The sequence below is a fragment of the Phyllostomus discolor genome, chromosome X (assembly GCF_004126475.2).
Source record: "Phyllostomus discolor isolate MPI-MPIP mPhyDis1 chromosome X, mPhyDis1.pri.v3, whole genome shotgun sequence".
Lineage (NCBI taxonomy): Eukaryota > Metazoa > Chordata > Mammalia > Chiroptera > Phyllostomidae > Phyllostomus > Phyllostomus discolor.
Genome location: NC_050198.1, coordinates 105,903,949 through 105,976,037, shown reverse-complemented (window position 1 = coordinate 105,976,037; position 72,089 = coordinate 105,903,949).

Genomic DNA, 72,089 nt, shown 5'->3' with positions numbered 1-72,089 from the left:
TTAGATGGCAATGTAAATTATGTTAAATATATAACTTGATTTAGTGGAATATGCTTGGAGTTTTGAGGTAAGAATTTCAACTGGGAAGATCATTAGATATTTGTGATTATGGCATTTTGTAAAAATACGTTTGCAAGATATACTCTCTATAATTTGTTTATTTTGATGAAAACAATCACATGATCTAATAGATGTAGCACTTAGATGAGATTAAAGTTTGTATTTTAATTTTACGTTTTACTCTTAGTAAAGCCATCACCATTTAACCCTGGAAATTCCATGGATTCTTCAGCTCATTGCTTAAACCAACTAGTAAATTTTAAAAATCAGTAATTGCATCTTTTATGCCCAGGAACTTAATGTAGTTATTTTTGAAATGGTCTTGCTCATTTATTATGAACTCATGTTTTTTTCTCACATGTGATGTTATACCTTTTCTCTCTGAAATCACTGATCACTTTTCTCTCTGTCTCTCCCTCCCTAAACTTATATTTCTTATAATTCACACAAGAAAATTGACTTTTTTAGTATAACATTTTATGAATTTTAGCGACCACTATTACAATCCAGGAACAGAACTATTCCATCATTCCACCCTCTCTGCAGCCCTAACTCAAGGATAAAAGAACTAGATTGTTCATATAGTTTTGTTATTTTGAAAACGGCATAGAAATGAAATCATGCAGTATGTTTCATATTTAGACTGGTGTGGAGGAGGAACTGCTCCATGATGAGTGCTGTCTGTCCTGCAAGTTGGACCCAGGACAGAATGGACACTCACTTTTGGCCCACCACCCCCTTAGTGACTATCTAGTTATAATTGACAATTCATTCTGATTTAAATCAGCCCCCCACCCCTCATGTCCTGCAAGGTGCTAGTTCCTGGAATAGGTTGTGGTCCTGACCTGGTCAAGCATGTAAACTAATTGACCATACCTGGTAGCAGTCTCATGCTAGTACCCATGACTAGTCCTCTATATCTACCCTAGAAAATTCTCTGGCACGTGCCCACTGGTGCTGGAATCCATTTTGTCTTGCAATTGCCCAAGGCAGCCCTCGCATGCAAGTTTCCCCTAATAAACTCCATTAACGACCAAAGTAGAGCGTCTAGTCTTTAGGTCTTTTCCTTGCCCTCCACTTAGGAAGGTCAATTTTCAGTCCCAGGGTGTTGTCCTGGGTCTGCATGTACTAGTACCATATTTTTTTGGACCAGAAGATGCACCTAGGTTTTAGAGGAGGAAAATAGGGAAAACATTTTTGAAACAAAAAATGGGATAAAATATTTGATAACACAAATAACATAATATTTCACCAATGTAAATGTAAACAGAACTCAACAGCAGCATTAACAACCATTATTCCTCCCAAATTCAGCAGGGAAGTGCGTCTTATAGTCTGACAAATACGGTAATGAGTTTCTTTCACATAGCATAATGACTTTGAGATTCATTCGCCTTGTTACGTATGTCTATCATTTGTTTTATTGCTAAGTAGCATTCCACTGTGTGGGTATATGGGTAGTGAAATTACCCATTTATCCATTGAAGAACAATTGGGTTGCATCTCAATTAGGTGGTTATAAATGGAGCCACTATAAATGTGTTTGTATAAGCTTTTTGTGGGAATACAAACATTTATTTCTCCAGTTAAGTCTTAGGAGTGGGATTGCTCAGTCATATACTGACCCTGTGTTTAATTTCATAAGAAATTGCCAAACTATATTCAACAAATCCTCTATTGTTTTGCCTTTTCCTCCAGCAATGCGTACGTGTTCCAACTTCCTTTCATTCTCACTAAGCTAAGTGGCTGTTTGAGTCTTTTCACCATTTTTTAAATAATTTTATGTTTTCTCACAATTGAATTATGAGAATTCTCTATATATTCTCATACAAGTCCTTCGTCAGATATTCAATTAACATGTATTTTCTTCTAGTCTGTCTTCAGTCTTCGTTGTTTTAACAGTGTCATTTACGGTGCCAAAGTTTTAATTTTGATGAAATTCAATTTATGCCTTCTTAATGAGTCAATGTTTTGGTGTCATATCTAAGAACAATTGTATAATCCCAATCCAAGAAGCTGTTTTTTCCCATATTTTTTTCTCTTAAAAGTTGTATAAGCTTACATTTGACATTTAGATCTATTAATGTCCCATTTAAATTAATTTTTGTTTAAGGTTTGAAGTTCAGATCAAGCTCCTTTTTTTGTATGGATGTCCAATTTTCCAGCATTTGTTTAAAACACTATACATTTTCCATTACTTTTCCACTTTTCAAAATTCAATAGGCATGTTTCTGTGGGAATATTTCTTGACTGACTATACATTTTTACCCTGTTGATCTACACATTTATTCCTGTCCCTGTACTATATGGCTTTGTTTTCTATAGCTTTATAGTAAACATTAAAATTGGTCCTTCAATTTCTCCATCTTCATTTTTATTTTTCAAGATGCTTTCAGTAATGCTAGTTTCTTTCTCTTTCTATATAAAATTTAAATTATGCTTTTCTATGTCTGCCAAAAAATTCATTGGATTTATGTTACATGTGCAGGTTAATCTAATCAATGGACCATATTCCAACAAAGTTTACATAAGAAATGGAATGTGCTGTATTTTATGCTTATACTTTCTTTAATTGGGGATCAGTATAACATCAGATTTGTTGACAACATCCAGGAATCTGTCCTCTGCTACATTTGTTGCTGAAGAAAGATTTCTTTTCAAAACAATAAGCTTTTATTGAACAACAACAACAACAACAAAAACAGTAAAACTAAAAAGAGAGAGGGAGAATATTTGCAATAAGGGACCAAGCATCATTGTTTCTGAAGAAATTATTTTGCAGAAATAGTGCTCTCAGGGGACTTTATCTACTCTAATCAGGCCTCTGCAGCCCTGAGCTATCAGAACACTGTGATTTTTACAGAGTATTTGAGAATCCAAACAGATGTACTCATTTTGTTTTCTTCTCTATTTTATGTCTATTTTCTCTTTGCTTCTTTATTTCCTCTTTTTCACTCCATTAATCTGCCAATCAATTTTTGTTGCTTGTGCTTCTTGTGAAAGATTGTTGTGTAGTTAAATGTTTATACAGACTCAAATATTTCAAACCCTGCCTTCATACTAAGTTTGTGAATTTAGTACTATTTCATTACTTCTTGTAAGAATAATAAAGCTTTTGTTACTATTCATGACTTTGAGGAGTCATAGGTAAGAAGTAAATTTTTGAGAAATTTATGAGTTTTAAATTTTCTCTGATATTTTTTTTCAGTTAAACATTGCTATGTAATAAAAACTACCCATACACTTAATGCACAAAATGAACAACAGTTTATGAAAATCATGATTCTGTCAAGGGTGTCCTGACGTGATCACCGACCGTCAGTGACTGTGGAACGCAGCGGATGGCTCGTCGACACACGAGAAAAACATACACAGAGACAGCCAGGTCCTGTGGGGAAGTAGGAACGGAATGTCCACTCTCTCTAGTGAGGAGCACCCCATTCCCCTGCCAGAGAGGCTTTTTATTGGTTTCATTTACATAAGAATTCAGATAGAGCTCATTACTCATTGCTAGGAAGTAAGGATCAAACAATAGATAACAAGGAAGTCTGAGGGCCTATTTTGAGTCAGGATCAGATAGCTAAAGAGCTGTAAGACTTTGAGGAACAAACTTCTTCCTTGGACCCTTATCATTCAACTGAGAGCATTCTAAACAAAGCAGGTTTCACAGGATTTTACACATTCTTTCTTAGGCCTGATCAACCAGGGAATCCGCCCTTTCCAGCACAGAGCTGCACCACCCTGTCATTGTTTCAGGCTTAGGTGGGGCAAGGGAACTATGGCAACCAAGAGATAAGGAGATTTTCTCCCAGACGATGAGAACTCAGGCTATGTCAAAGCCGAGGAGCGAGGGTCCATCACCCCCTTTTGTTGCAGCCCCCCAAGTCCTTCTTTTGGGGGGCCTCCCAAAGTGATCGTGCCTGTCTGAGGTAGTTCCTCCCTTGGGGAATCTTACCCGTCTTTGGCTAACCGACCAAGCTTTTTGGGGTTCAGTTATGAATGAAGCAGCAGAAGCAGCGCTCCTGCCAGGGAGATAAGCTTTTGTCTCCTTGCTGGCTTACAGTCCAAGGTCATTCCCTCAGCCTTAGCCTTGGTGGGGGTTACAGCTTCTGATACCAGGCAGGGTGGTTCCCAACATGTCCAACCTGCAGCCCATGGGCTGCATGCAGTCCAGATGTCTGTGAATGATGCCCAATACAAACTGGTAAATTTACTTAAAACCATATGATATTTGTTTTGATTATGTGTTACAATGTATTGCCCAAGACAACACGTCTTCCAGTGTGGCAGAGATGCCAAAAGATTGGACATCCCTGCTGGGTCATGATTTAAAAGAGACTTGGGGGCAAGGTCCTTTTGACTTTCTCATATATTTGTGTTACACTGTGGGTCAGCTAGGTCGCCTTCCTCCTAGATATTTGCTGGATGTCACTGTGCTCCATTGACTACTGTGCACATGGTCAATCATCCTCCAACAGGCCAGCCTCTGCTTCTTTTCAAGGTAGTAGTGTTTTAAGACAGAAGAAATAGGGAGAGGCTCTTTAATCCCAGGTTTAGAATTTACACAAATCTCTTCTCCTCCATTCTGTTCCTTTAAAGAAATCACAAGGCCAGCTAATATGCAAAGTTTGGGGAAATAGACTCCATCCATTGATGGGGAGAACCTCAAAGTCTAATTTCAAGAGCTATGGATAAAGCATGTATAGAGAATTTTTGCTATCCATCTACCACATACACAGGCCATGGACTTTGTTATTACATTATTAATGAAGATACAGTAATCCGTTAATATAACAGAGCAAATAGATCTGTCCCACTTGATTATCCTTCTGGAAAAATATATTTTACCTGAATGTGGTTGTCATTTGGAATAGTGATCATAACAAATATTTGAAGTAAATTATCATCTACTTCATATGAGACAGCATTGTATGCTCAGTTCCTTTATTACAAGTGACTTCTTCAGGTTCATATATTTTTTGTAGGAAACATTTTTAAACAAATGTTATCAAGTGATCATGAAGAGTTTTTAAAATTATATTTTGTGGGGTAAAGTTAATTATATTGTTTTTGTCCTCAAACATGAAAGTTCTTTTTCTGAAAAGTTAATTTTAAGAACAGAAACTAAGTAACTATAATAGGCCATTCAGTATTATTCTGGTTTTTAAACAAACAGACTATCTAAATGTTAAGTCAGAATTTCAATATAATTACCATTTTCAACTTTGTGTGATAAAAATTTCTAACATACAAAAGTAGGATAGTATGATAGACATTAACATATTTATTTTTCATGCTCAAGAACTACCGATGCTTGGTCAACCTCATTTTCTGTGTACCGGACATTCCTTTTATCTTGAGGCAAATCCCACACATTGTTATCACATCATCTATAACTATTTCAGTGTATATCTTTAAAAGACAAAGACTCTTTGGAAGGCAGGCGTAGGAAATCACCATCTTCCCCACTTGCCATACCAGAAGAGAGCAAAGAGCCCTCTCTCCCCCACCCTACCCAGCAACAATGGGATGTGCTAAGTTTTCCAGCATTTTCCAATGGAAGGAGCCTACAGAGAACCAGCAAGAAGTCCCGTTTCTGATTCTCTTACCTGCAGCCAGCAGGTGACTCAGGGCAGAGTTCCCCCTCATTAATTGTCAGAGGAGATGGAGAGCAAAATCCGGACTCCCACAACAGCCCAACATGGGCAATCAGTATTTCTCACCCTCACAACTAGAGAGCGGGTGGAGAATGGAAGGGAAAAGGATCTGAAGGACGGGATTCTTTAAAACCAGCATAGGAAGTCCTGGGTAAACACTTGAAAAACACAAATGTGATTTCAATCAGATTCGATGTGCCAAAAGGTTGAACCACCAAACTACATTGTGGAATTTGACCCGTGTTTTTAGTGGACTATAAATAACACACATACAAAGCAGATCCAAATATCATCATGAGGACGGTGAAAACTAAAGTGTCATTGAGCCCTGACCAGGTTGGCTCAGTGGGTTGGGTGTCATCCTGCAAACCAAAAAGGTTGCTGCGTGGATTCATTGCCTGGGCACATGCCTGGACTGTGGGTTCAGGCCCCAGAGGAAAGGCAACTGACCAATGTTTTTCACTCACATTGATGTTTTCCTCCCTCTCTTCCTCCCTTTCCTTCCCCTCTCTCTAAACAATAAGTAAATAAAATCTTTAAAACAATAAAATGTCATTGAAATAGCCTACAAAAATGACTTATGCCTTTTCATTTAAATGTTAACAGGAGGATTGCTTACTAAAATAGAATATTAAAATGAGGTCCACAGTCTCCTAAAATAATATCCAAAATGTCCATGACACAATTGAAAATCATTAATTTTTACCAGGCGTCAGTATATTCACAAATTGAGTGGAAAATAGCACATGCCAACACTGAAATTATTTAGATGGTGGTTTACCTAACAAGGATTTTAATGTAACCATTCCAGAAAGCTTCAGAAATTCATTGTAAATATTTTTGAAACAAAGTAAAGTATATACAATGTAAGCAAGTAAATAGGAGTTCTAGAAAGAACCAAATAAAAATTATATAACAGCAAAATAAAATGATGGAAATGATAAAAACTCACAGATGGGCTCAGTAGTAAAGTGACGATAACAGAAGATAGAATCAGTGAACTTGGAGAAAATTCAATATAATTTACCTATTTGTAACAACAGAGAGGAAATAGACTGTGTCAAAAAAAATAGCATTTGGAGATTTAAAGGACAATAATTGAATCATTGAAAGCCCAAAATTTCTCACTGGAAAATTCTACTAAGCAGGCAAAAAAGGACTGACATACATTCTACACAAATCTTTTTCTAGAAAAGAGAAAAGAAGAAAACATTTTCCAACTTATTTTATGAGGCCAGTGTACCCTAATACCAAAATCAGTCATACAACATAAAAAATAAAACTACAGATCATTATCTCTTATAAAGTTTGACACAAAAATCTTCAACAAAATGTTAGCAACTAGAATCCAACAACATGTAAAAGAAAGAATTATACACTATAATCACACAGATTTATTTAAGGCATGTAAGTCTTGTTTGATATTCAATAATAAAACAATATAAATACTCACATCAACAGGCTAAAAACCTTACAGTTAATATCATATTTAATGAAAACTTTATGCTTTTCTTCTATGATTGAAAACAAGGCAAAGATATCTGTTGTTGTCACTCATATTAAGCAGTCCTAGTCCTTGCCCGTGCAACAAGGCAAGAAAATAAAATAAAAGGCACGCAGATTTGAAAGGAAGAAATAATCTCTTTCTATTTCATAATAGCATGCTTATTTATATAAACTGTCCTAAAGAATCTTTTAAAAATACCATTTTAATAATAATAAGTTAAAAATGTGGGACACAAGATTAAAAACAATACCAATCACATTTTTAAATATTAAGAATGAATATAGAGAAAAAATTAAAAACACCACACCAGTTGCAAGTAATCCCCAGAAATTAAATATTTAAGGAAAAAAGTGACAACAACAAATGCAGGTGAGTATGCAGAGAATTTTGATCACTTTACAGGTTGCTGATAGGAATATCTACTGGTGCGAGTACCATGTGACTCAGAAATTATACTCTTGGGCATTTACCACAGAGAAATTAAAATGTATGTTTACACAAAAACCTGTGTTGCTAACACCCCAAAGCTTGAAGCAACCTAGATACTCTTCAGTGGAATTATAATGAAAGAAAAAAATGGAAAATTTACAAACTTCATGATTCTGTTATTACAACACTCTTGAAATAATAAAATTGTACGGATGGAGGATAGATTTCTTTTACTGCCAGACACTGAAAAGAGGGAAAGGAAGGAGGGAGCTGTGCTCATAAGACGGCAGAAGGCAAGATCCTTGAGACACTAGACCTGTTCTGTATCACAACTATGCTTGGAATCACACAAACCTACATGTGCAATGACACTACATAGAACTAAATACGCACATGCACACAAACACACAAATGAGTGCATGTGAAACTAGTGGCATCTATATAACATTAGTGGATTAGACCAATGTCAATTTTCTGTCTTTGATGATTTTTTTAAAAGATTTTTTTATTTATTTATTTTTAGAGAGGGAAGGGAGGGAGATAGAGAGAGAGAGAGAAACATCGATGAGCCGTTGCTGGGGGTCATGGCCTGCAACTCAGGCATGTACCCTGACTAGGAATCGAACCTGCGACACTTTGGTTTGTAGACCGCGCTCAATCCACTGAGCTACGCCAGCCAGGGCAGGCTTTGATGATTTACTACAGTTATTTAAGATGTTAGCAGACTGAAACTAAGGGGTACCTGAAAACTCTCTGCACTATTTTTGCAACTTCTTGTGAAACTATAATTATTTCAAAACAAAAGTTAAAAGAGAAATAGAAGTATTTTAAAAAATCATAAGCACAATACCATGATCACATCTAAAAGTTGACAACGCTTCCTTACTCCTATCAAATATCCAGCCAGTGTTCAAATTTCCATCCGTTGCCAAAGTGTCTCACTCTCTTTCTCGCCACAGATGAAAAATGCAGTATATATTTTGAGTCACGATCAAAATTATGTAGATGCAATGCAATGGGCTTGATGTCTCTTAAAATCTATTTTGATCCGTAAGTTCTCCATTCATTTTTTCCATTACACTTTATTCGTTAAAGAATACGTATCAAGTATGCAGTAGAGTTCCCCATGGTCTGAATTCTGTTCATTGCACGACTGTGGTATTGTTTAATATTTTCCCCTGTCCCCTGCAATCCCTATAAATTGGTAGTTGGATCCAGAGGCTTGATCAGATTTAGATTCCTTTTTCTGAGAACAGAAAGGACAAGAAGATGCCATGGATTTTGCTGTCAACAGGAGGGACTGACATCCAGTTGGTTGTCTTTCTTTCTGTGATATTAGCCAAAGCCAAAGTCCATTCGTTCATTAGAAGATTAAACACAATTTGATTTCAAGATCTCCAATTAGCAATCTGTGCACTGTGTTTGCTTATAGGAACTCAGTATTTGTGCCAGAATACATCCATTGCATGCTTAATTAGCTTTCAGATAATTACATGATTACCATAACTGTGTGCCTAATTCCCAATTACCTAATTATCTCCAATAGGCTATTTTAATGGGAAAAATTATGAATGGAAAATTAGGGGTCACTTCCTAAAAAGCTAGACGATATTTTTAATCATTGTAACAAGCACTCCACAAACACAAAAAGTGCTCAGAATTCTCCATGTCTTCTGAGGTTTCTGTTTAATTGGTTGACATATTTTACATCTCGTATGTGGGTACAAATGGAAACAAAATTTAGGGGTATGTTTATTAAACTATTGCACGAAGGACCCAGTGTCTCTTCATTAAATTGGAAAAAGCTTTCTCCTGTTTATTTCTTAGAATGACACATTAGAGAAGGCTGCAGTATACAGTTTCATTTAGCGGTTTGTTTGCTCTTCTTTGCTGCGATGATTTTCCTACTGTTACTCATAAAGAGAATTTTGAGTTCTGTTAAATGAATTTGAGATTGGTGGCTGGGATAAAATTATCATTAGCTTGAGTGACAAAGGACAGACACTGTATTGAAGTGGTGTTTTGGGTTAATATCTTGTAGGGAGACAGAAGAGCAAAACATATCCCTTATTTGTGTCCACTGAAACTCAAGAGAAAGAGAACAAACAAGCAAAATAGAACCAGAGACATGGAGATCAAGAACAAATAGACGGTTGCCAGAGGGGAAGTAGGAGGAGGATAACGGGGAAAAGAAGGGAAGGGCAGTCAAGGAACATGTACAAAAGACCCATGGACAGAACCAAAGGGGGTAGGATTGAGGGTGGGAGGAGGGATGGGTGAGGTGGGGAAAACAGAGGGGAGGAAATGGAAACAACCATACTTGAACAACAGTAAAAAAAATGGAAAAATAGAGAAAGGCAATAATGAAGGAATAATTCCCAGAGGAAAAAATTAGGTAATCCCATGCTTAACATGTTTTAAGCTGTTTAGGATATCAAGAGAAAGTCCTCGGTCTGATGAGTTCATCTTTGCCCTCTGCTAAACTCCTACACACTTTCCACTGCAGCCACTTTGAGCATTTTGTTTTACCCGTCCTTACCCTCACTGCCTTTGCACTTGCCAACCCTAGGACGGCAACGCGGCATATTTTTCCTTTGCTAAAAAACAAACATTCTGTCTTCACTTTCCAAATCTGCAATAAAGTCTGCCCTTGCTACCCCCTCCTCATCTCAGTGAATCACGTTTCTCTTCTATTTCTGTACCTGTTTCTTTATTTCCTGTACATATGCAGATTATCATACAAGTCACAGTGGCCTATATTTGTTTTACTTGACTGTCTTCCTTTCAAGAGGTGCGATCCTCCAGGACAGTAAGTATTTTTCGGCCCTGGCTGGCGTGGCTCAGTGGATAGAGCGTGGGCTGGGAACCAAAGTGTCCCAGGTTCGATTCCCAGCCAGGGTACATGCCTGGGTTGCAGGCCATAACCCCCAGCAACCGCACATTGATGTTTCTCTCTCTCTCTCTCTCTCTCTCTCTCTCTCTCTCCCTCTCTCTCTCTCTCTCTCTCCCTCTCTCTCTCTCTCTCTCTCTCTCTTCCCTCTCTAAAAATAAATAAATAAAATATTTTTAAAAAAGTATTTTTCAGTCATTTTTTAATCCACTTTATACTGCCTGGCACATGAAGACACTTCATGGAATCTTATTTAGTTATTATAAACGTGAATTTAAACTAAAGAAGTTAAAGAAGTAGATAACCATTGAAGATATTAATGGGCAGAAGTCATATAAAATTTAAGAAAATAGTTTGTATGTGACTGAAATTAAATAGAATAACAGAGACATGCTAATGATCATATAGGATATTATTAGATCTTTCAACAAAGAAAACTTTTAAAAAAATTTATACTCTCTAGAAAATGGAGTGTTTCCTATTAAAAATTAATGCTTAGAAACAAGCTTGAATTTCAATCATTCCTCGCTTTCACTTATTCAACATCAAGTAGAGTCGGAATAGTCTAACAACCTTATAAAACAAACAAGACTGACATTAAATTGCTAGTTTCATCTGGTAGATCTGCCCTGTCTGTCTGCTGCTGAGATTCTGATTTTGACTCATCTGAATGAAACAGTTCAAATTAACTCCACATTGGTGCTATTGTGTGAAATATGGACACAAATGTGGCACTATTCTTAGATAAATACTGCCCACTGAAACCATACATTTAAGTGTATAATTTTTTTCTCTCATAAGCCTAACGTGAATTACCCATTCTCCTTTAAGAAAGGAATTTGAAGGCTGATCCTCAGCTTCAAAATTTACATAACAAACATTACTTTTTAGAAACAAACTAGAAAAAACAGCTGTTAGAGATCAGTGACAATAGTCAAAGAGGTAATCTCCAGGCTAATTACCTTCCTGTCTCATTTGGTCACTTCATGATTATAGAAAGAATGCTAAGTATGTTCAATGAGTTTTGCATTCGGTCGTGTGGATAGTTGTACAACTTGGGCTTAATTACCAGTTCGTCATACCTCATGAGAGTTACCCCATTGCAAATGTAACTAAACCAATGAGCATCTTCTCTTCTGGCTTACACAGCCATGGAAATAGTTCTCAGCTCTGATCACTTTTCTTTTCTTATCTTCAACTTGCTTTGTAAGTCCTAACTTGACTTTTGTTTCACAGAAACTGTGTGTTGTAAGTAATGATGATGAACAAAATAGCCTCAGCCAAATTTCACAGCTCAGATGAAACGTAATGATCTTGAATTTAGTATTTTCATATAGTAAAAAGAAATAGTTGATACTAATAATAGAAGGAAAATAAGTATGTAATAAATTGAGTGACATAATTTAAACGGGGTTAATTACTGATAATCCTAGTTTCTGTTTTTATAACTGTATGAAGTGAATCAAACTCATCCTAATGATTACATTTAGCAAAATTTAATAACAACATTTAATAATGGCCACAGGAAATGAGTGAAATTGAATGGTGTTATGCATGAGGCTTTGGAATTCATAGTGGTCAACTTTATCATTTAATAACATTTTATTTTATTATTTGACGTGTGGCCAGAATTAGAAAGAATGTATTTTTTTAAAGCTTACCTTTTTCATCTATGAAAGAAGTTTCCTTTTCCTTTCCTTTTGCATTTTATTCTTTTCCCTTTAGCTGATGGCACAGCTAACTAACCTGGTAATAATGGTTTTAAAAGTATCTAGAGCTAAGGCATAACATCAACCAATTTTAATGGCGAGGAAATTCCTAGGTAATAAAAAAAGTGTCAAAACTGCTTTCTGTTCACAAGAGTAATGCATTGTGAAATCCCAGTGACTGCTTTGTGACTATCATCATGTGAAAATACAATAAAAATCTCTTCAGTAGAGAGTGACAGAATGGCACTGATTTAGCTGCAGTGGGCTGTGCAAAGCGCATCTGAGAGGGGCTATTTAATTGACACTTGAATGATGGGAAGGAAGCAGCTGAGCAAGGATACGGGGTACAGGTATTCCAAAAAGGCTTAGTAATACATGTCTTGATGTGAAATTCAGTGTGACATATTCAGAGGACAGAAAAAAGCCAGTGATGTTGAAAGTAATCACTGGTGGCAGAACTGGAGGGAGGAGAAGCAGGGGACATATTCAGGGACCTTACAGGCTATGATACACTGGTGAATATTCTGGCTACTATGAGCCCATGGAGTTTAATCAAGGGTCTGATACAATTGTATTTACCCTTAAGAATGTCTATTGTCCTTGTTGTGTGGAATAGTTCCAACTACAATAAAAGCAAAGAGACAAAGTACATTTTTCTCCCAAGTATTACAGTCAAGAAATTATGATGTTTTGGGCTATCAGGTTGTAGTAGTAAAATTACTAGGACATATTTGGATTTGATAGGCTGTTGGAAGTGAAGCCTATAGAATGTGCTGCTAGATTGCACTCATACTGGGAACAAAGAGAGAAATCAAAGGTATTCCTTGATTTGGGGCCTGAAAGATTAGGGGAAGGATGGTACCATTTATTGAAATAAGGGAACCTTGGTAGGGGCAGATGATTCTGTTAGGTTGGAAATTGCTATTAGAGATTCAGGTTGAAATGGCTAGTTAGTGGTTGAATATTGCTGATGTTAAAATTATGATATTATACACAATTATTTAAGGAAAACAATACATTTAAAACAAAAGAAAAAGAGTTTGCTTTCGATATTTAAATGGCAAGTGATGTAGGAGAAAAATAAAATATGACAGAAGTTTAGAAATAAAATTATTTCTAGAGCGAATGTTTAGTTATATTAAATATCAAGATGATAAGGGAAAAACAAAGGATTCACCACTGACTTTAACAAATGTTTGTTATTGATAATCTTGAAAAGCCTGCTTGGGGAAAGAATGAGCAAAGATTTAAAGGAGAAAAGAATAATTCTGAGAAGTTTTACTGTGAAAGACAGTAGCATAATTAGCATGTATATTTTACATATATGTGACATAAAGAAAAAGGAGTGAAGCCATTTGTAGGAACCAAGTAATATTTCATTCTTTACAGCAACTTTGAGGATTGCTTAAAAATTTCCTTTGTGCATAAAAGTATGTTTTGACTTTTAGATTTGCAACTGTGAGGGATATAAGAACTCTTAGGGGGCAGGCAATCCAATTTTATTTACTTCAACAACTACTGATCAGATTATCATTTCTTAGTCAACAGATATGTAGACTGGTAACCATATATATTTGCTCTTCATGTTTTAATATGAACATCACAACAGTACTATAATAATCAAAATTAATATGTTATTCCTCAGTACAAATGTAATTATAGCTTTGTAGTCAATCAATGATAAATTTGCTTGTTTAAGAACTCCAAAACTGGTAAATGAAAACTCCAATTCTTACGTAAGAAATATTAACAAATGTATTTGTAAAAAATAATTATTGCTCAATTTCTAAAATGCTTTTATTTTTAACAAATATATATTCATATATATATATATATATACACATACACACAAGGGTAATTTGAACTAGGTTTTATGCACGGTTTTGTCATCTGATTTCTATTATTCCAAATGCTGTGCTTACTAAAAGGTTTTTTTGATACGGATATTTACATTAAAAAATTCTGAACATTCTTCATCGACTTAACTAGAGTAATACAAGCAGAAGAGGGTTATCACAGGACAAAGGTGACATATTGGCAAACTAGGCATTTTTCCAACCCCAGAAAAATGACGTTGCAGGGGAGATTAAAGGCTCGGCATTCTTAACCATAAAACTTTTTACTCAGCTTCAATACCTTGCTCTTTGGAGGAAAATCTTTCTCAACCAGGCTCAGTGGAATTCTGACAGTGGGGACACACGTCCAGACCATGAACAATTGCGCATGAACAACGTCAAGATGATTCGAAGTCTCTATATAGTAGTAATGCCTTGGGGAGTTATATTTTACTTTTTAATTTTTATTTATTCACTTTACGTTTTTAAAAAATTTTATTGTATTTTCCCATTATGATTTAGCCCCCTTCTACCCCTCCCCCACAGTGATCCCCACCCTGTTGTCCATGTCCATGAGTCGTTTTTCCTTTTTGCTCAATCCCTCCACCCCCTCAACCACCACCCCAACTAGCTGTCATCTGTGATGCACGTGGGTCACCGGCCAGCAGTGACCACGGAACGCTGAGGATGGCTTGCCGAAAAACACGTGAGAAAAAACATGCACAGAGGCAAACTAGTTTCTGTGGGGAAGGAGGGATGAAATGGCCACCCCCCCTGGTGGGGAGCGCACTGATTTACCGTCCAAACCGGCTCTTATTGGGCTCATTTTGCATAAGAATTCAGGTAAAGTACAGTACTCATCAGGGGGAAGTAAGGAACTATAGAAAACAAGGAACTCTGTGGGTCTATTGAGTGGGGGGTCAAAGAGCTGTAAGACTTTGAGGAACAAACTAACTTCCTCCTTGGGCCCCTCTCATTCAACTGAGAGCATTCTAAACAAAGCAGGTTTCACAGGAATTTACATGTTCTTTCTTAGGCCTGATCACCCGGGGCATCCACCCTTTTCAGCACAGGGCGGCACCACCCTGTCATTGTTTCAGGCTCAGGTGGAGCAAGGGAACTAAGGCAATAAGGAGATTTTCTCCCAGACGATGAGAACTCAGGCTATGTCAAAGCCGAGGAGTGAGGGTCCGTCACCCTCTTTTACTGCAGCCCCCCAAGTCCTTCTTTTGGGGGGCCTCCCAAAGTGATCGTGCCTGTCTTAGATCATTCCCCCTTGGGGAATCTTACCCGTCTTTGGCTAACCGACCAAGCTTTTTGGGGTTCAGTTATGAATGAAGCAGCAGAAGCAGCATTCCTGCCAGGGAGATAAGCCTTTGTCTCCTTGCTGGCTTACGGTTCCAAGGGCGTTCCCTTAGCCTTAGCCTAGGCGGGGGGTTTCAGCTTCTGATACCAGGCAGGGCGGTTCCCAACACATCTGCTCTGTATCTATGAGTCTGTTTTTATTTTCCTTGTTAGCTCAGTTTACTCATGAGATTCCACATATGAGTGAGATCATATGGTATCTGTCTTTCTCTGACTGGCTTCTTGCACTGAGCCTAATGCTCTCCAGGTCCATCCATACTGCCACAAAGGGTGAGATTTTCTTCTTTTTTACATCCAGGTACTATTCCATTGTGTAAATGCCCCATAGTTGTTTTATCCACTCGTCTACTGATGGACACTTGGGCTGCTTCCGTATCTTATCAATTGTACATAACACTGCAATGGACACAGGGGTGCTCATGTCCTTTCAAATTAGTGTTTTGGGTTTTGTTGGATATATCCCCAGAAGTGGGATGCACGTAAATCAGGAGCACCTAATTATGTAAAAGAAATCTTAATGGACATAAAAGAAGAGATCAACAGAAGCAGCTTCATAGTTTGGGATTTTAATACCCCAGTGGCCTCAGGGCATAAATCTTCCAGTCCGAAAACCAACAGGGGGACAGTGGCCTTCAACGACACGCTAGATCAAATGGATTCAATTGATATCTTCAGAGAATTTCATCCCAAAACATCAGAATACACATGCTTTTCAAGTGTACAGGGGACATTTTCTAGGACAGACCACATGTTAGGCCGCAAAACAATTCTCAATAAATGTCAGAAAATTGAAATCATGTCAAGCATTTCCTATGACCACAATACTATGAAACTAGAGATCAGTAACAGGAACATTGAAAAACATGCAAAGACTAAATAACATGTTATTAAACACTGAGTGGATCTGTGAAGATCCCACAAGATCAAGGAAGAAATCAACAGATATCTTGAAACAAATGAAAATAAGAACACAACATTGCAAAATCTATGGGACACAGAGAAAGCAGCGCTAAGAGGGAAATTCATAGCATTACAGGCCTATCTCACAAAATAATAAAAAGCTCATTGAAACAATCTAATTGTACACTTACAGGAACTTAATAAAAATGCATAGCAAGAGACTACATCATTTTTTTTCTTTGTTAGCAAAAATCTTTTATTGGAAGAACATAGTCATAATTTTTACTGGTCAGTGATTTATGCTTTTATTTTCATTATCAGAAGAAAAATGGTACTTTCTGAACTGTAGCAATTGCAAAGTTATAAAATGAAATAGGTGAATTGATACAGGCTATTTTTGACATGAAGAGACAGAATATAAAGTCAGAGCCAAGAAACCAATGGAATTGTTTCTGAAGGAAATTACAGTTTATTTATTGAGGAGACTTCTAGGAACAGCTAAATGAAGCAATATCAATTAAACGTGAAAGTAAAATGAAAAGAAAAACCATGGAAAGAGTTCAAAGGGAAATACATGATTTGTAAAATGGGGCTAGGAGAGTCAATTATTAACAATGATACTGAGAACGACTATATTATGCACCTTTGTCGTGCTGTGAGATAGTCACCCTGTTAACCTAATTTAATGAAATAACAGAAATACTTTTGATATTAGCTCACCTTCTTGATTACAACAAAAAATGTATTTCTGTAAGAGTGCTTTTAGTGAGAAAAAATCAGAGCAATTAGGCAAGAATTGGAATTAGTCAAGTCCTAATTAATGCAATACTGATGTCTTAAAACTCACTGTCATAAAGTTATTTTGGCTCAAAGGGAAAATGGCTCATTACTTAACTTTCTGAGATTGAACTATAAGTTCATTTTAAGCGAAATACTCTTGCTCCTGAACTGATGTGGAATTACTTTGCAAATGGAAACTAATTCAAAGTCTATTACAAAGATGTAAGAAAAGAGAGTGAATTGTTATTTAACTAATAAAAACTGAAAACAATACCAGTATACAGAAATATAGAATAAAGGACAGAATCTTTGATTCAATGATTCGTGATGCTAATATCTATGGATCATGTTTGTCACAGATAAAGATGCTTAGAGATACTTGAGACTCTGATCTATTAGCCATATTTGAGAGACTGTCAGCGCATTGATCCTTATCTATACACACTGTCTTAGGGAAATATTTTTCTTCTTCTGTTGCTTTTTATTCAAGGGGGGAAATGAGAGAATGAACTTCTTGAATCTATATAATGCTGGATATGATCTGGGACATACTACAAGTATCATCCTGTATGATTCATTTCTCAACCTTTAATTTTTACATTCTGAATAGATTAGAAGGATGGATTGCTGTATTCTAAATATCTGGTAGATATTTTTTTTGGGGGGGGAAACCCTGTCATTTCCTTTTCCCTCCTTCTTTAGATGTTTGATCAGAACCAAAATATTTTGTATTTCTTCTGAAGTAACATCACCTACTACTTATATTTACCAGCTTAAAGTGATAATCATAAAATGTACAGTATTATTTTTCAACTCTGATTGTTTTCATGTTTATTTATTTTTAGAGAGGGGGGAGGGAGGGAGAAAGAAATGGAAGGAAACATTGATGTGTAAGAGAAACATCAATTGGCTGCCTCTTGCGCACCACCAACCAGGGCCTTGGCCACAACCCAGGAATGTGACCTGACTGGGATCGAACTGGCCACCTTTTGGTTTGTGGGATGATGCCCAACCCACTAAGCCACAACAGTCAGGGATTCACCCTGGCCGTTTTTAATTTATTTGTGTATTTTCTTTAAATACCCAACAATTAGCCCTGGCTGGAATAGCTCAGTGGATTGAGCGTGGGCTTGGGAACCAAAGTGTCCCAGGTTCGATTCCCAGCCAGGGTACATTCCTGGGTTGCAGGCCATAACCCCTAGCAACTGCACATTGATGTTTCTCTCTCTCTCTCTCTCTCTCTCTCTCTCTCTCTCTTTCTCTCTCCCCCCTTCCTTCCCTCCCTAAAAAATAAATAAATAAAATCTTTTCAAAAATAAATAAATAAATACCCAACAATTGAACCATTTTCTCTCAATTTCCAAAATGGGTCATGTTCCCTGTAGACATAAATGCTGCATGAAATACGCAGAGAGGGTAAGAAGAACCTCTCCTAATGCTATGTCCCCATGATAATGAAGTAAGAACTAAAACAATTAACTGGCTAATCTTTCAGAACGTAATATCTCTGATAACCCTGGCTACTATACAATCAAACATACAATTGCTGATGAATAACAATGATAAAAATTGGAAAAAACGTCTCATGAACAATTGGAATTAAATCATTAATGGGGAGCCTTTATTGAGATTTTTTGGGTTGTCATTAGAGATGATTTGCAAGATGTTCTCAGGCCACAGTAGCCCTTTCTGGAAGCAACAATAATAGCAGCATCTCTGTTTCATACGGTTTCCTTCCTAACTTGGCCACTACTCCCCTAAAAGATCATGTGTTTGTTTCACCTTTTTGTTCTCAAAGGACTTCCTTCTTTATTGTTGTTTCTGATGTTGGGATATTATATATTAGACAGGTTCACTATTTCTAAAAGGTAATTATATTAGGTGATGCCATCCATTATTGTGACAATGTCACGTGACTATGTTCTCTCAGCAACAGCTCACTGTACCCAAGGATGGGTCAAACACATGTTTACCAGCAAATTATGACATATCTTGGTGTAAAGAGCTGCTCCCATATAGCTATGAGACTTATAAATGAATAAATCTTGTCTCAGAATTTGAACTGGAAGTACTGAAAACGTTGGCATTCTGTAGTAGGGCTGAAAGAGCCAATATACACAATTTCAAGCATAATGATAGCTAGCATTTACCAAGTACTAAATCTACCATGAAAGATTTTAGCCATATAAATAATCTCATTTAATCCTTACAACATCTGTCTAAGGTAGTTATTATCATCCTCATCTTTTTTTTTTTAAAGATTTTATTTTATTTGTTTTTTAGAGAGGGAAGCGAGGGAGGGAGGGGGGAGAGAGGGAGAGAGAGGGAGAGGGACAGGGAGAGGGACAGGGAGAGAGAGAGAGACATCAATGTGCGGTTGCTGGGGATTATGGCCTGCAACCCAGGAATATACCCTGGCTGGGAATCGAACCTGGGACACTTTGGTTCCCAGTCCGCACTCAATCCACTGAGCTACGCCAGCCAGGTATCATCCTCATCTTTAAAACAACTAAAAGTAAAACGGAGGCTTTAAATAATTTTCGTAAAATTGAAATCCTAATGAGTGACAGAACCTAGAATGAGCTCTGAGCAATTTTTATCCGGAACCTCTTTCTTCATCACAACATCCTTGCTTTAAAACCGGATCATCTTTCTTGAATTCTTGGTACACGTGAGAGTCTGTCAATATTTTCTCTTGGTTGGCCCTTCACAATAACCTTCTGTTCACCTGAACCAGCTTGAGTTCATCTCCTTCTTGCAAGTAAATGAGGCAGCTTTCCTGGTTTTAGAATTCAAGTGTTCTGGCCATAAAAACGTCAGCCTCTTGACAGTTATCCTTTCTTTACCTCCTGAATGGACCAGCCTCATGATGCACAAAATGTTTTATTTCTCATGGGCACACAAACATCAACAAAGGGCTCATAGTTCTAATAGTGTGAAAAATTTTTGATTCAGTTGAAGTTAAATGAAATCAAATAAACAACAAAATATACCAGGCTAACCAGATATTTGGAAATGTAGCGAAGAGCAGCCATATAACAAACAGAAAGCATAAGGAAAAATAAATCTTTTTAGCCTTTTGTGACATTATGGAGACTCGGGGAAAATTGTTTTTGATATTGGGATTTATTTTGACAATATCAAATGGTCGTGTCTAATTTGAGAATATCATCCCTGATAGTTGCTTCAGATACAGACACAATTTTCAAAGGAAGAACAGATAATGTTTACTAGAAATAAGCAGTCACGAGACTATTTCCATCTTTTAATTAAACCAGGTCCGTATGTTACACAGTTACTAATTTGCAACAATTATTATTTTAATTCATAACACTGCAAAAATATTTAAAGTTAGTAGGTTGATTTTTACAGGGACTGCTAATGTGATTAATAAACAGTAGGTTAAAGAAGATGTTGCAGGGGTATAAGAAAGAAAAAGAAATCTTCCAAACTGCTAAAGTTATAAAGGCCAAGTAAGCATCAGAATGCCCTTGATTTACCACCTGGCTAACCCAATCATTACCAAGCCTGCCAAAATTTGTCAGCAAATACCTATGTCATTGCTTCTTGTTTCAGGGTGATTGATTTTTCTACATCTTTTGAAAAAGTTTCATCATGAGGGTTTAAGAAATATTGAGTTGGGGTCTAGAGGAAGCAAACCAGTAACCATATTTACAATAGCATCTATGATCCCTCCCTGCCACTGATTATGGTAAAAACATGAGCACGAATTTGAAGAAGCCCAATGTGAAGCACATTAACAATCATAAAAATGGAAAGAATCTGTTACATAACTTAGGAAGAAACGATTTCAGCATAACTAATATGCAGGAAATCAGCATTGCATCTTGATAAGTTATTCTTAATTTAATATAGTGCCACATGATTAAAATTGTCAACCAGGCTTATCCAAGTGACAAATAATATGTACCTATTAGAATATATATATATATATATATATGGAGTCTTTTGTGTATATAAGCTTTTACATTTGAATTGTATTACATTAACCAATTGTGAAACCTATATTCAGCGTTTAAATATACTTGTTTTGATTATGTATAGTTAATGAGTAGAAATAATATCAGGTAAAAATGATTGTTAACAAACAGTGGATAATTAATATCTAGTATCATGATAATAACACTGTATGTGCTGGATTTAAGAAAATGAGACAGACCTACAACAAAGTTAATGGATTTCTTGTTTTTTACCTTGTATTTTTGGAGGAATGCCTTTTCTTGAAGTAAAATGTTCAGTTTCCTATATAGGCAAAGTAAAATACAGAAACAAGGTAATTATTTTCAAATTGAAACAGTCTTACCTAGCTGTTTCTAAATAATCTTCTCATTGTCACCATGTATAGTTGTCTTTATTATATGATTTGTTAAGAGGAGTTATGTGGGATATGAAAAGAATTGCTTCAATTACATGTATAATCACCTCAGTCAATCATTATTGAAGATTTTTATTTGCCGGTTGCTTCAAAATGGAACTAGGTATTTGGAACTCCTCCATTTTTTATTTATTATGACTTTCTTTTTAGATTCATGTTGAATTATAAACAAAGCACATACATGCAATATCATATGCCCAAATCTAGGTTTGGATATTCACATTTTTGCAACATTTTAATGACAAGTAAACATGTTCTCGTATTATATAGCCTAGTAAGATGGTTTTCTTGCTCATTACCTGTAATTTCTTCTCAAATCAAAATTTATTCTCTGTAGATGTGGCAATTGGCACATTTTCTTTTAAATAAATTCTTTAGAGTAAGATACAAAATTGATGTGACTGCCTAAAGCTCATCAACTTGATTTCATGGGCTTCAAGTCTTCCGACACACTGATGTTTTTCTGTACCATATTTCAGTTTACTTTATAATGAGATAATTACACCATTGTCTACTTTATTCTGTTTCCCAAATCAATTAAGCCACAAATATACAGTATGCAATAAAGACTACTACTGCTCCTACTCTGCTGCTTTTCATAATGATTTCTTATTGATAATTACAAATTTTATAGACAATGTCACAAAACTGTAGTGTAATCTGCAAAGGTTATTTTAATATGAGTTTTTAAAATACTGTGATTCCAGAACAATTTTCATTTTGAGAAGTAAAAATGTATTAAATTGATGGCATTGAAGGGTGTAGATAAAGAATCCTTTCTGCCCCTCTTTTTCTCCCTCCCTTCTCCTCTCTCTAAAAATAAATCAATAAAATCTTTAAAAAACACCCTTAGCCCTGGCTGGTGTGCTCAGCAGATTGAGTGCTGTGAACCAAAAGGTCACGGGTTTGATTCCCAGTCAGGGCACATACCTGGGTTGCAGGCCAGGGCCCTAGTGGAGGGTGCATGAGAGGCAACCACGCACTGTTGTTGCTCTCCGTGTCTTTCTCCATCCCCTCCTCTCTCTAAAAATAAATAAGTAAAAGCTTTAGAAACAAGAATGTTGTAGCACTGCTTGCCAGAATAACTTATTTTCATTTGTGTGTGTGCCATACCTATGTGACTCCTGTTTCTTACATTGTGAATGAAATTTGCTAACATATGAACTAACATGCCTTTTGAAGCATGTAGCCTGGGTGTCTCTGACCTTTTATCTGTCATCGATCTGCCATTGCATTACTCTTTCCAATTGTTGTACATTATAGTATTTATTTTCCTGAAACATCAATGGTCATTTATTTTTGTTAAGGCCAAACACATGGATGAATAATGGTATATCTACAAACTGAATACAAAGTTACATATATTTGGGGACAAGTCTAGAACTCTAGAAAAGTTACTAATGCAATAGAGTTCTTGCGTACCCCTAACTCATTTACTTTGATTGTTAGCATATTACATTACCATTGTTTGTCAAAATTAAACTCCAGCCTTTATTAAAATTTTATTAGTGTTTCCACTAATGAAATCCTCTTGTTCTAATCTTGGAATCCTATGCAAGATACTATATACCAATTAGGTGGCATATCTCCTTAGGCTTCTCTGGACTATGACAATGTCTCTGACTTCCTTTGTCATTGATGACCTTGATACATCTATATGATCACAGACCATTTCTACAGAACAGCCCTGTATGGAAATTTAGCTGATGTTTTCTCATGATCAGACTTGGTTTATGGCAGTTTGGGAGGAAGACCACAGAGGTCAAGGAGCATTCGCATTGTATAGTGTCAGAGTCACGTGACAAGAGCGTAGTGTATGATGGCATCAGACATCTGTCATAGCCAAATACGCCACTCTGGCATAAAGAATACTTTGAGCTCGCCCTGGCTGGTGTAGCTCAGTGGATTGAGCACGGGCTGGGAACCAAAGTGTCCCAGGTTCGATTCCCAGTCAGGGTACATGCCTGGGTTGCAGGCCACGGCCCCCAGCAACCGCACATGGATGTTTCTCTCTCTCTCTCTCTCTCCCTCCCTTCCCTCTCTAAAAATAAAATAAAATAAAATATTAAAAAAAAAGAATACTTTGAGCTAAAGGAAAATGAAAATAAACAGGCACAGCATAAGCTTTCAGCCCTATGCCTATTTACTTGCTAACAAGGCCATCCATTTCCCTCTTGAAGGCCTGAGGTCTACACAACCAAACTGTACTAGTAACCTTTGTACACCATTAGTCTCCCATATAGTTGTCTTCCTGCAATTGTCTGCTTCTAGAAGCTCGGTCCCTTTCCTTTGCCTTGATGTAACAGAGAATGAGTACACCATAGTCATATTTAGCTGCCCATATTGATCCTAGTAAACATCGCAAAATTAAACCCAAGTGTTACTCTACCTGATTTTTCTGTCTAAACCAGAGCTTGCATGTGAAAAACTTTCTTTTCTCAGTATCCTTTACAGTTCAGCAGTCACAGTTCCTGTCTCAAGCTAAGGAGCAGATTGACTTCAAGGTCTCTGCTCAGGAATTCAAGCGATGAAAAACAAGATGGCCAACCTGAGGATGCTGACTATTGGCCATCCACATCGGGCTGAACAGGGGCACCACTTGCATGCCTGTGGTCCCTCCCACTCCCCAAATTCCCGCCTACTCTCTATAACAATCGCTGGCTTGACCAGAGGTGGCAAGCTAGCTCTTGAGACAAGAGTCCTCCATCTTCTCAGGTGGCCAGCACCTGAGAATAAACTGCTTTCCTTCACACCAGCACCTGTCTCTCCAGTGTTCCCTTTCATTGCAGCTGGGCAGCCAGATCTTGACTGGGTACTAACGCTGTTCTTTCCATTTGAATATATTATTTTTTTTAAAAAATGTATTCCTGTAAGCTTTGCTATTGCTTTGGGGATTTGTTCTTCACTCTGTAAAGCCTCCCTCTCCCTGGTGTCATGTACAACTTTTAACAACCTTTTGTCCTGTTGATGTGTATATTTTGTCAACTTCATTTATTGGGCCTCAGCCCAAGAACCCAAGATAAGTAGAGGGAGAATTTTTCCAGTCCTACCTAGATCACTGTTGATGTTGACCTTCATTGTCTAGCTGAGGCATTCTTTTCCAAGTTTCAGTACTACTACTGAAAGGTCCTACTAATCTCCTTCCATAGTGTACACTTTGGATGTAATTATACCAGTGTAGACTCTTGGATACTTTATTTATATTTTGGATTAGAATCCAATAACATTTACATACATTTATTTTTTGCTAATATTGTTCTAACATTTCTATAACGATATATTATTAATGGAATGCTTCGATTTTAACCTTTAAGATATAACTTTTTTCTCTTACGAAAAATTAATGTCATGGCCTGACTAACTACTTCATTTCTTTCCATTGCTAAATCACATTTTGTTTGATGACGTACCACTGTTTATTTAGCTATTGTAGACATTGTTTCCATGTTTTGGAGAATATGAATACAGTTTTTGTGTGAACATAAGTTTTCTTTTTTTTTTCCTAGAAATGGCAGTCTTTTTTTAAAAAGATTTATTTATTTATTTTTAGAGAGGGAAGGGAGAGAGATAGATAGAGAGAGAGAGAGAGAGAAACATCAATGTGTGGTTGCTGAGGGTTATGGCCTGCAACCCAGGCATGTACCCTGGCTGGGAATCGAACCTGGGACACTTTGGTTCCCAGCCCGCGCTCAATCCACTGAGCTACGCCAGCCAGGGCTTGAACATAAGTTTTCAATTCACTTGGGTAAACAGTTACAGGTGGAATTGCTAGGTTTTATGACAAGTCTATGTGTAACTTTATAAGAGACTTCCACAGGGATTATACAGTTTTTTTTTTCTTTCTAATCAGCCACAAATGATTCTTATTAGCATTTAGTGTTTATTGTCAGGTTTTTACATTTGGTACTTTTTGATAGATGTGTAAGAGAATACCACTGTTGTTTTAATTTACATTGCTCTAATGAAAAATGATGTTAACATCTTTTCATGTGTAACTACACCATTTTACATTTTGGTCAACAGTGTATGAGGGTTTTATGTCTCCATATCCTTGCCAATCATTGTTATTGCCTATCTTTTAAGCCACCCTAATGGTTGTAAATGGTATCTTGTCATTTTAATTTGCATTGTGCTAAGAACCTATAATACTGAATATTTTTCATGTGCTTATTGGTCATTTGAACACCTTCTTTGTAGAAAGACCTGTGTATATACATTGGCTGATTATAAATTGGGTTATTAGACTTTTTAGTATTGACCTGTAAGAGTTGTAATGTATTCTGGGTACAAAGTGCTTATGAGATTTATCATTTGAAAATATTTTCTTCAATTCCATGGGTATCTTTTGCTTTTGTGATTATATAATTTTCTGCACAAGGTTTTTAATTTTAACGGAGTTCAATATTTCTAGTTTTTCTTTTGCTGATGTCTTTTTGATGTCCTATCAAGATACTATTGCTGTCCCTTGACCAGTGTGGCTCAGGTGGTTGAATGTCATCCTGCAAAGTGAACGGTCACCAATTCAGTTGCTGGTGACGGCACATGCCTGGGGTGTGGGTTTGGTCCCCGGCCTGGGCACCTACAAGAGGCACCTAATGGATGTTTTGCTCTCACATCTATTTTTTTTCCCTGTCTTTATGCCTTCCTTTTCTTCTGTCTAAAAATAAATAAATAAAATCTTTTTTAAAAAAGACACAATTGTGTAACTCATGGTAAATATTTTCTCCTGTTTTTAACCAAGAGTTTTATACTTTCAGCCATCATTTTTAGTGGTGTGATGTATTTTCATTTAATATTTGCATGTGGTGTGAGGTAGGAGCCAAATTCATTCTTTTACACATGCATATCTAATTTTCCCAGCAGTATTTGTTGAAAATAAAATTTGTGGGTTTTTTTAATGAAACATTTCTGTATTCTCCTCAGTCTTCCTTTTTGAGAGTCTGGTTGAGCTATTGGAGGTGTCTGTTATGGGATGAAACCTTTTCCCCTCTATGATTGCAGGCCTTAGAAACATCATGCTTTCACATTAGTCCACCCTCACCCACCAGCAAGTTCTTCAAATTTATCAGTTTTTATTCCTAACAGATTCTGTGGCACCCAGTGTGGCATTGACCTCAAGCAAATGCCCACATCCCATTTCTTACTGAAGATGCCTTTCTTCAGAATTTGGAATGGTCGTTTGCCCTGAAACTATAGGTTTCTGATGGGTTCAGGGAGAATGATTAATTTACTGCCTGTCTAGCATTTAGCTTGTGGTATATAAATGAGAGCAACATCTTTCCAACTGTCTATATGTCCAAGCTGAAACTATTCACGGGTATTCACTTCTTTGAAACATATCACCATTAATCTGCCTCCATTTTATTACAGCATCTTCTTTTCCCTAGGTTACTTTATACTGATAGCTTTTATGTCCTATTATCATTTATTCATGTAACTTTACCATCACAGAACATAAAAAGATATTTAAAGTATAGTCAATTGTTTTTAATGTTGATAAACTGTATTAGTGTCTTCAAATATAATTTGACATGGTACGTTTAAAAGAGAAGTCACAATAATTTAACCTACTAAGTTTCTTTTTTTACTGTAATTCTACAGCATTCAAAAAATGTCAAACTCTCTCAATTGCTATTAAGCTCAATGTAAAAGACACTGGCATGGAATAGGATACAAAAATTGCTCAGTTATGCTTTATGCTGTCAAATAACTGACTGGAAATTTCCAGAGGAGTAAGGCATAGTCATACGAATATCATTTCCAAAATCATTAAAATAACTAAACAATATCAAAAAAAGACCCAATGTGATCTTTAAGCAATTGACATGTAATGGTATAAACATTGGGTACTACAAATTTATGAGACTAATTGCTGTAAACGGAAGGGAATAAAAGAAGGATCTGAGCTTCTGTTTAATGTACCCGAGAGAAACAAAACGAAGATGGCTGAAGGCTAAGACAGAAAATGGAAAAGCACAAGATACATCAGATACCAACAGGCTTAGTTTGTTTAGCACAGAGGAGTTTTGTTTAATAACATGGATATTTTTATTATAAATTTCACCAAAGAATTGTTTACTAGCTAGATGTTAAACTATTCACATTTCGAAGAATTGATGACATATTTAGGGGCTCCCAAACTTGTATTTATTATTTGATTCCCTTTTTGCTGTAAACGAATGTAACTTGGAACCCTGATATATAGCACATAATGCAAAAACAGCATTCTTTAAACAGTTTTATGATAAATACTGAATTCTTGCATCATCAGCAAGGAGGCCTGGGGTTCCAATGAGAACAATATAAAAAACACTGCTTCATTGGAATAATTGGAGAAGACATTTATAATGTCTTTTGCTATAGAAAACCTGGAGGTGTTGTAGCTCTTCACAGTAGGAGATATGTATAAACAGGTAGTGAGTAATAGTAAACATATCCCTACAGATAATGAAAAACCATAAAGAGTTATGAGAGACATGTGATTAAATTATTATTCTACAAATATTAGGCATACTTCAATCTTTACAACGTGGTGACACAACTGGATGAACAGTAGTTTGGCAAAACAAGGAAGGACGTGTCTTTTTTCATGTATAATTGCTTTCTATTATACTTATGAAATATTTGTCAGAATGAATATTTGACTTTGACCTATATTCCCTTGGTACAAAAAAAATCTGAAAGAGGCTTCCAAATTGAAGAGGTCAACCCAATGTAACAGATAGTACAATTTTTTCTGGACAGATGTATTTTACTTTTTAAATAATGACAAACTTTATTTTTTGTTTTTCAGCTACAGGTTACACTCAATATTATTTTGTATTACTTTCAGGTGTACAGCATGGTGATTACACAATCATACAGTTAACAATGTATACCCCGAATATTTCCAGTACCCACCTGGCATCATATATAGTTACCATGATATTTTTAACTACATTCCCTGTGCTGTACTCTATGTCTCTGTGACTGTGCTGTAACTACCAATTGTTACTACTTAATCCCTGAATCTTTTTCACCCAGTCCCCATTCCTCTGACAACAGTCATTCTGTCCTCTGTATCATAAGTCAGACACAGAATGACAAAAGCCATAAGTTTTCTCTTATATGTGGAATCTAAAGAACAAAATCAACAACCAAAATAGAAAGAGATTCATATGTTTTCAAATGACATAAAATCAAGTACTTGGCCTAATATTCTCTAATATTTAAAACAATGTTTAAGGCCATATTTCAAGACAAAATTATAGTGGAATTCTCCCCCTAATTCCAAATTTAGCATTTCTATGAAAATACTTCACTAGTACATTATTATTTATGAGTCACTGAATTTTTGCAGACATGTCAGATATCATGAGAACGACAAATCTTCTCATTATACAAAACATGGACTGGCTTATATAAATGAGATTCTGGGATACCACACAATCATTTGTAAGAAACAGCAGTTTCTTATTAGAAATGTGTTGTACCCTAGTGGTATTTTGTACCCTTACTATAGTTGTCTTTGAAGAGTTTATATCATGTTTGTAGTATATAGATTCCTGAGACATACAACAATAAGACAAAGTAAATAGACAGATTAGCTTTAACCCACAAATAATAAGTTATTTCCTGTTAAACACAATTCATTTGGTTGGCATCTAATTTATATATTTTTACATAAATTATAGAGCAGTTGTTAATGAAAATATATTATGCACAATAAGTGAAATGCAGTCCTATAGGTCTTTGAAAAATGTGGACTTGTTTTCTGTTTCAAATAATTCAAATAATTTAGACCTTTTTCAGAAGATGCTATCCAAATGTATTTCATAACATATTTTAATGAGCTCTTTTACGTTGGTACTATTTTGTTTTCTTTTCAAAATTAAGATTCTATTCTTTTGTTGTTCTTATTAAGAAAGAAACTACTCAGGGGTGGTGTGACTCAGGGGACTGAGCACCAGCCTGTGAACCAAAGGGCTGCTGGTTTGATTCCCAGTCAGGGCACAGGCCTGGGTTGTGGGCCAGGTCCCCAGTAGGGGGCGCGTGAGAGGCAACCACGCATTGATGTTTCTCTCCCTCTCTTTCTTCCTCCCTTCCTCTCTCTCTAAAACACAAAATAAATAAAATCTTGTAAAAAAGAAAGAAACTACAAATGATCAGGATTCTTAAAATATTTTTTAAAGTCAGCCAAGGTTTAGTCTATGGATTGATGAGGATTTTGATGAACTAATTTTCAGGCAGCCCAAACATTCATGTGAGTCCACAGCGGGAAACAAGAGTCATTTCAGTTGTTTGGTTCAAGCCATTGTGTGTGGTTCTGCTCGTCTGGGAAGACGGGCAGCTGGGCCTCACACTCTCACTTTGACGGTCGTAAAAAGCAGCATCTTAGAGAAGATGGCATCTTAGGTATGTAGGATATTTCACGTCTGAAGGTCTATGTCAGGGTGTTTTTCAAAGAGTCTTATTTAAAAACATTCTAGCAATATTTTTAGGTATGTAAAAGTTGTAGAAACATTTTCAGTTTTAAAGAACACCATCTGTATTGTCAGCTATGAGAAGTGGCCATATTTTGTGATCCATAACAAAAACCCTTCAAATACATTATAGAAAATTTAAAAATAGTGTTGCCAGTTTTGCCTATAAATGTGCTTCTTGAATCAATGGTGGTGTTTCCTAATTGGTACAAAGGTATTCCCAGAGCAGTAAAACATGGGGAACGCTTCTTTCATCCACAAGAGAATGCTCTTAACCACCTCAGCTACAGTCTCACAACCAACCTAGACAAGTACACTTTACCATAACGCAATAGTTGCCTACTAGCTTGCAATTCAGGGGATTTTGTACCATTTTCTTGATGTTATGGTTTGTCTTTTTTTTTTAACTTTTTGTTGTTGTTGTTGCTGTTGTTGAATGAGCTTGTCTTCTTTTAACATGAGACAAGAATATGGGGTATTTCGAATTGAAATCTCATTATACGCCACTAAGGACACAATAACATATTTATTGCCATCTTAATAGGACTAATGGAAAAAAAGATATTTGTGACTTCCTTGTTACCAGATTGACTGGTTAGGCACACGTTCCTTAGCTTAGGTGTCAACTTGCCCTTCCAAACAGTGTCTTCATGATAGCTACATGCAAATCAGACATCTCTGATTAGTGGTGACAATCAAATTAAAACATTTATTTTATCTCTGGTATTTCATGGTATTTTCAATGCATTTCAATTATTCAGCATTTTAATGACCTGTACCTCATGAAAGATTTCACCTGAGGTTTTGAGTGATGTGGCCTTTTTCTTTAAAAAAAAAAAAACCAAACTGTTATTTGCACTCCAAATTTAAATTGATGGTGTGTGCTACTATTGATCTGCACGTTAAAAGCTCCATGAGGAAGTAGTACAAAAGAACTTTTATACCTTCATGGAAAGACTGATCCTATAGGAGGTCAAATTATTCATTTTGAGCTCCAAGGAAAGGTTACAACAATCCTATTATCATTGATCACATTCAAAGTAACTGGAAAACAATACAGTATTAACTGTGCTCATTCTTAAATGAAACGATTGTTAATAAGTAAGAAGAATGATTTTAAAAGCAATCTTAATGAAGAGAATAATCACAGGCCAGGTTATAGCTAAGGAACAGAGAGTAATCCCATTTATATTCTAAATATCACAAGTAGTTGACAGTGTCTAAATGTATCACTTAAAATAGTTACAGGTATGAATTTATAAAAAGTGACCAAAGAAGTAAATAGTTACTTGTCAGTGAATCTTCTGTTATTATAACTAGTTTCTTTTTTTAAATATTTTATTTATTTATTTTTTAGAGAGGGAAGGGAGGGAGATAGAGAGAGAGAGAGAGAAACATCAATGTGCAGTTGCTGGGGGTTATGGCCTGCAACCCAGGAATGTACTCTGGCTGGGAATTGAACCTGGGACACTTTGGTTCCCAGCCCGCGCTCAATCCACTGAGCTACGCCAGCCAGGGCTATAACTAGTTTCTTATCATTAAATCATTTATCGATATATTGTCAATTATTGATCTATTGAACTCTGGCATGCAATTGTTACTACCTTTAGGTCATATTCTCTTCCACTTATCACAATCAGGTTGCATGTTAAGAAAACTCTTACAAGCATACACATTTACATATCTTTTTAAGTAAGTCATTTTTCTAAGACCTTTCTTTCAAAAATTTTATTTGCTTTTAGTTAAAACTACCCCTCTCTGTTCTGCCCCAGAGTATGAATAATAATTTTATCTTGAAATTTTGACATAAAATGTTTCAAGGCTATTTCTGTAGCATAAAATAAGTTATACCTCTGTCCAGAAAATTAGTTGACTACTATATGCTGGTGTATTGAGGTCAAACTATTCTGCCAGCTAAAAATGACTTCAGAATGATCACATTAGGTATAGGTTAATTAGTTACTAGTAGATATATTAAAAGTATAACTTTTGCCATGGCTGGTGTGGCTCAGTGGGTTGAGTGCCAGCCTGCAAACCAAAGGGTTGCTGGTTCGGTTCCCAGTTAGGGCACATGCCTGGGTTGTGGGCCAGGTCTCTAGTAGGGGGCATGTGAGAGGCAACCACACATTGATGTTTCTCTCCCTCTCTTTCTCCCTCCCTTCCCCTCTGTTTAAAAATAAATAAATAAAATCTTTGAAAAGTAAAATAAAAGTATAACTTTCAACATATATTGTACTGGAAAGAGTACTGGATTTGGAGTCCAGAAGACCTCAGTTTGAGACACCGTATCACCATGCATAAACAGTGTGAAACTATGAAAGTGATTTTACATTTCCCTCATCTTCAGATTAACCTTATATAAAAACTCTGCCTAATTTAAAAGAGGGTTGACAGTTATAAAGTTGGTGAAATATGTGAAACTGCCTGGTACAGAATCTGGACTAAAATAAAAACTCAGCCACTTAAAAAATGTGAATGTACAAAGCAGTCTATAAAAATTCAATATGCAATACGATTTCAATAATACCAAATCTGTGAAGGTTGGTCACATTGTAGGAATTTTAAAAAATGCAAATATTGAACTAATATCTCACAAAATATTAGACTGTTTTATAAACAAAATATATTGCAACATATGCCTCTTCTGTTATAACTTGTGACATGCATAATCTGATATTTTCTGTTCACATTACCATTAAGTGATTTAAATTTGAAAGTTCAAGATGTTATCATTTTCTAAATCAAATATGAAGTATTCTTTAATTTTCTTGGTTGAAAGTATTGTATATATAATTAGGAATTGAACTTGAGAACTTTTTTATAGCTACTCAAGAGATCATTTAAAGTTATACTGTTGGAAGTATGAGAATTCATGGGAGAGTCATAATAAATATTTAGTATATATATTCTAAAATGAAATAAATGATTTGAATATTATGCTTCTGGAAGAACTTTCCCACTCATAAGCTGCCTAAAGGCAGGAATTATCCTCAGCACACAGCACAGTTCCTCACAAGAAGTTGATTCATTAAATGCCTATTGATTTACTGAAATAACTAGAGCATCTCATCCTTAATTACTTACAAAGGGGTGACGCTAACTTCATTTTCCCAGACAATATTAGAAACAAAACTGTACCAGTGTTATGAAGAATTTCTCAAAAACAGCCCTGGCTGGCATAGCTCAGTGGATTGAGTGCGGGCTGGGAACCAAAGTGTCCCAGGTTCAATTCCCAGCTAGGGTACATTCCTGGGTTGCAGGCCATAACCCCCAGCAACCGCACATTGATGTTTCTCTCTCTCTCTCTCTCTCTCTCTCTCTCTCTCTCTCTCTCTCTCTCTCTCCCTCCCTCCCTTCCCTCTCTAAAAATAAATAAATAAAATCTTAAAAAAAAAAGAATTTCTCAAAAACAATGATTATAGTCAGGGACGTTGTTGATGGGCAAGTATGTGTGTGTGTGTGTGTGTGTGTGTGTGTGTGTAATAAAAAGAAATTAGAAAAGGAAAGGAAGGATGCATTGAGTTGTATATGAGAAGACAATGTGGAAAAGAGTTTGAGAATGGAATTTTCCAGTAATCCCCACTCAAGAGTATGGATACAATAAACTTATCTGTTTTTCTGTTTCTTGGGAAACTGTTTTTGAACTGCCTAATGTGTATACCTGATATGTCAATTAGCCTAAAAAGAACTTCTTTTTATTTTTTAGTTATTATGTACCATTGCCTGAATTGGAGATATTGAAATAAACTTATGAATTAATGAAGTAAGGACTATACAAATTTAATTATATTCAAGATGCATAAAGCCATCTTCAGATGGATTATTTTACATTATAATTAGATATTTCAAAAGTTACATTGTATTTTTAAATTTTTCATGAGAAAACGTTAGAAATTGTGAAATATTTTAAATTGTTTTTGACAGCAGTGAAGAGAATTGGAGAAGCCTTTTAGGCATGCATAGAATTTTAGAGTGTGAGCAGCTTCAAACTTATATTGTAAGTTAAATAATTTTATATTTTCATCTAAAACCTATATGCAATTTCAATAATTCCTAAACCCCCTTCTTTCTCTGCCATATTATATAGGTAGTTCCCTCAATATATATCTCTTTTATCATACCCTTTTCACGTCAAAAATGTAACTTATCAGCTTTTTGTTTTCTCCAAATAATTGTTGCCAACATAATAGACTTGAAAGTGTCTGAAAATATTCTCTCTGTATGTATCAAATTACCTTGAAAAAGAATCAGATCACGAAACCAAGAGAGTAATGAAAGAAGCTCCTCAAAGGGACTGACAGTAAATATAGCGTGTGGTTTACGAGCAGGGACTTTGCAATCAAATGGCCTGAGCCTGAATTCTATTTATTACCAACTGTACGCTTAGGCGAGTACATTTGAGTCTCAATTTTCTTACCTGTAAAAGCAGGTATAATAATAGGACGTGTCCCCTAGGTTTGCTCCAGTAAATAAGTGAGGCAAGTACCTAAAGTTTCATAAGCACTATATTGGTTAGCTATTATTAGTAAGAATATTATATAAGGAACATACTCATGCCCTAATTATTTCTATTAACTACTACTGTGCAAAACTCATGAACTAATTCATTGATTACCCTTTAACTCCCCTTTTAATGTAAAAGATAAATTATTGAGATTATTTTGGATATTTGGTGGTCGAAATGATCAAAGTGTTTCCTTTGAACTTCTATGAGGGAATGGAAGAAACCCCCTCACCCGTTACCCTTCTTTTGTTGTTATAACAGAACTAATAAAATGACACAAGACTAGATTAACAGGAGAAAAAAAGCAATTTACTACATGTACATGGGAGAATCACAATGATGCTGAGATCATAAAATGGGGCCCCAAAATGATTAAAGTAGGCACTTTTAATGCTTTTTATAACAAGAAACAATTTTCTGAGACCTTGACAAGACACAGCAAGGAATTGAAGCAAGCTTTGGGCTTAGGTAGTAAATGAATAAAGACCAAGGTTTGTCTATACAAGTTTTACCAAGTTTAAAGTTTATAGCTCTTATGATGAGGTTGCCTCTGAGACTTGAGGAGTGGAAAGGACACCAATTGATGTCATAGGCAGTTACACAGACATGCGCCAAGTAGGAACAACAGGCCAGCTACAGAAGGTCACCGGGGCATAAAGCTCCAGGTGCCTAGAAATGGGCAAAACTGGGAAAACGTGTTACAGGGCAGGATCTGGCTCCCACTGTGACCTTCCTCCCTTAGGATATTGTGGGTCATACAATGAAGACCCCAGCCCTCCTATTGCTGGTCATGTGGCTAGGACCCTCCCCTAACCTTTCCCCCACTGGCATGCAGTTTGGGGCAGGAGAACAGCCTACTATGACTCCCATACAAGCCCTTGCATGACCACTCCCTTCAGCATTAAGCACTCAGGACAAGGAGGTTCTGACTCACATAAAAGAATCTTAAGAATAAAGCCTCAGGTCTGTTGACCACACGGACAGAGTTTTGGTCAAACTAGAGATAACATCCAGGCTTCCGTTGTGCTTCAGCTGCAGGCCCAGAAAAGCAGCAAGACTGGATGTAGAGAAGCAGCAAGACTGGATGGCTGACATCAGGACCAGCTTTGAGGACTAAACATCCCCAGCCCTGGTGCCCACCAATCAGTGAAGACCTTGACTCTGGAAGGACACACCTGGAGAGCTGATGAGTATTCCATTGGGACCCACCCTAAAATCCCCACCTTTAAAGAAAAAGAGAAATTCTCAAGAAAAAGGACCCAGTGAATTTTCTTTCTGTCTTCAGCACGCCCACACCTTTTTCCAACCCCTTCTTTCCTCTGGCAGCTCTCCCTCTAGAGCACCCCTGCTCCTTGCCTTCTCCTCTTCTTCCCTCAAGGCATGTCCCTTTCCTTTCTCCCTCCCCTCTCACCTCCAAGGGCCCTCCTCTTGCCTCCGTAACTTGCTTCCTGAGTCCATGCAGCCCAGCTCGCTCACTTCCTCCACGGCTCACTCCTGCTACCTCTGTGACTTTCTAAATACATTTTTGTGTTAGAGAGTTCTTGGCTGTGAATTCTTTCTTAACCAAACTCAGGACCAAAGTCTAACATCTAACATTTGGTGCGATTTCACCATTAACACTAGCATAGCCAAGATTTAGCTCCTCTTTTTAGTGAGAAAGATCCTCCTGCTACTTCAGAAATGATTTTAATTGGAAATAATCAATATGCTATTGTGGAATATTGTGAGGTAGCCTGAATTAGGTCCAAACACTTCTGTCAGTTTTAAAGAAATTCCAGGCCTGGCTGGTGTGGCTCAGTGGATTGAGTGCCAGCCTGCAGACCCAGAGGTCAGCAGTTCGATTCCCAGTCAGGGCACATGCCTGGGTTGCAGGCCAGGTCCCCAGTAGGGGTGCTCGAGAGGCAACCGCACATTGATGTTTCTCTCCCTCTCTTTCTCCCTCCTTTCCCCTCTCTCTAAAATGAATAAATAACTTTTTTAAGATTTTATTTATTTATTTTTAGGGAGGGAAAGGAGGGAGAAAGAGAGAGAGAGAAAAACATCAATGTGCAGTTGCTGGGAGGCTGTGGCCTGCAACCCAGGCATGTGCCCTGACTGGGAATTGAACCCGCGACACTTTGGTTCGCAGCCCACGCTCAATCCACTGAGCTACACCAGCCAGGGCTAAAATGAATAAATAATTTTTTAAAAAAGAAAGAAATTCCACTCTATTAATATGGTATTTAGAAGTCATTTTACCACTTTATAAAGGGATGACTCTACCATACTCATTTCTTTGTCCCTGTAAAATATGAGCTCCTTTATTCTGGGCTTTTACTCAAGGAAAATATCAAACTGCTTTACAGGCTTTCTTTCTAAGGCTTGGAACAACTGTTTTACTGAAATGTGAGTCTTAAAAAAAGCCAATTTTACTACATTTTTCCAAAAGGGAAGCAGTATAATTGAGTCCCTACCTATTTACAGGTAACAAGGAAAATGGAAATCAAAGCAAAACATTTGGTAAGAATAATCTTTGGCAAACATATAGAGGGAGCACAAACCTGTATATCCTTTCCATGAGACTATAACTTTGTTACGGCCACTTTGGATTATCGTTTGGCATTAATATTGTAACAGGGAAGAAAAACTTTATTCTACTCTGAGTAACCATGCAATAGAATAAAATATACTAACAGACATATAAAAAGAACTCATATATTAACAGGTTTGGGGGTTTTTTATTGAGCATACTGCACACATGAGGGGTACCACTTTGGGTAAGACTTTGTCTGGTGCTGATGGACCAACCTCAGGAATTTGGCTGACAGTGATCAGTTTCAGGAATGTGACATTGAAGATCCACATCAGGACCAGCAAGGACACAGCCTGCGTGTCCAGAGCCCCTCCCCGATCTCTTATTCTCCTTTCTCTCTCCCTCCTGATTAAAAAAATGTTAACATGCACTTTGGGGCAGGAATCCATCTTTCCTTACATCCAGCGCCTGCCTCTCGATTGTTGGCTTTCAAACTGGCAGGCTTCAGTATCACTATTTCTAAATATATATTGTAAAAGTCACTTTTCATAGTGTATAGAGATGGACAGGGAACGTCACTGTAGCATCGTTTACAATAGCAAAAGCTGGGAAATAACCTAAATGAGCATTCATATGGATTTTAAAATGTCAGAGCCCTGGCTGGCGTAGCTCAGTGGATTGAGCGCGGGCTGGGAACCAAAGTGTCCCAGGTTCGATTCCCAGCCAGGGTACACGCCTGGGTTGCAGGCCATAACCCCCAGCAACCGCACATTGATGTTTCTCTCTCTCTCTCTCTCTCTGTCTCTCTCTGTCTCTCTCTCTGTCTCTCTCTCTCCCTCCCTCCCTCCCTAAAAATAAATAAATAAAAATATTTTAAAAAGTCAGTATATTCATAAAATTTAATACAATTAAGAAGAAAATGACATAGTTATGTATATCAGTGTGGACTGTCTGAAGAAATGTTAAAAAGAAAAGGACTTGCTTGAATGTTTGTATAGAATGTGCAATCTGCAAATCAGATCCCATATGAATTTCCAGTTTTACCTTCTTCAGGTAAAAATCAAAGTTCCTTTTCAATCTTAGAAAAATATATGTGAGACATAAATTTTAAAAATATAGATATGAAAAATGCATATCAACTTTATATTTTTAAAGAGATATATATGTTTTAACATATTCAACTTTATAGTCACAGTTTTCTTTGAAAGAAATATAGAGATATAGGAGTGGCTTGAAGAGAGATAATTAGGCAACTTCAACTGTATCGCTAATATTTTATTTCTTTAAATCATAATAGATGTTAATATTTTTTATCATTCTCGTCTGATGAGTATGGGTGTTTATGATTATATTGTTTAATTACTTATATGTCCTTAATAAAAAATCAAGTGAAAACAGAGCAAACTACAGAGGAAAGAGGATGTAGCTGTTACATAACGTGTAGCTGACATTTCAAAACTTTAAATGTAGTCAAGACTCTCTGGCCTTTAAAAAACTCTCAATGCTTATTGAGTTGCTAATGCGTTTCTGGTTTCCTTTACATGCTGCTGTAATACTACCAGAAAAATAGATTCAGTTGCCCTCACTTATTTTCAAAGCCTTACCTACTTCAATTTCATATAATGAAATCTGCTTTTCTTGCCTGTACATTCTAGGAACCAAATTAGTGAGGACTAATGTTACTGTGGTTGACTAAGTTTATTTTTTTATTTTTTATTTTTAGATATTACTACTTAGTATCTTAAAAGCTTATGAGTGCTTCCTCCTGGTAGCTTTTAGGATATAGTATCATCATCATCATGTAGCATGTAAGGCAAGATTAAAGAAAGTGTCTGGGATGTCCAAAGTTAGTAACAAACTTTAGCACAGAACAATGAGGGAGGTTAGAAGGACTTGAGATAAAACAGCATAATTAGGGGTCAAATGAATATACTCAGGTCATGGCTGGTGTGGCTCAGTGGACTGGGTGCCGGCCTGTGAACCAAAGGGTCACCGGTTTGATTCCCAGTCAGGGCACATGCCTGGGTTGCGGGCCAGGTCTCTAGTGGGGGATGTGCGAGAGGCAACCACACATGGATGTTTCTCTCTCTTTTTCTCCTTCCCTTCCCCTCTCTCTAAAGATAAATAAATAAAATCTTAAAGAAAAATCAAACAAGTTGATTTTTTGTCACATCTAATTCTTTCACAATTTAGTGGACACAATAATATAAACATTTAATTGAATACACACAAATAGTATGAACCAAAGCGTTGTGGGTTCAATTCCCAGTCAGGGCACGTGCCTGGGTTGCAGGCCATGTCTCCAGTAGGGGTTGCATGAGAGGCAACCACACACTGGTGTTTCTCTCCCTCTCTTTCTCGTTCCCTTCCCCTCTCTCTAGAAATAAATAAAATGACATCTTTAAAAACTATACACTCAGCCTTAAGCCTGTGATGAAAGGGAATAATAGCTGAACCCTGGACACTCGAGGGAATCTGCTAATACAAGTCATGGAGAGCAGAAAATAGCAGATAATGGGAACGTGATGGAACAGTGGGTCCCCATAAACAGGTCGGGGTACTTGGATCCTGCATTCAAGCTGATGCTGGAGAATGGCAAGGTATTCAAGCCAGCTATTTTACCTGACCTTTCCATAGAATATGCAGAGGTTTATTCAGGATCATCAGAGAAGTGCTTACTAGCTATATCTTTAAAAGATAATTTATAATCACTAAGGATGCTCAGGAGAAGAACTATCGATTCACAGAATTTCTTTTCTCATTGATTTCAGGAAATGAGTGTGGCAATATGCAAATAACTAGATAACCATTAAAAATAGGGCTACAGAAAAAAAAACATTAAGAATAAGACTGGAGAAGAAAATGACATTTATAAATACTTGGATTTTAAATATTAAAAAGGGAATTATTCAAGAATGGGTCAACTATCTAAGGAATACCTTTTCAAGTTTACTAAATTGTAAATGTCTACATATATATGTTTATGAAATATATGCTACACATATAGACCTAAGTAATATTTGCATTACCAATGTGAGATTCTCATAGCTCCTTGGTGGATATCGATATTTCAGGTTAAGCCCACACCCAGCACATTGTAAGGCTGGTCAGCTAATATACTAATACAGTATGTATAGTAGAGACGTGTTCCACGAAGAGTACATGGAAAAGAGGCATATCCTACAAACGAATGCTGACACACCTTCTGAAATGGATGTCTCCACACATCTCAACCAACAACAATTCTTTTCTCATTAGCATAGTTTCAGATGGATTTTTAGGATAAAAAATAATAAACAGTAGCCTGTGATAGTGATATGATAAATTTTAGTTCTGTTTTCTCTGTGATGAAATTAAAGTTATTCAAAATAACAGGTTCAGCTAAACATGCCTTACACTTGCATGAAACAGGACATGAGAACCTGGGAGAATCATATGCTTAGGCATGATGTTCTACTCTACATTGCTGAGTGTTTCTATAGGCAGTTATGAACTGTAGACTCTGTTTGCTTGCTGTCAGCTATATGGATGATAAAATCTAGTCTCAGAAACCTCAGTGTTTGTCTTAAAATAACTTCTTACAAAAAGTGTTAGTAGGGACACTTAACATCCAGAGTGGGAGCACCTCAAGCCGAAAAATGGGTTGTTGAAATTGGTTCTTTAATACAACTAAACCTAATTCATTATTCAACACCGATGTTTGTAATAGGTATGTTTGTAAAAATGTTATCCAAGACTTGTTAGCATTATGGCACTCTCCAAGTCAAATGTTTAGTGGATGCTTTTCACTACCAGAAAGAATCTAAGAGTTGCTCATGACCACATGGCTTAGGACAGGTCACAAATGCTTCATTCACTTTTATCCTCCAAAACCATTACTTTGAAGGCAATAACTCAGTGTCAAAGACTGTGTGAACACTGTATGCAAAAACAATTTGTAGTTACATTGGCCAATTTTAGTCAATGTGTGGATCTGAGAATGTACGCCATTATTCAGAATATTGAGTTGAATAAATGAGTGGGTCTCATTGTGATACACAGCCAGCTAGACTTCCTGCAAATGAAGGGTAAGAGGTATAGTTTACCATCAAGTCTCTAACAAAAATGACTAGAATAATACAATATACATGAGGATTTGGGCTCTGGAGTATGTAAGAAAAGGTGGTTAGAACAACTAACAGTTCTACTCAGACTACCACACAGCGTTGTGTGGCTATCAGGCTTATATAATTTACTAGTGATAAAATGTTGTTATTTAAGAATGCTACCATAATAATAGAGACTTTGAAACTATTCCCAAAACTCAGAAATACAGAGAACAATGGAACTTATTATATTATATCTACCTTTGTACTTCTACTCAGGAATTTTTAAATTCAGGGGTTTTGTAATAAGTTATATTTTGGTAGTGATTTAGGGCTAGAAGGGCAACATTTTCTAAACAAAGGAATGATACAGTAGGATTATTCATGGAATGCCACCAGCACTCAGTGTACAGATGATGTTAAATATGGCATGATATATGGGTCAGTCCTTTCAACAAAAACTTGTTCTGGACAAAGTGCTAATATTTTTCCCCTTGAGAAACACTTTATCTGTTTCATTCTTCACCATCTCAGCCAACATCGCCCATCTACGACACCATCAGCTCAGATTTGGGGGGAAAATCAGAGATAACCAGGTCTGTTGGCACTCTGCTATGAAAACTTTTAACACCTCTGAGACAGGAGATCGTCAGGAAGGAGGAAACTCCAGAGGTGCTTGGGCAAGAGATATTGATACAGGACCCTGTTCCAAGACCAGTTGCCCCTGCTTTCTGGAAAAGCGCTGAGTCATGGTGAATCATGACACCCTTTTGCAGAAGATGCTACATGACCCCTGCTTCATTATAATACCATTATAATAAATTAGCATGGTAAGCTTCCCCACCCCTGGAGGCAATCAAGGAAAATCATGGGTGGCTGCATGCTCAGTATCTTTAAAGTAATACGACTATTTGTGCATGTGCAATAAAAGCCCGCCAAAAGTAGCCAGGAAAGATCCATCCTATAAGAACAGAATCCCTCCAGCCCCAGAGGTGGAGCTCTGCTCAGAGCTGGCCTGCTCCCATGTTCTGTGGAGTGTACTATCGCTTAATGAATCTGCTCTCTCTCTGTCTCTCTGCTATAAACCCTCTGTGTGCTCAGTTCAATTCATTGTTCTGGATCACCAAGAACCTGGTCACCCATGCCCACCTGCAACACCTCTTCCACAAATACCATGAACCCTTAGCACACCTTTTCTTGCACATATCTCATTGCATACAGGTGTCTTTTGTGGAATCCCAGGTTTAATGGCCATTTTTTACTACCATTGATTTCTAATAATTAAATTCTGATATTGTGGTATCCTTGGACATTTTAAAATTTTGGTTATTTGTTTCCCATAATATTTGCTCATTTTGTTGTTTTGAGTAATGACTTGCACTCAAACACCTAGCCTCAAGAGATTCCCTTCTTTTATCTCATCCCCCTCCCCATCCTCAGATGTGTTATTAACTAGTCCACCAGCAAGATATAATACAATTTAATTAAAGGAAACCAGGCTAAGGTTATTCATTTTCTATAGCTATGCTATTCCAGAATCAAAAACTATCATAGAGATCTGCAGTCTAATGCAGAACTCATCTGTGTTGTACTTTTTTTTAAAGATTTTATTTATTTATTTTAGAGAGGGAAGGGAGGGAGATAGAGAGAGAGAGAGAGAGAAACATCGATGTGCGGTTGCAGGGGGTTATGGCCTGCAACCCAGGCATGTACCCTGGCTGGGAATCGAACCTGGGACACTTTGGTTCCCAGCCCGCGCTCAATCCACTGAGCTACGCCAGCCAGGGTTTGTGTTGTACTTTTAAATAAAGATCAAAGGTTGGTTTCAACACTTTCAGTGATGGAATTTTATGTATTTTGTTCAGTGCCACTTTAGAGTTTTATTGTTAGGAATGGTTCTTACATCAAAAGAAAAACCTTCTTACCACACACATCAGTTTATTCTTATTTTTCCCTCTAAATATAGAAATAATATTTGTGCTCTGGCTGGTGTGGCTCAGTGGATTGGGTGCCAGCCTGTGGACCAAAAGGTTGCCATTTTGATTCCCAGTCAGGGCATGTGCCTGGGTTGTGGGCCAGGTCCCCAGCAGGGGGCGCTAGAGAGGCAACCACACATTGATGTTTCTCATCCTGTCTTTCTCCCTCCCTTCCTGTCTCTCTAAAAATAAATAAATAAAATCTTTTAAAAAATATTTTATATCTCTTTCATGATCTTCCACATACTGTAAGATCCATATCATGTCTGTTGTTTATGTTAATGTAGGAATTACATTTAATAATATTTAAAAAGCTTTGAACCCAAAACCACTCCATTGTTTTACATTTTCGTTAAATGTGTCTTTTATATATTGAGGTAAGTTATCAACACAAACTGCAGACAGGAAATAACAAAGAAATAAAGCATGTCAATTACTTATAAGAATTTTTCTCTGTGGTTTGGCAGAGCTTTATTTTGAACTTATTTAATCAATCATTCATATGTCCTGACATCCAATCTATATTTTCTCACATAATACAAAAAGGCTTTATACCTGGCTACATACTTTTCTTTTTATAATTACTTCATAATCTATCAAAAAAATAAAGTGAGACTGGCTTGACAAACACAATAACAATAAATATTGACTTTGGACAGATATGTGGTGTCAATGTAAGAAGTCTTTAAACCTATAGAGAATTTGATGAATTTATTGGAACCAAACTGATGACAATTGCCAGGAAGAAAAATCTCAATGGATTGAGAAAATGTTCCCGAGAACGGCAGTTTGACACCTTATTTTATACATTACAAGCAAAGGAGGTGTAAACGGTTGCATGAAATCCATTGCTGACAGATTAGGGAGGCCAGGGAAAGCAAAGCGGGGAAACCTCTGAGACTGAATAAAGAGTAATATAATAGACACAGACTTCTGTTACATTGGTGAGTAGAGGGTAGTTAGCAGTCAACAAGGAACACCATAACAATACCAATGAGGGGATTCATGGCCTCCGCTCTGGTGCAGTGAGAGGCGAGGCAGGAAAGCAACTACCCTGACATTCCAAAGGTGTGTTATCCTGGATGCAAAATACAATAGACAGACTCGGTTAAGGGTCTCTGGGTTTGTAAGGCCACCACTCGGGTGTCCCCTGAGCATGTCAGGTTTAACAATGTGCCCTCTCTCTCTTTGTCCACAGTGGCTTGGCCTCAGCAAACCCGGAGACCTGGATGAAATTAAGCTCTTTCCCTCTATTTGTCCTGTGCTTCTGTGTTTGGATTCATTGAGCTCTCTCTGAAGTATCTTTCTTTTCCACATAGTGAAAAGTATCGCCACTCTCATTCATGTCACCGCAGATTGTATAACTTGAGCTACTAAGGAAAACTATTTGACTCTCTTGTTCGTGTGTCCAGAATTCCCAGGTAAAGGCCTCATTTTGTCAGAAGGACTCAAGTCTGTCCCTAATAAAACAAAGAGGGGTGAAGATGATCTAATGTTTGTATTAACCATGGAAGCTTCTGAGATAAACATGTACATGAAGTAAAGATCAATACTTGTAAAAACATGCTATGGCCCTGGGCGGGCGATTCTAAACATTTGATGCGGACCCTGTCCCGTGAGGTCCGTGTGTTGGGCTGTGATGAACAAATTCACACGGACTGTGGAAGTCCTGTGGAGGAAAAGGGATGGCATGGCCCCTCTCTGAGTGAGAGAGAGGACCCCGACCCCTGCCTAGACAAGCTTTTAGTGCTTTTCTGGGCACGTTACATCAAGGATGGGCTCATTTACTATGCACAGGTTCACTATAGGCGGTTACCTTTTACAGACAACAACGGAGAGGAAGTTGCTAATTACTACAAAGAAAAGTGATATTTGCAAATGCAAAGAAAAAAGGGGTTGAACTGGTTTCACTCTGTCCTCTGGAGGTTTAGCATAGATTTTAAAGATATGCAGTAAACATTTGCTGCCTCAATTCAGGGTGAGGGAGTTTTAGCAGAAAGCAAGCCTCAAAGCAGCCTAAATACAATGCAGGCCTGATTCCCCACTGGAGAACGTATCCGTGGGTGTGGGTCCTGTGTGCTGACTTGCTTTAGTCAGTTTTCCGAATCGGGGGCTGGGCTACATTTGCCATGCCAAGTGGACGGGTTCCCTATAGCTATTATTTTGGTATTTGTTGAAAACAATGAGATAAGACACTCTTAACTAACATTCAACCTACAGTGTATTTCAAGCTACAATGGTTGACTGATAATTGGATTATTTGTTTTAAATTTTGTCTGATAGTTTCATTTAGCTATTTCCCAGGAAAAAATATTGAACTCGTCGGATTGTAGTTTGTGAAAATCCAAGTTTTTCCTCTTTGAAAAATAGGACATTGCAGTGTAGTCTTTGTATAACTCTTTAATTTTTAGGATGCCTTGGAGCTCTACCAAATAATTTTCATAAATAGGTTTAAAAAAGAAGGGGAAAAAAGAAAAAAATTGGGTTTGCTTTCCCATGGGAGGGAGGAAGTATTGAGGAAAGGAGAGAGAAAACTCATGGACGGGGACAACAGTGTGGTGATGAGGGGAAGGGGAATGACGGGAGGCAGAGGAGGATTGTGAAGGGGGATCAAGGGTGATGGAAGGAGACTCGACTTGGGGTGGTGACCACACAGTACAGTCAATGTACAGAAGATGTGCCATAGAATTGTGCACCTGAAACCTGTATATAATTTTGTTAACCAGTGTCACCACAATAAAATCAATAAAAAGAGAAAAAATAAAGCAGCCTAGTGATTTGGGTTCTATGTTTATAAAGACAAATATGAAACTTTTCACATTTTTAAATAACAAGTGACTGCAAGAGCCAAACAAGGGTCTCTGAGTGTCCTTATAAACACAGTGACATTTTCTTTCCAGAGATAATTAGGTAAAAAATAGATAGGTCATCTTATTTCTTTGAACTGTTATTGAAATAAAACAGAACTATCAGGATTAAAGCTGGCAAATTTTTTTTTTAAAAAGCATTATGCCTCCCTCTTCTTTCTTTGTTATGGCCTGGAATATATAAAAATATTAGCTAACATTTACCAAGTGCCAGGGGCTGTCCTAGACATTTATGTAAGTTATTTCATTCAATCCCTCACAGCAACAATCTGAGATACTTATTCTACTTATTCAAATGTCACAAATGAAAAATATGAAGCAAAGAAGCTAAATTCCTGCACAAGATTTCGTAGCTAATCAGTGTTGGGATCAAGATTTGTATTCAGAAGTTTACCTTTTAAGTACTAAGTATGCTACCTCCTAAGAACCTTCTTTTTCCCCTTAACATTTTTTCATAGACATAAATATTTTAACCTTCTTGTTGTTGTAGATACTATTCCCAAGATACTTGACTATATATGCCACCTGGGGGTTTCATTATATAATACCTGGTGTATCGTTGCTTCACAGCTGATAATTCCCTGACAATATAATCCATTTTCATGATTTGAATGACAAACTTGATTCATTTTCTGTGTTATCAAAATATAGAGCCTTTGCCCCCTGGGAGTAATACTTATAAGCTCTCATTTAATGCCTTAATTAAGAATGTGTTTTGTTAATAGTGATCTTTTTACCTGTTGGGGTGAGAATTTTTAGATCAGTTTTTTCAATACTTTGAGCAAGTTTAGAGTGGGTGATACTCGTAAACCCAGACTTCAGCCATTGGCATCTGTACAAATGATATTATGAGATAAATACATGCTTTGAGTTGAATTAATCTTCAGAGATGGCCACATCCTTTAAATCAAATGAAGTATCAGAAATACTTAACCCCTCCAGCAATCACTGCTCAGCTGATTTAAATTCAAAAGGGGAAAATGATCTCATTTTTCTGACTAGTGTGTTGTTCAGCTATGATCTAGCATAGTGACTTTGTATTTATTTTTAAGAAAAACTAAATATTAACCTTCTACATGGAAGGTTAACCAATATATGATCAAACACTGACTAGAAGATTTTCACTTTTCACAGTCAGGAGGTTGTTAAAATAAACTTTAAAAAAACAAAATTGAACTTGAATTCCAATTAGAATATGATTGGAAATATTTTATTTTTTCTCTTCTCAGGTCAAAAAAAGTATTCCTTTATTGATAAAATACCTGAGAGACTGATACTGATGTACATTTCCCTGCATGTGTAAATGACTCTGTCCATACGCCTGTTTTTTATAGCGGTCATCTCACTGTTAAAGGGGGTTAAAGTAAGGGTTTGCAGGACACCAGTGGATACTGAAATCATATTTGCTAGGAAAGTTTTTTTTTTTAAGATTTTATTTATTTATTTTTAGAGAGGGAAGGGAGGGAGGGAGGGAGAGGGAGAGAGAGAGAGAAACATCCATGTGCGGTTGCTGGGGGTTATGGCCTGCAACCCAGGCATGTACCCTGGCTGGGAATCGAACCTGGGACACTTTGGTTCCCAGCCCACGCTCAATCCACTGAGCTACGCCAGCCAGGGCTGCTAGGAAAGTTTTGATCTGCATTCTCAGCCTTGCCTCTCTTTCAGTGTGTGGGAATCATACAGAGAACTAGGAAAATTCCATTCTCGATAGTCTTGGAGGTCTACAGAATTTGCCTTGATTAAAGGCAAAAATCTACTTTGATTTCTCAGATATGTCAAAAGCCATATCTGGATAGGAACAAATTCTTTCTACTAAGCTAAAAAATATAACAGTTGTTTAACATACTAATAATAATGTAATATATTTGAAAGGCATATATTAAAAGACTACTACCCACAAAGTATTTTGCTAGTAGCTAGAAAAGAAGTATATTTTAATGAAATGTAATCTTTATATTTAGTGACTTAAATAACTAATACTGTATTTTATATATGTTATAAGACAGCATTGTATTATAATGTATATGTGTATATATAACATGTAAAATATGTATATATAATATGTATAATATAATAGAGTATTGTATGAGTACTTTATAATACATGTCAGTGTTTTGTAGTAAAAAAAAAATGTGTACCTAGTTTTGAGACATACCTGACTGAAATTCTTTACTCTGTCATTTTGTGGTAGTGAAACCACAGAAGTTGTTCACACTGTAAATTTTTGTCACGACTAGTGAGGAGTGTGATATTTTATCTTCTTTACAAGCTAACAAATTAGCCACAAGAGTTTCTTGATAGCTGAGAGAAGACATAGGACTACAGAGTTAGATACAAAGGACGTTATTACTCAGAACAGAGCAGGCAGCGTGAATACGAACACGCTAGGGTCAGTTTTTATTGCTTCCAAATCCCATGGATTGAATGTAATGTGGTCCAGGTGGATGCCTTGCGTGCAATGATTTTGAATTACAGCTGAAATACGCTGAGCTTAGGGTACCCACATCATTTATACTAGGCAGGAAGTACACCTGGCATTGTGTTAAACTAAAAAAATCTTGAGGATGATTTCACTTTGTTGCATACAAAGACCACCTCTGTATTTCAAAGCTTATTTCTCGACATATGTCCCTGAAAAGAGAGTCAGAAGCATGGGACAGTCGATGTCATCCTCACAAGATGTACAGGGACATGATGGACCCACGGAGAACTGTTTCCTGATGATTTTTTATCTCTGCAACAGGCAAATAATTTCTGCTCCAAGAAAGCTTCAAGAAAATGAAAGATGCTGTGTTGTAAGGGGCCCTTATTACCCATCTCTTCACTTTTATCAAAATGAATGAAATCAATGTAAATATTGATGAACCCAATCATTGTCGAGTATACAAATCCCTATCATATGTTTCAGCTCATCAGAATAGGAGGCACATATTAACTGCAGATTTGCATTGTCGTATGTAGAAATGACATGGGAAGTAAAGTTATTTATTTTAAACATGTAACTTTGGACAGCTTCTTCTACTTTCTACCAAGAGTGGGATAATTCTCTGCGCATTTACAGGGTACAGCAGTCCGGAAACATATTGGTGCTCAACAACTAATTCAATACATGGATAAATGGCCCTGGCTGGTGCAGCTCACTCGATTGAGCACGGGCCTGTGAACCAAAGGGTTGCTGGTTCGATTCCCAGTCAGGGCACCTGCTTGGCTTGTGGGCCAAGTTCCCAGTAGGGGGTACACAAAAGGCAACCACACATTAATGTTTCTCTCCCTCTCTCCCTCCCTTCCCCTCTCTGTAAAAATAAATAAGTGAAATCTTTAAAAGAAGTACATGGATTAATGAATAACAGGTGTGCAATCTTTGGTCAATGCATCATAAACTATGACCTCAGCACTCTGAATCTGTAAAGTTATCATACTTGAACAATCTATGGGAAATAGTTGTGATATGAGGTAGAGGGGGTAAGTAGTGATGGAAGGGGACTTGACTTGGGGTGGTGAACACACCATACAGTGTACAGATGATGTGTTGTGGAATTGTACCCCTGAAACCTGTATAATTTTATTAGCCAGTGTCACCCCAAATAACTTCAATAAAAAGGAAAAAGAAGTAATTTACAAGTATAATATTTTGCAGTATAAACACCATTTTAGATACATACCTGTCATGAACAATATTTTACAAACTGTTATCCAAGCAAGATGATCCCAATATTCACCAAATTAAAGTGTCAATTTGAGACAAAGAAAGAAGCTTTTTTAAATAGCATATTTGGATCCAAAATGAATTCTGGAAATTTTTCTAGGGCTTAATAGATGAGGAAATTATTCACTGCTCTATGATATATTATAGTGCATGTGTAGACCATCTGTGGAAACTATAATCAAGCTTAATTTAGCAAGAATGGAATTTAGATGAACTGGACCCCTTAAATGGCAAATTATTTTATGAAAGCATGATAGGACAGTTTGCCAAAATGTCCAACTTTTCCTATTAGGATCTATCCATATCTATGTTATTTTGAAGCATCTTAATGGAAGCTCCAATAACAGAAAAATACAAAACTAATTTTAAAGAACCTGAATGTACTAACAGTGATTTTACTCAACTACAACACAAAAAATGGTTAGCTAGTGGCCAGCATCCAGAGTACCAATGACTATGGTGGTAATAATATTTATAATTTTGTGCCCTGGCTGGTGTAGCTCAGTGGATTGAGCACAGGCCTGTGAACTGAAGGGTTGCAGGTTTGATTCCTGGTCAGGGCACATGCCTGGGTTGTGGGCCAGGTCCCCAGTAAGGTGTATATGAGAGGCAACCACACATTGATGTTTTTCTCCCTCTCTCCTTTCCCTATCCTCTCTCTAAAAATAAATAAGTTAAATTATTTTAAAAAACAATATTTATATTTATAATTTTGAGAATCTATAATTTATTTGCATTTACATAATTTAATAACATCATTAACTTAGTTTAAATCTAATACTTGTCTTCTTTAAAAATAACCTTATTGATAGAATTTGGATAAAGAAATAGATGTTGGCTACTAAAACTGTATTTTCTTTTTTTTTATTCATATGTTTTTTAATATATTTTATTGATTATGCTATTACAGTTGTCCCATTCCCCCCCTTTTTCCCCTCCACCCCGCACACCCCGTCCTACCCACATTTCCTCCCTTTAGTTCATGTCCATGGGTCATACATATAAGTTCTTTGGCTTCTACATTTCCTATACTATTCTTACCCCTCCCCCTGTCTATTCTCTACCTACCATTTATGCCACTTATTTTCTTTTTTTCCTCATTTTTTTATTTTAATCATTGTTCAAATACAGTTTTCTCCTTTTTACTCCCAATCCAGTCCCCCCTCCCACCCTCCCCACTTCCCTCCCATTACCACCCTCCCCTTAGCTTATGACCATGTGTCCTTTAAGTTTGTTCCTGTGAACCCTTCCCACTGTCCCCTTAAATTCCTTCTTCTCTCCCCTCCGGTCACCGTCAGCCTGTCCTCTATTTCAGTGTCTTTGGTTATATTTTGCTTGTTTCTTTTAAAACTGTATTTTCATAAAATTAAATTTCTGAAGTTTATTAATATCTGAAAGAATGTGGACTGTGATACATGTTTTATGGATTTGGTTGCAGAAGTTGTATCACTGAGACAGAGTAGCGTCTAGGGGAATTGGGTTTCTTACATCATAGCTTTGGATCTGTGTATCTCCATGGCAATATGAGCCTACCATGGCAGAACTCATCTGCTGTAGACAACTGAAAGTTCTTAAGAACTTACCAAAAGCAACTACCTGAGGACTCTTGAAAGTAACCAACAGCATTATTCACAGTGGCCAAGATGTGCAAACAACCTAAGTGTCCTTCGCGAGAGGTGTGCACAGAGAAGCTGTGGTACATGTATGCAATGGAACACTATTCGGCCACAGAAAAGATGAAGTACTGCCATTTGCAACAACATGGATGGACCTTGAGACTATCATGCCAAATGAAATAAGTCAGTCAAAAAAAGTCAAGACCCACATGATTTCACTCATATGTGGGATATGAAACAGAAAGCAACAAATGAACAAACAAGAGAAATAAACTTACAGACAGATAACACAATAGTGGGAAGGATGAAGAGGATAAAGGGGGTCACATATGTGGTGACAGGAGAAGACTAGATTTTGGGTGGTGAACGCACAATGCAACATACAGATGATGTATTATCCAGCTGTGTACTATGAAAAATAGAGACATTTATTAAGGAAGATATAAGATATAAGAAACATTGTCCATAGGACAATGATACCTCAGTCCCCTTCAAAGTAGGCACCTTGGGACCTCACACAGTTCTCCCAATGGCCATCAGCTGTCCTGTTGTAGTTTCCTGAACCTCATCAGTGGTCTGAAATCTCTTCCCTTTCAAAGGTGGTTTTAGCTTTGGAAAAGTCCAGAAGTTACTGGACACCAAATCTGGGCTGTAGGGGGGCTGAGCCACCTGGGTGATTGGGTATTTCACCAAAAAACTCTGCATGAGACATGATGCATGAGCGGGCATGTTGTTGTGATGAGGCTGCCAATCACCAGTTGTCCCTAACTGTGGCCTTCTGAATCATCCAAATAGTTTCTGAGGAGGAATGCTCAAGTTTAATGCAAAATATGGCACGAATTCATTGCTCTACTTGCTCAGTCATTTTAAATGCAACAGCTACACAGTATATGTGCTCCCTCAGTGGCATGTACTGCCCCCACTGACTGGTACAGTGAAGTCATTGTTGTTCACGCATGTGCATTCCAGCCCATGCTCCTAGGCTGCCAGGGTATATCATGTCATGCAAACCATTCTTGTTACATTAACAATGGCTGGAGTTTTTCTGGACAGACCTTGCATAATCCTATTCAGATGTTCAAGTAGACCTATGCTTTCATTCTGTTGGGAGAGGTGGTAATTACATAGGAATTAAACCACTATTTCATAGGTCACATGTATGTTTAACTTAAAGAATTGCTGAACACTTCAAAGCAAGTTGTATTTCCAGCAGCAATGTATGTGAGTTCCAGTTGCCAAAATTCATTAGTATCAGTCCCTTTTAGCCATTTAAATGTGTAGAGATATCTCGTTGTTTCAATTAACATTTGTCTATCTACTAATGATGTTGAGGACCCTTTAAATATATATTGGCTATTTGTATATCTCATCTTTTCAAAGAGTCTATTCAAATCACTTGACTAATACTTTATTGGGTTGCTTATCTGTTCATTGAAGATTTACGAGGATTCTTATATGTCTTGGTTAAAGGTCTTACCTCGGACCAATGCAACACAAATACTTTTCCCTGATCGAGGCTTATATATTCATCTTCTTGATGGCATCTTTTGATAAACAGAATTATTACATTTCTATTAAGCTTCATTTACCATTTTTGTCATTATAGTTAGTACTTTTTGTGACCTGACTAGAGAGTGTTTGCTTAACCAATGTGAAGATTTTCTTATATACTTTTTTCCTAGAAGCTTTATGGATCTATCTTTTAAGATTTGGCCTATAATCAATCTTGTGTTAATTATTGTTTAGAGAGTGAAGTAGGGGGCGTATGTGTCAGGGACTCCCTTCTCTCAGGTCTGTTTTTCTGCCTCCAACCAGCAGCATATTGACTTGATGGGCTCCTGAAGGCCTATGGGGAACGTGTTGAAGGAAGTGCGTCAACTTGCTCAGTTGCTTGGGCTCTTTGGGATTTCAGTTCATCAAACCAGCTAACATATGGACACTAAAAATCTGGTAAGTGTTTGGGTGGTTTCTAGTTATCTCTTTTATGATGGACTACTGCTTCCACCACTCTACAAGGGGATATAGTAATCATGCGTACCCTCTTTTCTGTGCATGGATTGTCACTTTCTGACCTACATCCAAGATGACTCTATCCAGCACAGCTATCATTTAGAATGGAAGGACAGATAAAAGTGCTTCCCAGAGAAGGTCAAGGTAAAGGAGTTCATCATCACCCAGCTCTTATGATATGAAATGTTAAAGAGACTTATCTAAGGAAGAGAAGATAAAAATATGATCAGATAAATGACAACAAACTCACAACTATCAACAACTGTACCTAAAAACCAAAAACAAACTAAGCAAACAACTAGAACGGGAACAGAATCACAGAAATGGAGATCACATGGAGGGTTTTCAGTGGGGAGAGGGAGAGTGGAGGATGGGAGAAAAGGTACAGGGAATAAGAAGCATTATTGGTAGGTACAAAATTGACAGGGGGAAATTTAGAATAGTATGGGAAATGGAGAAGTCAAAGAACTTATACATACGACCCATGGACATGAATTAGGGGGGTTGCTGGAGGCTGGGGGGTGCAGGGCGGAGAAGGGCAAAGGCAGAACAATTGGGACAACTGTAGTAGCATAATCAATAAAATATACTTAAGAATAAAGTTAGTTTTCTATAAAAACTATGTTTAAGAGGAAAATTAATTTGTATAGATTCAGACAAAGCAGCTTCAAATTAAATGCATAATTCCTTTAAAAACATTATTTTACGCTCTACTTTTGCTATCCATAATACCCTTTTTACTCTTTTGATTGAGAGGATTAAAATAAAATTATAATGAAGAATCCATAACTAAGTTGAATGACTGAATACTGTATTAGCATATTTGCCAGAATGAAAACATTTAGCTCTATCTTTCCTCAGTGTGTCTTCTCTACATACAGAAACCTCTAGAGTTGGCATTGTAGTCGTGGAGGATAAGCAGTGGGCAATCTATGATCCAATGAATCAACTGCAGTTGTCAAGCGTGGATGATAAATACACCAAATTTATTGCAAGTTAAAATGAATTATTTTAAAAAACATGTTTGGGGTAGTATGAGTGGATCCTGTATCACTCACTGCCTTAAATATACTTATTTAGAGAATAGATCCATATTGTTGTGTACAAAGCTGATTCTTTTAAGCTGACTTAAAAGAAAACATACATATGGAAATGCAGAGCCTGCAAACTTCCCTGGTTTTATTTCATGGTTGAGCTGTTAGATATCACAAAGGGAATATTTCAGTGTTGTGGATTATTAATAGGTGTTATCACCTTGTTGACTTTCTCACCATATGGCCAAGCATTATAGAACATTTCTTAATATTATTGGACTTTATGTTGAATAATTTATACTGGAGAGTAGCAGAATATGCCACCCTAAAATATGCTACTTTGTCATATTGACTATGTTGAGCATTAAACCCTTAGATAAAAGCAAGTGCAAGAAGAAGCTTTCTTTGAACTTCCCTTGTCAGCCTAAAGACAGGCTCAAAAAGACCTCAATTTCATCATTGGCCAGGGAAGAGTGTCTCTTGTCACAGGAGAGGAGACCAAAGTGCCCACCAGACCCAAACTTTGTCATAAACTACCATCCATCTCATCTGTTCTTCTAAGGGCCCATCCATTGTTTCTGAAAATCATTTACCTTCCCTAAGAGACCTACATCCCTCCTCCCCTTTCCTACTAAGATGCCATTTAGTCTGGATTCTAAATCACCTTAGCCAGTTACTCATTGATCTCTGGGTATCTTCCATGTATACATGAGATTTATATGTTAATAAGCTTTGTTTTTCTCTTGTTAACCCGTCTTTCATTACAAGGGTCTCAGCCAAGAGTATTTTCTCTCCCACAATGTTTTTATCACATTGTTTATTGAGTTTAACACTATATATCATTTCATATTATGGATTGGTGTGATTGGTATGCATGTTCATTAAACCTGTACAATCATGGAAAAATGATCTGTAATATTTTCATTCAAAAACTGTGTATATGGACTTTTAATGCATATTGATTTTTCACATTGGGTGCATTTTTCCTTTATTCCAGAACTTTTTAAGGAGTAAATGGTTTTTACTCCTTGGCTTCAAATTTTAGCTCTAGCACATGCAGAAATATATCTTTGTCTGAATCACTTAATCTATGTCTCAGTTGTTCCATGTGTAAAGTAGACATTGATGATACCTCCTCTGTAGAGTTTTGTGAGTGATAATTCAATAATAAAATATGACATGATGAGCACATTGCATGGCAAACATTATTTTAACATTTTGGGGTATATGTATATATACTTTTTAACTGACAAGTTTGAGAGTGACTTACACACTGGGCAATATAATACACATATAGACACAGTGTAATAAGGTAAATTTGGATAAAGTTTAGATCTCTGTATCAATTCAGTACTGTGAAGTAGCATAATCGAGGTGTTAACTTACGATTTATTCCAGTGACATTCTTCTTTCTTTCAGTCCAAGGAGAGAGCTAGCTCAACTTTGGGATTCCCTCATCTCTCTGAACATTGCAAAGATAACCTTCTTTCCTTTTACCATTCTAACAGTTTTATCAAGATTTAATGTATATACCATAAAATGTACCTGTCTAAAGCATACAATTTAATGTTATTCATGTATGTTCAGAGTGTTACACAACCATCACAGCAATTAATTTTAGAACTTTTTCATTAGTTAAAAAAATATTTATTAACAATAACCTCTCATTTAATCCCTTCCCACTCAAGTTCTCAAGACTATTATGTTTTAAATCCATTTTCAATGTCCAACAATTACAGAATAGCTTTGACTAGGCTAAGGATAGAAAATACTACTAAATACTATTCATGCTTAAATTTCATTTTCTTCAGAAATGAAGGAGAGATTACAAGAAGGTGCTGAAATTAAGGCAGCTGTGGGAGTCTGACCCAAGGGCAGCCAATTAGCAGCATGTTGTTTGAGATGTCATAAATGTAGCAGAAATAAATTTTAGAAACAAAGTTTTTTCTAAGATTTTATGAGATTCCCACATGAATGTGTGTAAAGGTACACAATAAGATTTTCTAAGATTTTATGAGATTCCCAAATGAATGTGTGCACACACAAAACACCCGCCTCCTTTTAAATAAATGCATATGGCCAAATGGTAGTAAAAATCTCTTCACAAATAGGTTGTTTTAAAAATAAAGCAATATTTAAATTGTATTATTTTTTCTCAAATTCTATGAGAGCAAGGGTGAATATTAATGATTTTCAAGCTGTGTCTAAAGCACATTCACTTCAAACAACAGGAACTAAAACTATTATCAGAAATACTAACTGTGCTAATTGTTATTCAAAAACATTTATTAAAATTCCACAAAATACAATGTGAAACCAAGCTAACTGATACAAAAGAAATTCTTACAAAAAGATAAAAATAAGCTTCTAAACTAAAATTTCAGTTTTGAATTCATACTTTGATTTTGGCATTGTTGTATTTTCAGGTCATAAAGTACTATAAAGAAAGAAAAAGTGTGTTCAACTTGTGTTTAAACATTCAAATATAAATCATGAGATAAAAAGCTGCTTTTTTATTATGGTAATAGCAATCTCCATTGAGTATATTTGAAAGGTCAACGCACTTATACACAACATTCAGGCTAAAAATCTTAAGGCTAATGCATTTCTTATTCTATGGTCGTGAATATATAGCTGCCTAAATTGGCTTCCAGAAAAGCAGAACCTTAAAATTACTACTCCGTGTTCTTGTCTCCACGGCACAGATTGTTACACAAGCTTATGTCTAAGGAGACTCTATGAGGTGGGATTTTGGGAGGTTTTGCTAATCAATCTTACTAAGAATATTAACCATGAATGTTTTCTACAACCATGAAATTTCCACTATGAATACCTCTTAGAAACCTGTGCTTGATTGTTTTGAGGCCTACTGTGTGTTGTCCTGGCAGCATTCCAATATAAAATTGATGTGTGGGTCACCAGCCAGCAGTGATCACGGAACGCTGCGGATGGCTCGCTGAAAAACACGCAAGAAAAAACACATGCACAGAGACAGACTAGTTTCTGTGGGGAAGTAGGGATGAAATGGCCACCCCCCCTAGGGGGAGCGCCCCGATTTACCGTCCAAACCTGCTTTTATTGGGCTCGTTTTGCATAATAATTCAGGTAAAGTACAGTACTCATTAGGGGGAAGTAAGGAACAAAGATAACAAGGAACTCTGCCTGTCTATTGAGTCGGGGTCAAAGAGCTGTAAGACTTTGAGGAACAAACTAACTTCCTCCTTGGACCCCTCTCATTCCACTGAGAGTATTCTAAACAAAGCAGGTTTCACAGGAATTTACATGTTCTTTCTTAGGCCTGATCACCCGGGGAACCCGCCCTTTCCAGCACAGAGCTGCACCATCCTCTGTCATTGTTTCAGGCTCAGGTGGAGCAAGGGAACCAAGGCAACCAAGAGATAAGGAGATTTTCTCCCAGATGATTAGAGCTCGGGCTATGTCAAAGCCGAGGAGCGAGGGTCCATCACCCCCTTTTGTTGCAGCCCCCCAAGTCCTTCTTTTGGGGGGCCTCCCAAAGTGATTGTGCCTGCCTTAGGTCGTTCCCCCCTTGGGGAATCTTACCCATCTTTGGCTAACCGACCAAGCTTTTTGGGGTTCAGTTATGAATGAAGCAGCAGAAGCAGCATTCCTGCCAGGGAGATAAGCTTTTGTCTCCTTGCTGGCTTATGGTTCCAAGGGTGTTCCCTTAGCCTTAGCCTAGGCAGGGGTTTCAGCTTCTGATACCAGGCAGGGCGGTTCCCAACATAAAATAATGTCCATAATGATAAAATAATGTCCATAGTGTAAAATAATGTCCACAGTGGGTGACTTCAGCTTTCAACCTACTGGTGCTTGCTTCATCATTGTTTACATTCAATGACAACAATGTATCTGAGCACCAGAATTTTTATTTTTTCAGAAATAGCAGCAAGGGTAGGAAAAATAACTTTCAATGCGAAATTTTGGCATCTGCTTTCCTTGCTTTAGAAGGTTGCTGGTTTTGGCACAATAAATGAAAAGGAAAGAAAGATGTAAACTCATTTTCATAAAAAAAAAGAACACATTGAGCCCAAAAAATGTCATAAAACTAATTCATAGTCACAGCTGTTTTTCAAACACGGGGATGGAAAATAATGTTACCGCAACTTGGAATAGTTCTTTTGTGTCTTTTATTCTTGGATGTGCCTATACTATTGCTGTGGCCTAAGTGTCCTATGTGTCCAAACTGGTGACCCAATGAGTTACCTCTGTGCTCTCTGTGCTACTGAGACCCCTCCCCGGACAGCCGGGACATCTTGCATTGGAGAGGGGCCCCATGAGGTTGTCAGAGCCAGGCATGCGGGGTGCAGTAGGGAGATGAGCCACATGACCATTATCTGACCCATGAACTGGGCCCAGGCCAGAACAAAGATTGTTTCATACAAACGCCCATTCAAGACTGCATGATTGTGATTGTTATTCATTCTGAAATAAATAAGCACCCTTCGCCTGCCTCCTAGTATGTGCGGGTTCTTGGTCCCAACCTGGTCAAGCATCCAGAGGAGTGTCCCATACCTAGTGGCATTCATGTATTAGTACTTATGACTATAATGCCCTTTTCCCCTATACAATTCTTTGGTGACTGGCAACCATGCATAAGCTATCTTGCAGCCACCCAACACATATCTCATATGCAACTTCCATTTAATAACTTTGTCAATTGCCAGGCGCATGTGCCCTGGCTTTTTTCTCAGTCTTCTGCTGCCCTCCAATTACTGAGGTAGATTTTCAGTCTTGGGGCTTTTCCTTGGGTATTTGTGTATAAAAACAAACAAACAAAAAACAATCCCTTACCTAATAAGTCAAACACAGGGGCTTCTTCAAGAACTGTTTCTATGATTATTTGTTTTCCTGTATACAATCAATATTTACTTATATCTGCCCTTGCTGGTATGGGTCAGTGGATTGAGCACCGGCCTGAGAACCAAAGGGTCACCAGTTTGATTCCCAGTCAGGGCACATGCCTGGGTTGCAGGCTAGATCCCCAGTAGGGGGCGTGTGAGAGGCAACCATACATCAATGTTTCTCTCCCTCTCTCTCCCTTCCTCTATGTCTAAAAATAAATAAATAAATAAATAAATAATCCCGAAAAAAATTACTTTTTTCTTTGCAAGTCCTGTAAAAGGGTTGAATACTAAATATATTAAATAATAAATTTAATACTAAATATATTAAATAATAATATATTTAATACTAAATATATTAAATAATAATATATTTAATACTAGATAGATATATTAAATAAATATATTAAATTATATATTAAATATATTGATACTATATTAACTGATATTTAATATATTAAAGATGCTGGAAACTATATTCACCATTCACCTGTTCACCATCCTCCCCAGAAAAGCACCTTGGCATAAACTGTCACAATGAATTTTCTCAGTATTCTGGAAACTCCCCAAAGGTTCAAAGAAAGCCAGGGAGGATGGAGATATATATATATATCTATGTGTGTGTGTGTGTATATATATATGTATGTATATGGCTGAATCTCAGTAAAAGCAGTGACGTTTGTGCAATTTTAACTTGCTCTACTTCCATGTCACGCTCCGGCCTTGAAAATTAATGGGTACCATTTCTGCTGCAGCCCGGAAGCCGCAGGAGGGAGCGGAACAGAGCTGCAGCTCTTTGAAATCCTCCTTCTCAGTGACTTGCACTTATTTTACTTTCCTGGGGGTTCCCTCAAAAACCCACTTTCAGGGCTCTCTGTATCTGAACGGACTCAGAGCTCACCCAGTGTAAAATGGCTTTTCCTTAGGGGGTACCTGTTAAAAACAATTACGAGCAAGTATTTTGCTACTATGCTGAAACATACACAAACGCAAGCTGTTAAAAGTCTGATGAAATGAGCTGCACACAGGGGCTTTGACAAGCCCCGGTGTACTTGCATGGTGCCGTACTCATGTCCAGGGCTTTGTGCAACTGAGGGAAGACCCAAGAAGGACCTGAACCCTCACTTCTGCCTGAATGGTTTGGCTGCTTTTCTGGAAAAGAGAATTTTCGCAGATGCTTGCTTGGCCAGTTTTTCTCAAAATCACTTTGTGGTGATTTTTAAATCACTTGCTTTATTTTCAATCTGACAAGCTGTCTTTTTTTTTTTCCAGCGTATTTGGACCTTGCACTTTTAATGTGACTAATAATATGGTTACATTTAAATGTATCATGTTTTTAAGAGTTTCTTATTGTTTTCTCTTTTTATCAAGATTTTATTTATTTTATTTTTTAGAGAAAGGGGAAGGAAGGGAGAAAGAGGGAGAGAAACATCAATGTGTGGTTGCCTCTCATGTGCCCCCTACTGGGACCTGGCCCGCAACCCAGGCATGTGCCCTGACTGGGAATTGAACCGATGACCCTCTGGTTCCCAGGCTGGCACTCAATCTACTGAGCCACACCAGCAAGGGCTGCAGTATATTTTTCTTATCTCTGTAATCAAGTGTTCACAATTTGTCATGGACTGTGCCTAGGTTTTCCCTAGATGTTGGATTAGTAGGTTGCCCTCTATGTCAACTCTCTGATGGGTCCATAATTTTCTAGCACTTTGCTGTTTTTCTGCTTTTTCTCCTCTCTCTTTTTTAGATCCTAAATGGATGCCAGAAGCTTGTAGATGTATTCTGAATGGTTGTGAAGAGATGAAGAATATGCCACCCCCAAATATGCTTGTTTAGCATAAGGATTATTTTGAGCTGATTATTTTGAGAAACAGAAGACAGAAGTTCTGAAAACGGAATGAACATTAACATTTTGGAAGGGACATTTACAGCTATAAGGGAAATCTCCATTTGTAAGGCTGTCTTTCTCCCTGCACCTGGAAGGGGAGGCTGGCTGGAGATCGCAAGAAACTCTTATCAGTGGAGAAGAAACTGATAAAACCTGCAAGACAAAACCTACCCTCCTGTTTTTCCTGATACCCTCCCCATAACTGGCCTCCCCACACCTTTACTTCCTTTATTTTTAGTTGTAGATGGTATTTAATCTAGTGGTTTAACTTACTAATTTTTCTGGCTCCATGCCATGTCTATGAAGCTGATAGCAAGTTATAACAGGCTAGTGTGGGCAAAATAGGAGCTGCATACTCACCCTGACAAACTCAGGGGGGCCTGCATGGTGGCCTTACAAACTCAGAGACAGAAAGTATCCACACATGATGGTCTGAAATGAAAACTTATTAACTACCGTATTTTGCCAAGTATAATGAGCACTTTTCTGCCCAAGCTTTTGAGGGAAAAATAAGGACACGTATTATACACAAGTAATACCTGAAATACCTCGTCTGTTCTAGTGTTTTGTAATTGTCACATACAATTTATTTTACAATATGTTCAAAAATAAATGCTAAAATTCTTTTATAATACAAAAAAAAAACCCCACCCAAGTATCTAAATATCAAGAATTAAATTAAAAAGTTGAAAGATTTTTTTTTCCTGAAAAGTTTGGGCCCAAAATGTGGGTGCGCATTATACATGGCAAAATAGGGTAACCATGAAGGATGGTCGGAAATTGAAACTTATACCTAAAAGTGAGTCATCGTGGGTATTCATGTCCTAAGCTGGTATCTTTCCTCACCAAGGTCAATCTTTATTTTATCTGAGTCTGTCTATTGTCTTTTTGCATCTAAGATAACACACTTTTCTAATCTCAGGGTAATTTCCTCCACTCCCTCCCCTCTGTGCACCAGACCAGAGACCACAAAGCCCCATTTTGGGCCTATTGCCTTATTTTTAACATTATGTTTCTGTTTTAATTTAAATAACATCTCCTATAGGAAACATTCTTCATAGATTAGTATATGACACAAACTAATTACTCAATGAGTATTTCTTGAATAATTAAAAAGAGGTATGAATTTTCAGATCATCTATATGAAAAACCCAAATACATGTGTCAGAGAAAACGGCAGTTATTTCTGAAAGTTCAAGCAAGATTATTGTGTTTTTTCCCCTTTAATGTGAGGTGCTTCTTGAAAACTTTTGTGAGCTTCTACATAGAAAAACATAAAACAATGAAAGTGTCACAGGTGGGCACAGGTAAACCAGGTTCTTGGTGATCGGGACAAAGAATTGAACCGAACACCCAGAGTTCATAGAAGAGAACGGGGGTGCAGGTCAACTCCAAGCAGAGATTGACCTCATGGGCTGGAGGGACCTATTCTTATAGGGAGGACCCTTCCTGGCTAGTTTTGGTGGGCTTTTACTGAGCATGTACAAGTAGTTGTATTACTTTAAAGCTACTGCACGTGTGGTCTCCCATGATTTTCCCTGATTGGCCACCAGGGAAGAGGGTCCCACAATGTTACCAATTGACCCCCGTTCTCATGGGGTCCCCCTGTACTAGGTTCACCTTTCCCTTCACTAGACAATTATAGCTCTCCATGTCAGAGATTGGTGAAAAGGAAAGGAATTATTTATTCAAGTTATACAGACTTACAAGTAATGACTTAATGTCTTCATCAAAATCCCAAAGTCCCTTAAAACACCCATGAACACACACAGTCCTTCCTTCCCCCTTTTCCCAGTCTGGGGTACCGTATCTCAGGAAAAGAAACAGAAGTCCGTGGCTCAGGCAGCTCCCAGTTCTTCCCAGTAATCCGTCTCGGCTGGGAGGCCTCCCTCGGTTCCCAGCACCATCAGCTGTGTTGCCAGGATCTCTGCTAAAGCCGCGTGGTGGTTCTCTGCTGAAGCTGCATGGTGATTCTTATCATGGCTGCAGGGGGAGGGTCCCCACTCTGCCAAAAGCGCTTGGTCCTCCTCACTGCCACAGCCGCGTGGTCCTCTCTCCAATGGCTGCTGCATCTGGGTTTAAATCCCCGCACCAATCTTCCTCTGCAGCCCCATTTCCGACTCCTCCCACAATCGGCTACACTTGCCAGCACTCCCATATCCTTCCAGCTTTACTGGGCTGCCATCGTGAGTCTGGGCAGGGGTGGCTCCATGTCGTGAAGCCAATCATCTCCAAGCTCTTACACAGGTGCTGTAACTTGGGGCAGTTGTCCCCCAGTTACGTCTTTGGGGGAAGTCCCTTCCATCCCCCTGGCTCAGAGCAGGGCCACAGCTATTTAACATATCCATGAAACCAGTTAAAGGTTATAGATATGTTAAATGACCACGCCAGAGATTAGCTGCAAAACTGTGGCTATGCAAAACAGCTCTCAATGGCCCTGCTCCATGTGTCCCTTCCCCCTAGCTCACACCTGTGGGGCAGGGGAGGACATCCTATATAGCTTTCTAATATTTCCTGGACACCTTGAGTTCTGGACCCCACTACAAATCCTTCTTTTGGGGGCCCCCTAGCTGCACCCTCTTACAAATGCAAACCCTATTCAGTTCCAGCAACAGGACCCCATCATTTCAGTTCTGAAAAGCCTACTACCCAATACTTTTTATTCTCCTGAGCTCCATGGTCCATGGGAATTGTAAAGAAAAGGGGCTGATTTGTTAAGACTTGTGCAGCCAAGTCCTCTAGAAACCCACTAAGCAAATGCAAACCATCCTAGGTCAGAGAGACTCCTGTTTGTTGAATTTGCTACTCAATCACTCTGTTTTCTCACCTTGGTAGCTGCATTTGCGCACTTAGCAGCCTGAATGCTTACTTGTTATTCGTGCACCGAAATGCGCATGACTGAATGCAACTCTCTGTGAGCACTCATGAATGCACAGCTCTTTGTGTCTTCCCCCCTCTAATTTATTTTGCCACCCTCAAGGCACACAAAAACTGAGTTTTGCAGTACTCTGGAATACACTTAACATTGACCCAATGTAATTTTGCAATTCATTCATGAATGTAAAATATTTTTAAAACGTTATGATATTAACATATTTTCCTAAAAAACGATGTTGGTTAACTCTGCACAGGTGCATGAAGTGCATGGTTTGCACGGTAAAACATGCGCTTTACAAGCATGCTTCGCATTCCTAAGCACTTCCATTTCCATACCCATCCCAATGTCGCAGGTGTGCAGGATATTTGCACCAAAAGATGGAATAATGTATGAATCATTCCCTCTTCTAGGGACTTCCCCTCTTCACTTCCCAGCCTGATAGTCTGGCAGAAGAAAGAAACTTTGCCATTTGTGCCAAGTGACTTTAATCCATCTAAGAAAGGCATAAATTCATCCCCCACCCCTCCTTCCACCTCTGGGCATGAAGCTAGACACAGTATTTGTGCCCTGGGTCTTCAGGATTTCTCATTCTTAACTGAACTGAATGACCTTTACTGATTTCCACCACTAATCAGTTCAATTCATTAGGAACATTTTTTATGGTCCTCTTTCCCTTTTCATGTAGAGGGAATTAAATACCTCTTTCTAATGTTGCCTACCCCTAGAAGAGAAAATTTGGTTATTCTTCCATGTGCATTAAACAAAAGGAAACAGATAAATAAGACCTAGGTTTATTTCAAAAAGCCCTACGATCTGTTAATAACACAAATTGCTGCTAAGTTACTGATACAGCAAAGAGCAGGCTCTTCCTATCAGTTGTTTGTTTAAAGGGTGACATGTTTGCATTCTAAAAATATGAAGTTTGATCTCTTGAAAATAACTTTGCATTGATATAATTTTGTAAAAAGAATATATATATTTGAAAGAAAATAAAGAATATTCTTGTCTTTGTATTGCAGTAAATAATTTTGAACTGTAGAACCAGCTCAAAGTGACCCTATCATGTTTAGTGAGATACTGAATTGCTTTTTAGAGACAACAGATCGAAACCACAAGTCATGCACCCAAAGTCATGCGCCCTATGAAACTGATAGCCACATCTAGGAAACTGAGAGCAAGTTAGAACAGAACAAAGAATAACATGACAGAGTTCTTTTAAAAGCCGAGTTCTTCCAAAGTATAACAGAACAGAGAACTTTGACTTTCATCTGCACCCAAAACCAGGCTTGCTTCCCCACCCCCAAGCACACACAGAGAACTATAGAACTGGGACAGAGCCGGAACTTGAACATCGGAACCCTTGTAGAAGTAAAGAGCCATTGTCCAACAAATTCTGATGTTGACACCCCTTACATGTAACAGGGTGCATCCAAGAGGGGGGCCCCAAACAGGGATTTGAAACGGGGTCCAGAACTCAGGGTGTCCAGGAATTATTAGGATGTCTTCACCACTTCCCCTACAGGTGTGAGCTGGGGGGAAGGGACACATGGAGCAAGGCCTTTGAAGGGAGCTGTTTTGCATAGCAACAGCTTTGCAGCTAACCTCTGGTGTGGTCATTTAACATATGTATCACCTTTAACTGGTTGCATAGGTATGTTAAATAGCTGTGGCCCTGCTCTGAGCCAGGGGGATGGAAGTAACTTCCGCCCCCACCCCCAGACATAACTGGGGGGCAGGTCCCCCGAGTTACAGCGCCTGTGTGGGAGCTTGGAGAAGATTAGCTCCATGACATGGGGCCACACCTGCCCAGACTCACGATGGCAGCCCAGCGAAGCTGAAGGATATGAGAGTGCTGGCAAGTATAGCCAATTGTGGGAGGAGTTGGAAATGGGGCTGCAGAGGAAGACTGGCGCGGGGATTTAAACTGACACTCGGTGGCCATTGGGGGGAGGACCATTCGGTCTTTAGCAGAGTGGGGACTCCCGCAGTCCTCTGAGCGAGAATCACTACTGGGATTTGGCAGAGTGGTGACCCCCCTCCTCACAGCCATCGTGGAGAGAGGACCACGTGGCTGTGGCAATACAAGGGAGAACCACACGGCTTTGCCAGCGTGGGGACCCCCGCAGCTTTAGAAGGGGAACCACCACCCAGCTTTAGCAGAGATCCTGGCAACACAGCTGATGGTGCCGGGAACCGAGGGAGGCCCTACCAGCTGAGACGGATTACTGGGAAGAACTGGGGGCTGCCTGAGGCACGGATTTCTATTTCTTTTCCTGAGATATGGTACCCCAGACTGGGCAAAGTGGGGAGGAAGGACTGTGTGTTTGTGGGTGTTTTAAGGGACTTTGGGATTTTGGTGAAGACATTAGGTCACTACGTTAAGTCTGTATACATTAAATAAACATCCCCTTTCCTTTTCACGAATCTCTGGCATTGAGAGATATCTTTCCTATAAGGGGGCGGACATAATGAACCTGGGGGGTTCCTTTCGGTGATAGTATATCACCTTTGCCCCCCCCCTGCCCCAGTGTTCAGTAACAGGTTTTGGCTAACACCTAGTTCCAAGGTCCTTTGGTCCTAGTTCCAAACTCCCACAGACCTGTCCCCCCAGCCCCTTAAAAACCTGCTCCAAATCCTGGATCAGGAAGTTCGGGCCTTTCAGCATTAGTTTTCCATTTTCCTGAGTGGCACCATTCAGAATACAATAGCTAATCTTTCTCCACTGCAATTCTCATTGTTCAGTGTTTGGCTCTGCTGCGTGGATGAAACTCCTTTTGCTTAGTAACAATTTGAGATTGGGGTAAAATTATATTCACATAGAGATATAAAGCATGTTGATTATTTTCTTCTTTCCTAGTTTCACAAAATGCAATTATAAATCCCTTAGTAAAGATTAGTTTATTTTAGGTTCTCATGGAGCATTCTCAAATATATATAAGCCAGTAAGTTTGAGCACAAATATTGTATGAAACCGTTCTGCGTGGCGCAGACCCAGCTCCCACTGGGAGATGCACAAGACGCACACCCATGGATAGGTTCTCCAGTGGGGAATCAGACCTGCAATGTGCCTAGGCCACTTTGAGACTTGCTTTTGCTAAAAACAAAAACAAAAACAAAAAAACTCCCTCACTCTGAATTGAGGACATTTACTGCAAAGCAACTTCCTAAAATCCATGCTAAACCTTCCAAGGACGAGTGTAACCGGTTCAACCACTTTTGCCTTTTCATTTGCAAATGTCCTTCTTCTGTGATGTGATGAGTGGCATTGGCTCCTTTGTTTTCTGTATAAGGTAACCCCCTAAGGCCAACCTGTGCATAGTAAAGGAGGACCATCATGAAATGTGACCAGGAAAAGAAATAAAGGCCTGTCATGGTGAAGGCCATGGCTTTTTGCTCCCCTTGATAGCGAAGCCACCCACCCTTTTCCTCCACTGGACTCGGTAGTCCCTGTGAATGTCTCTCCCCCATCCACAATGTCACAGACCCTATGAGCCAGGGTCTGCATCAAAATATAATGTTTTAAGTAGCTCCGGAATTGCCAGGTGGATGGATGGATGGATGAATGAATGGGTGAATTATATATGAGATTGTAAACTATGAACTAGACATTACAGAAGCAACAACATAGAGAAAGCTAAGACTTTGGAACAGTGATCCTTACCTCTGCTTTCAGTTTGCTTGGTTTTCATACTCCTCATATAAATTCATATATTCATTTTGTCAAGCAACAGCGGCCGACCACAGCTAGAGAGTAGAATTCTTCCCCTTTAATTTATGCACTAAGTGTGGCTCCAAGGCTTTGTTACTTGTTATATTTAGAGGCAACTAAAAGAGCTCAGAATGTGCCACCCCAAAATGTGTTGCTCTGACATATTGACTGTTTTGAGTTAAAGGCACTTGAATAAGAGCAAATGCAAGAAACACTCAGATTTTTTTGTTTTAAAAAGTAGAAAATGAAATCCCAAGGTGAAAGATGCCCTCCCTGTACTAGAAGGAAAATATCATTCTTATCGCCAAGGACAAATTGAGACTTAGATAATTCTGTACAGACAGACCTTCTAAAAAAAAAACAAATGAATAAACAAAATAGAGGCAGAGGCATGGAAACAGGGAACAGACTGACAGTGACCAGAGGGAAGGAGGGGGAAAGGGGATAATGGCAGAAAGAAGGGGAAGGAACTAGACAAAAAACATGTATGAATGACACACAGACATGGACAACAGTGTGGGGATTGGCTGTGGGAGAGGGGGTGGGGTGGGATGGGCAGAAGAAGGTAAGGGGCAAAATTGGGACAATTGTACTAGAATAGCAATAAAAATGATTTAATAAAAAACAAACAAACAAATAAATAGTGTCTTTCTTTAGCTTCCTCACCTAAATGAGTCACATTTTTACAGGTTTTGCCATTTCTTTGGGTCTTCATTCCTTGGAAAGATTTCTGTGTGATGTATTGAATGAATTTGCATGTTTTTTTCTCTGATTAATCAGTCTAATGTCAATTTAAGTCACAGGCCCAACTGAAAAGAACCCTAAGAAAGGAGAGGTACAATTTTGCTGCCCCCTCCCCCACAATTGTAAGTTTTTGAATATCTGGGCACTAGGTTTATGCCTGAGAAAGTAACAGTGAACAAGACATTGTGACTTCATCAACTGTCATTCCTATTTCATAGAAAATAATATTATGCAAAAGCAGTGTAGAAACTCATACAAAAGTCCCATTAGAAATGACAATGATATTATCAACAGTTTACTCTTTTAATGTCCTCTATTTACATATAAATGTAACAGAATCCTACTATGAAGGGAAACTTCAATATTCAGTGAATTCTTAGCCATTTCTTAGTAGGTAAAAATGTTTTGCAGTTGTCATTGTTGGTAATAACTTATAGTTATTCTCTCATATGTTTTATTTTCATTATCTTTTAAATGCAATTATTTTATTGATTGTAACTGAAATAAAAACCACTAGCTCATTAATACAACTAGGAAACTATGCTTGCAGTTAAAGGTATGATTAATATGCTTTTCTCTGAAAAGCTACTTGGTCAACTGAAAATTATGAAAGGCATGTACTTAAGTAAAACTCAAAAATATTTATTATTACTTCATAAAAATGTGCTTGATATATAATTATTTGGCAAGATGCCACGAAATAAGGACATTTATGCTAATATTTACCAATCTGTCACGGCAGCTGATGAAAACCATAAAACTTAGCTGGGAAGGGTGAAAGTTAAAATAAATGAGTATGTCAAGGAATATATAAAAGATGAATTTTCTTTGAAAAGTACCAATATAGCAAATTATCAGTAGTTATTTTTATACATTTTTTAATCTCATAAATGCTTTTTTCAAATAAAGTCTTATTATAATTCCAGGGAAGTATTGTTTATAAATAGGTCACCATGTATTCCAAACATTCTATTCAATTTATCAGTCTCATTAATGCTTAAGAAATATTGGCTACAGATTACTCATGAAATTTTTAGGCTCGTTTTTTCTTCCCTGAGGACAATGTTCAAAGTGTTGATTGAAGTTTAGGGTTAAAATAGCCACTCATCGTGTGTTATGAAGAATAAGAGTGTCTTCTAAATCTAAACAAAATGTTTAACTTGCATGAATACATGAAAATAAAATCCTCCATTTTTACATAATTTCTGTGATACACTTTAGAAATTTATAATGTCTCTAAAATCGAACCTATGGCCACTGGATGATTGATTTTTGGTCCTATTCTAGTATTCTTTCAATAGCAAAATATGATCATTTTACATTTGTTTCAAAATTGTCCATATTAGTGTATATTTCCAGATAGCAAAAGACAAGTTTTGGGAACAGAATAGCCAAGATCAAGTCCTAGTAATATTGTTATCTGGATTTCTGGTCTTGGCAAACATGGTCACATTTTCTAATAGCTTGTTTTCTGGAATTGCAGATACCCTTTGTAAATGATTACCACATACATACAATAAATGTGCATAAATATTGTTTTTTTATTATTTTATTCTTTTTTAGAGAGGGGAGGGAGGGAGAGAGAGAGAGAGAGAGAAACATCAATGTGCGGTTGCTGGGGGTCATGGCCTGCAACCCAGGCATGTGCCCTGACTGGGAATCAAACCTGCGACACTTTGGTTCGCAGCCTGCACTCAATCCACTGAGCTACACCAGCCAGGGCTTAAATGTGCATAAATATTGTAACTGTCTCCCTCTTTGATCGTCTTTCCTGTTAAATATAGTGTTCAGTGTTCTCTCTCTCATCTTCTGTCTCTATTTCTGAAGATTATAGCTCGGTCTGTACCATATAGTCCCACATTCAGATTCCCTATTTAGATTTTCTGGTTAATGGCAGCTGGGGTACAAGAAGGTATCAATGAACTGAATAGGTTAAAATTAAATCAATCCATAAGATTAATGTTTAATAGTTTCAAGTATTTTTAGAAAATTATTAACCCCCTTGCTCTGTATGAAATTAATATGGGGATTTCTTCATTTCTAGCACCTGAGTCTGTCAGGCACTTTCATGCACTATGAAACTTCTGAAGTGAATTATAATTCAACTTGTAAGCTGAATGATTACCCTCTAAGCATCAAAGATTGGTAGATAAACTAATTATTAGCATTTGATATCTTTGCTACAATTGTTTTATTGATGTTATATGAATCAATAATATCAGCTTATAAACTGATAATCACTGACTAAATGTCACTCAATGATAAATCATTTTTTAAAGACCATTAGCTTATATGAACTTTCCAGCATAAGGTTTATTTATTCTTAGTAAAACTGAGTCCATGAAAGCATTTTTTGGGGGAAGCACACCATAAATGTCTTAATTTATTAGGAAATATGTCCATTTGATAAATGTAGAGAAATCTATTCATTGGATCCATATTACAATCAATAGAGCAATAATGTTGAAGTATGATTGTTGGGGACCACCCTTCCTGGTATCAGAAGCTGTAACCCCCACCAGGGCTAAGGCTGAGGGAGTGATCTTGGACCCTAAGCCAGCAAGGAGACAGGAGCTTACCTCCCTGGCAGGAGCGCTGCTTCTGCTGCTTCATCCATAACTGGACCCCAATGCTTAGTTGGTTAGCCAATGACGGGTAAGATTCCCCAAGGGGGGAATGATCTAAGACAGGCGTGGGAGGCCCCCAAAAGAAGGACTTGGGGGGCTGCAACAAAAGGGGGTGATGGACCCTCGCTCCTCGGCTTTGACATAGCCTGAGTCCTCATCGCCTGGGAGAAAATCTCCTTATCTCTTGGTTGCCTTAGTTCCCTTGCTCCACCTAAGCCTGAAACAATGACAGGGTGGTGCAGCTCTGTGCTGGAAAGGGCGGGTTCCCCGGGTGATCAGGCCTAAGAAAGAACATGTAAATTCCTGTGAAACCGGCTTTGTTTAGAATGCTCTCAGTTGAATGAGAGGGGTCCAGGGAGGAAGTTAGTTTGTTCCTTAAAGTTTTTTACAGCTCTTTGACCCTGACTCAAAATAGGCCCTCAGACTTCCTTGTTATCTATTGTTTGATCCTAGCAATGAGTAATGAGTTTTACCTGAATTCCTATGCAAACGAAACCAATAAAAAGCCTCTCCAGAGGGGGAATGGGGTGCTCTCCCCACCAGAGAGGGTGGCCATTGCATTCCTACTTCCCCACAGGGCTTGGTTGTCTCTGTGTATGTTTTTCTCGTGTGCTGACGAGCCATCCACAGCATTCTGTGCTCACTGCAGGCAGGTGGGCACACATCAGTGTATGATGTTCTAAAATTTGCCTATTACTTGAGAACGATTTTAGATACATAAGGCCCTGAAAAATTGTAACTGCTTAAAGTATTACAACCAATTTATTTGTAATCAGTGTCATTACCCATATGAAGGTGAAATACATACAATTTTTTATTTATCAATTTGGGAGAGAGAGAGGAATGGGTGGAGAGAGAGAGAGCGAGAGAGAGAGAGAGAGACATCGATTTGTTGTTCCACTTACTGATGCATCCCTTGGTTGATTCTTGTATGTGCCCTGACCCAGGGTCAAACCTGCAACCTTGGTGTATTGGGACAATGCTCTAACCAACTGAGCTATCCAGCCAGAGCCTAATAAATGAACAGGGAACAGATTAACAGGGGAAAATGTCCAAACTTTATGACATATGTTTGTAATAAATA